Source organism: Myotis daubentonii, chromosome 5 (assembly GCF_963259705.1).
Source record: "Myotis daubentonii chromosome 5, mMyoDau2.1, whole genome shotgun sequence".
NCBI classification, from domain to species: domain Eukaryota; kingdom Metazoa; phylum Chordata; class Mammalia; order Chiroptera; family Vespertilionidae; genus Myotis; species Myotis daubentonii.
In genome coordinates this window covers 45,027,309-45,099,397 of record NC_081844.1, presented here as the reverse complement: position 1 = coordinate 45,099,397, position 72,089 = coordinate 45,027,309, and the positions used below count along the sequence as shown (strand labels likewise).

Genomic DNA, 72,089 nt, shown 5'->3' with positions numbered 1-72,089 from the left:
AGATTAGTAACAGTTTCATAAAAGTCCTTTTCATTTTTTTGTAGAATAATTTAGTATCATAAAATATGCTTGTTATCCATTAATATTTAAAATTTCAGAAATAGACAAACAGAACAATTATCCTATATAATAAAGAGCTAATATGCTAATTAGACCGAACAGCCAAATGACCTTCTGGACGTCCTTCTGGACGACCTTCCATATGAAGCTGGGGCTGCAAGGGCCGAGCCCCTTGCACTAATTACATGCATCGTGCCTGTAGTAAATTTATAAAAGAAAACATTATTTTAATATCAAAGACATGTTTTACTTTTACTCCAATCAGAAAATAGCTGAGTTATAAATTTGAATCAGTTGCTTGCTACAATATTTTCAATTCTAAGTAAATTTGAAGACAGGGTAACCTTTCACCATCAAACTTTTACACTGTTACACAGCCAAAAGTGCAGAAAAACAAGATTTACAAATGAATATTAGTAAAAATAGAAAACGTTGATGTCAAATGCCATTTTTAAAATAAACTGAGACAAATTTTACCCTACAATTTTTCAAAGTGATTTTCTGGAAGTTTGATTATAAAAAAATATTAAGTTACAAAAATTCTGAGACACCCCCCACCCAAAAAGAAGTGAATGTTTTTCAAAGAAGTTCATAAGCTTGTAATTAGTATTTTTATTTATAAACTAACTTTAATTCAGCACAAAGATTTATTTTCTTAAAAATAATTTAGAGACTTATCTGTTAATGCCATAGCAAGTGAAGAGCCCTTTTCTTTCCTACAATGACTGATTTTGCTTAATGTTCAGCTATAGCCTCCTCCTACTCCTCCTTTGATCGTAATGTATAAGTTAAGGTGCAAAACTCCCATTCTCTGGAGCATTTTCTCAATCCATTGAAATTTTGATTCCTGGCGATTGTCATTCGTTTGACCCAAATAAACTCCTAAAAAATTCTTATAGGTTTGGACATCTCTTATGTTGACACTTACTTGGTGTGGGGGGCAGGTTTCCAAAGAAGCCCCTCCAGGACCACCTGCAGACCTGGCCCTGTGTTTGGCACCAGCAGGGGCCCATTGTGGCTCAACGGGCTCCTTGTTCTGCATTGTTTTGCATCAGGTGGCGTTGGGTGAGTTTCCCTTGGAATTCCAAACCTCCCTGTTTTTATTTAGGCCTGGCATTTTTATTCTACTTTTTTAATTTATTGTTGAGGTGGAACTGAAGGTTAAAAGTTGAAAGAACCAAGGCTAAAGGAAGGGTTAAAAATTCAGGACAAGATTAAAATGGGTGACAAACAAACAAAAAAACAAACACTCAATGGGAAAGGATGGAGATGTGTACAGAAATCATAGCCATAAATAAAATAATTATTCCCAAAAAACTTTGGTTCCAAATCCATGTAACCTATTATCAGCTATTCCTGTGGACTGCCAATATTTTTCAGTGATAGATTTATGTAGTGCCTTTTTCAGCGTTTCTCTAAAAGAGATAGAGAGAAAGAGCGGGAACAAGAGAAAGAATTACGTCTTTCCTTTCACCTGGGAAAATTATAGGTTTGCTTGGACAGTCATGCCCAGGATATACAAAGAGTCTCAACTATTATCTTAGATACTAAAAGCTGATTTGAATAGTATTAAGTTTTTCAGAGACTTCACTCTAACCCAATATGTAGATGCTTTATTTTGATGGTGTAGGACATATTAGACTTCCAGGAGGACACAATGTACCCATTACAACAGTGGGAGCCTGCGGGATGGGGCCACAACTGGCTCAAAGAACATAAGGTCTCAAAGAATAAGCATCAATTTTGCTTGCCTCAAGTAAAATACCGTGGCCACATAATATCTAAAGATGGCCTACTGATTAACCCTGAAAGACTCAGAGGAATAATATACTTTCCTCTTCCAAAACTGAACAACAACAAAAGCTTGGTGGGTTTCTATGTCTGACTAGATACTGTCAGAATTGCATTCTAAATTTGTCATTAATGGCCCAGCTTCTATACGTCTTCTTTAGTAAAAGGCGAAAGACTTATGTGATCTGAAGAGAAACTAGAATATCAAATTGACCTGATCCAATTCAGTGGGACCCAGAAGGAAAGCAAGCTGTAAAATCTCTAAAGAATTACCAGTATCTAAAGCTCTAGCTCTGGGTCACCTTAAACTACTAACTATTTATACATAAAAATAAACTACTAACTTTTTATACATGAAAATAGAGGAAATACTCTGGAAGTTTTAATGCAAAACACTGAGATTATTATAGACCCATAGGATATTACAGTCAGCAATTAGATTCAGTAGCCAAAGGACTCCCACCTTACATGATAACCATTTCTTTCTTTCTTTCTTTCTTTCTTTCTTTTCTTTCTTTCTTTCTTTCTTTCTTTCTTTCTTTCTTTCTTTCTTTCTTTCTTTCTTTCTTTCTTTCTTTCTTTCTTTCTTTCTTTCTTTCTTCCTTCCTTCCTTCCTTCCTTCCTTCCTTCCTTCCTTCCTTCCTTCCTTCCTTCCTTCCTTCCTTCCTTCTTTCTTTCTTTTTATGCAAACTATTTTTAGAAATAGTTATGGGCTCTCCATTGTTTATGTTCCTCATTCTATTGAATCTCCACTGAATTCTTATTACACTCAACATTTCTGTCAGTCAACTGGCTCTTGCTTTCAGTACCTAATATTTTGTTGTTGTTTTTTATTATTATTATTTATTCTTCCCGAAGGGATCACCCTATTTTGAAATTAAACTGATCTGAAAATGTTATCATTCTTAAAAAGATACAGTATAGTGAAATGCTCAGAATGTTAGTTTTATGAATCTCAATAAATTAACTCTCTGGCCCACTCCTCCTGTCTGTTTATGCTCCCATGACTGTAATTGCCAAAGAGAGTATTTGCTTACCATGAAAATATCACAGATAATATTTGAGTACTTGGCTCTCTGATCAATAAGATGTTTGTTTGTAAGCATTCACATTAGTGTTACTTGAGGAGGGATCAGATGAAACAGTAGCAATTACCAGCAATGAATGAATTTGAGACTTTATTTCAAAGACATCAACACATTCTTTTATTTGTGCATGGTATAGAGATGACCAATTTGAGATCACAGATCAAGTAGGCATATTCATTAACTTTAATATGAACCCTAACTCCTCTTACTTATTTACTCAGAAAATTATTCCACAATTACTTTTTAACAACTTACTGTTATGTATATGTGTGTGTGTGTGTGTGTAGCATGTTCTCCCAGTTGCCTGTTATTTTTTTATTTCTCAGCATAAAATAATGTAATCTGCCCAACCACAAAACTCCCAATTTTGAAAAATTCCTAGTGACATAGTCCTAGAAAATAAAATGTAAGAAGTCTACTGATTTCCTGGTAAAATGGAAGAGCCTTAAATGTAACTCATCTGTTGGCATACTTCATTTCTGCCTATATAGAATATTCAGGTGAACAGTCATAATAAAATGACATCATAATGAAGCAATCACTTTTAAAAAGAATTGGCACTTAAATCAGTGATTATGAGTATTTCAAACTTAAATGTGCATTGATTAAAACTTTGACATTACTTAGACAAGCAATATTTACTTCCATTTATTTTACAACAATTGTAAATAAGAGACAACTCAAAAAAAAAGAAAGAGGATACAAGAAAATAAGATATTTTAAGAAGATGAACAATGTTAAGAGGAAAAATCTTACAGAACTAGCAGTTACACAGTGTGGAAAATTGAATGGAATTCCTCAGAGTAAAAAAGAAAAACAGAAAAGTGACCATTTATAGTAAGAATTATGGTGTTATTAGAGGCCCGACGCAGGAAATTCATTCAAGAGTAGGCCTTCACAGCCACGACTGCCTGGATCCCTCCCTCGCAGACACAGGCGGCTGCCTGGATCCCTCCCTTGCAGCGTGGCAGCTGCAGCCCTGGCTTCGTCCCGGAAGGATGTACAGAAGGATGTTCGGTCTAATTAGCATATCATGTTTTTATTATTATAGATAGGTGGCCCTATATAAACTATTTGAAGAAAGGCCAATTTCTAGCATCTAGATTTCCTGATGCACCTAATATTACTTTAACTCAATGTAACAGTCTTAACCCAGCAAGTTTGCTACCTTTTTTGCAGGATGAAGACATCCATGAGTGTGTTTTGCTTACTGACCACCTTCTTGTTCCAAGAATGGTTTACAGGAAACTTTTATTGATAATGCTGACTAAATTTGGTTTATAGATGGATCTTTGAAAGATGAACAGGGAAGTTACGGAGCTGGACATAACTTCCATGGTAACTTGGGCTTGTCAATTGGCCAACAATCAAATAGCCAACATTTGCACTAATAGTAGCTATGTCCTTGGTATAGCTCACAGCTCCAGAATGGTGTGGAAGCAACAAGGCTTCTTAACTATCTCAGGGCATTGAGATTTTGCTTCCCAGCAATTGTCATCAGTTTGGCTCAAATAAAAATTCTTACAGATTTGGATGTTCACCATAATAAAGCATTTAAGACTATAAATTATCAACTGGAATCATCTGATCTGTATTATATATGTTTTGGTATGAAGTTTTCTGCAGTATTCCTTTGTAGGGTTTTGTAATTACAGTTCTTTTTACATTCTGATGAAGGGTTATTTAGAATGTTCTCTTTTTTTTTGTTTTAATCCTCACCCGAGGATATCTTTTCCATTGATTTTCAGACAGAGTGCAAGGGAGGGAGGAGATGGGGAAAAAGAGAGAGAGAGAAACATCAACATGAGAGAGACACATTGATTGGTTACCTCCCACACTCACCCCAACTGTGTACGTGCCCTTGACCAGGAATCAAACTGGCCACACTTTGGTGCGCAGGTTGATACTCTAACTGGCCAGAGCTAGAATGTTGTTTCTTAATTTTCCAGTAATTAGAGAAGATTTTGGGGGGGGGGGGAATCACCTTTCTATTATGTATTTCTTTTTAAAAAAATTATTATGATTAGGGAATGTAGTCTATAAAAATCTCAATTTTTGTGAGATGGTTTAGAGATCCTAGATATTCTCTGGGACCAAAGATAAGATTAACTTCTGTAAATGTTCCACTAAAATACAATGTAATTATGAGATATAATAGTCCATACATCTCTTAGGTCAAGCTTTTTGCTTGTTTTCTATTCTATTCCTCTGTTCCTATTTATTTATTTATTTATTTATTTATTTATTTATTTATTTATTTTGTCTGCTAGATTTGTCTGATTCTGAAAAAAAATACATTAAGATCCCCTATTATAATTATACTTTTATTAGATTGTTTTAAGAGCTTTGCTTTATATATATAGTTACATTGACTGGTGAACATGGTTTAAAGTTGTTATACCTATTTTAAAAATTTGCCTTTTATTATGACATATCAATATTTATTTATTTCAATTATTTGTCCTATTTGGACCAATATTAATATTGTCAGACATGACTTCTTTTTGTTTATATTTATGTAATGGTGTCTTTTTAAACATTTATTTTAGTTTTAGTGAGAGAGAGGAAGGGGGAAGAGAGAGAGAGAGAGAGAGAGAGAGAGAGAGAGAGAGAGAGAGAAACATTGATTTGTTGTTCCACTTATTTATCCATTCATTAGTTGATTCTTGTATGTGTCCTAACTGGGGATCAGACCTGCAACCTTGGCTCATCTGGACAATGCTCTACCCAACTGAGCTACCCGGCCAGGGCTGATGGTACCTTTTAATAGCCTCTGAATTTCAACTTCTATGGCATTGTTTAAAGTGGGTTTTTAAATAACATGAGGTTCGTTTTTGCTTTTTAACCCACACTGATAGTTGTCAGAGAATATTATCCTACTCTCTTCTGATTTCAGAGTTGCATATAGAAATCTAAAGCCAGTCTGATTCTTTTTCTGTTTCAATAACTTGTTTTTACTGCCTGCTAGAGTTTAGAACTTTGTCATATCCTTAGAATTAGGTCATTTTACTGGACTCTGTCTGGTGTTGACCTTTTAGTGAATCCTTCCTTGGAACTCAAAGAATGCTTTCTATCTAAAGATTCAGTGTTTCTTTAGCTCTGTAATATTTTCTTCACCTATTTATTTAACCATTGGCTCTCCTCCCTCTATTGCTTTTTCTCCTTCTGAAATTTCTATTTATTTCTACACTACAACTTCTAGTTCTCTTATATTTGCTTTTATGATACCTGTCTTTAAATTTTTGCTGTTTCGAGAGATTTCTTTTCTGCTTGTTTTTCCAGGTCTCTGTTCACTTCTCAACAGTTGCATACTCTTTTTCTTTTCCTTTTTTTTTTTATAAAAAAAATCTTCCCCAAAGCAAATGTTTATTGATTATTTTTAGAGAGAGAGAGAGAGAAACATTGATCAGTTGCCTCCATTAATAATCTTACAAAACAAGGAAGCATCCAGCCATGATGGGTTCACTGGTGAATTCTACCAAACATTTAAAGGAAGAAATTTTATCATCACTCCACAATCTCCTTAAGCAGACAGAAACAGAGCAAATACTTTCTAACTCATTCTATGAGACCAACATTACCCTAATAATCAAATCATACAAAGACATTTTTTAAAAACGGCACACCAATATTTCTTATGAACACACATGCAAAAATTCTCTCAACAAAACAGCAAATTGAATCCAATATTGTATAAAAAGCATTATGTACCATGACTAAGTGGGATTTATCTCAAGTTTGTGAGAGTGGGTCAACATTTGAAAATCAGTTAGTGTCATCCATCACATCAACAAACTAAACAAAAAAACTCCACAAGATTATATCGGCAGACACATGAAAAGCATTTGACAAAATCCAATACCCATTCATGATAAGAGCTCTTAGAAAACTACAAATAGAGTGCAACTCCATCTTCATAAATAACATCTACAAAAACCCTACAGCAAACATACTTGATGGTGAGAAACTCCAAAAAGATCAGGTGCAAGGCAAGGATGTCCCCTCTCATCACTCCTTTTCAACATTCTACTGGAAGTTCTAAAAATACATTAAGACAGGAAAGGAAATAAAGGTATACAGACTAAGAAGGATGAAATAAAAACTGTTTTTGTTCATAGATAACATGATTACCTATGTGGCAAAAAATAAAAGAATTGACCAAAAAATATTCCCGAACTAATCTGTGATTTTAGCAAGGTTGCAGGATACAAGGTTCATATACAAACATCCATTGCTTTCCTATACACCAGCAATGAGCAAGTGGAATTTGAAATAAAAAACACAATACCATTTACATCAGCATCCTCCAATATGAAATACATAGTTATATATCTAAAAAAAATGTTCAATATTTATAGGAGGAAAACTTCAAAATTCTGGTAAAAGAAATCAAAGAACTAACAAATGAAAAAATATTCCATGTTAATGCATAGGAAGATTCAATATTGTCCAGATGTGAATTTTTCTCAACTTGATGCATAGATTCAATCCAATCCCAATCAAAATCTCAACAAATTGTTTTCTGGATATAAAGAAAACGGATTCTAAAGTTTATATGGAAAGGCAAAAGATCCATAATAGCCAATACAAAATAAATGAAAAGAACACAGTCAGAGGACTGACACTATGAAATTTCAAGACTTACTATAAAGCTATAATAAGTAAGACAGTAAACCACTGGTGGAAGAGTAGACAAATAGATCAATGGGACAGAATAGAGATCCCAGAAATAGACCTCCATAAATACAGGCAACTGATCTTTGTCAAAGGAGCAGAGGCAATCATGGAGCAGAGGTAGTCTTTTCAACAAATGGGGTGCTGAAAGAACTACAAATCTGCAGGCAAAAAAAAAAAAAGTTATCTAGATACACGCTATACATTCTTCACAAAAATAAACTGAAATGGACCACGGACCTAAATGTGTCACACAAAACTATGAAACTCCCTAGAGGATAACATAGGAGAAAATTCAGATGACCTTGGGTTTGATGATGATTTGTTAGATACAACAGCAAAGGCACATGACACATTGGATTTCATTAAAATAAGGATTTCTGTTAGCAAAAGTCATTGTCAAGAGAATGACAGACAAGCTATCGACTGGGAGAAAATATTGACAAAAGATATATCTGATAAAGGACTGTCATGCAAAATATACAATGAACTGTTAAAACTCAACCATAAGAAAACAACCAACCACTTGGCCTCATGCTCTGAAGACCTTCACAGCAGCAGCAGCTCGCTCTTGCTCTTGCGCTGGCTTTCACTCAGAGCTGCCTGGTGTCCCAGCAGCGCGGGCGCAAGAACCCAGGCCCTCCCGCCCTCTGCCCTGTGGGCTCGCCCCGGGGGCATAGTATATGTAGGTCGCTGGGCAGGTGGCCGGTGTGACCCAGTTACCGAGCTGGGGCTGCGGGCCAGGTCCCTGTGTCTCCCTACCTGTGGGGATAAGACATATCCCTCCCCGATGCTGCCGCTTCCACACCCACCTTGGGGTGCAGCACCTGCTCCCAGGCCCAGCCCAGCGCCTCTGGCCTGCGGACTGCGGACTGCGTGCTCATCTGTGGGGTGAGAAATGGAGTGTTAGTTTCAGTTGCATTCCTGTTGTTGGGAACGACCAAGAGCCACTGGACTGTGTTCTTGGAAGACTGAGCCGGACCTCTCCTACAACATCCACCCGAGTACCCAGCACCGGCTTTGGGAGGCGCCTATTGAGAGCGCATCTCGCACCGCCCTCCCCTCCCCTCCGCCTCGGTGGCTCCCGCTGGATGAGGAGGGAGCGCACGGCACGGCACGGGGAGACCACTGAGGGCCAGCTGATCTGCTCCTGTTTGGTGGCTGATGCGGTGGCCCAGGGGGCTTTGCCCATGCCGGCGTGAGCTAGTCAGGCTCAGCCAGGGCGATCCTAGGGGCGCTATCTCAGCACCCGGGCCCCTCCCCGCCCAGGCCGGCGTCCCTCTCCTCTGAGCCGGGACCTCCGGGGGCCTTCCTGTGGCCCCAGCCTCCGCCCCTGTGCTCACAACAACGCAGCCCCAGGCCCTTGATCTCCTCACAGGTGCCCTTGCCCAGGGCACAGGCTGCCTCCGCTGGCGGAAGCCGGTTGCTGAGGGTGGGAAATACACAGACATTTTTAATGGAAGCAAAATGGGGATAGGGCGCCGGGGCCCTCCGGGATTGAGTTCGGTAAGGCAGGGTAGGCGCTGTGCCCCTGCCATGGAAGCCACAGCAGCCTGGAGGCAGGGGACGGCCTGGCCATGGGGAGCCTGGGAGGAGCCCAGGCCGCCAGCTTCCTCCCTGGGCGGGAGCACAGGCTCTGGCCCAGCTGGTTCTGCAAACACCCCGAACACCCCGAGGGTGGGCACCTGGCAGCTCCCAGAGCCTCCTCAGCTGACTGACTTAATCACACACCGCCAGTCCTCAATCTATGGGATAACCCGGGCAGTATTTAACCAAGCCCGGCCCGGAGAGCTGGGCGAGCGTGGGGAGGCTTGGGCTAGCGTCTTCTCTGCCAGGTCCCTGCCCCTAGCACATTCCCTACTGGCCTTATGCCCGAATCAAATCTTTGATTCAGCGTCCTCCTTTAAGATTCTGAAGTTACATTTTACTCACCGCGGTGGGCCCAGGGAAATGAATTTAAATTCTAAGCAAAGCCACAAGCAGAACTTCCCTCTCTATGGAAGAGCCAGCCCTTTGTGTGCTTGCTGGCAATGACCTTGAAATCTATACAGCTCCATTCAATCAATAATGCACCTGGCATGGCATTGGGCGTATCTAGTCTCTGGCCTACAAGGCCAGACAGCCAAGCCTATCTCCCATTATTCAAGCAGGCTAAAAGGGGCTAGCAAGCAAGCTTATCCTCTAGAATAAGAGGCTGTCCAAAGAACAGCAGAGAGCTCCAAACAGTAGTCCTACAGAATAGCGGTTTTCCTTCACATTCCCCCCGCTTGTTCCACAAGCGTTTCAGCCTTGTGGTACAACAACCACGGGATGTTATGGTGAACAGGGGTGTCAATCGATCTTTTACTACTTCCTGCTGGAAAGGGACAACGTCCAAGGGGTTAACATCCCATTTCTTCCTTTTGGAGAGGTTTGTAGGGAATTTTGTTTTATTCATCTTGTTCCTCTTTAGTGTAGGAAGCAGTAATTTTATGGTGCTTCTGTATTCCAGCAAGGGCAGAAGAGTTCTCCTCTTGGGACTAGCCTCGGGTTCCTGTGGCCCTCATAAAAAGACAAAATGAGAATTACTAGAAAGATAAAAACAATGATTATCCAGAAATACCAGAGCATTTTGCCTTTAAGAGAAGATAAGAAAGAAAGTGTAAAGAAGAATTCAGCAGGGTGTTCTCTGAATCCTTTGGAGCAGGTTGATTGGCCAGGTCCATTGTCTTCTTGAGGGTGATCTGCAGTGGGTGTGTCTGGTCAGAGGTCACCTTCCAGTCAGGCTCCTTGCTGTCCTGGGCATAGAAAGAGGTGGGCTTGTGATCTGGCAGAGACAAATTGTAACAGATGATCTGGTGGAAGGGAAGGAAAACATTTCAGTTTTAATAACCTTTGTTGAAATAGAACTTTTCTCCTCAAAATTACCTCTGTGTTTATCAAAAACCAAATCAAGACCATTTCATCTACTGTATTCAGTTTGGCCTGATCGTTTGCATAAACACAACAAGAATGGTAACTGACTACCTTTGCTGGAATCTCATGATTGAATCTTAATGTGCCCCGTAGGGCCAGGAAGCCAAGCCATCTAGCTGCCATCAGGCCTGCCTGCAGTATCTGCTGAGTTAGGTGAATCCCTCACCTGTAGCAACTCCACCTGAGCCCATGCTCTAGGCTTTAAGGCCCATCTCAGTAGCCCTCCTACTCATTGTAGCCCAGAGTGCGTGGGGGTTCTGCAGGGACACAGAGGCATCCTTATTGCTCCCCTTCTACTCTGACCAACTGCCAGTGATGGTAGGGCATGAGCCTGACACTCCAGCGCCAGCCATCTTCAGAGCTCCCAAGCAGGATACCAGGCTTTTCCTGTGGCACTCTTATTGGCTTCAAATCTTCAGAGTCCAGACAGGTCTCTTTAAAACATGATACTCCAGTCAAAGTTTCCCATTAATAAAACCACTATTAGGAATCAGTCTTATTGAATCTATGCAAAGAAATGTATTGCCATGATTTATTAAGCATTGCCAAATTTCAGAGGAATTATATAAGGAGAAAAACATACTGACCTGCTTTAAGATTTTCTGATTTTTCTTGCCAGTCCCTTTTTATGGACTCTTCAGAGTAATTGTTTTTAAATGGCAAGAAGAAATTTACAGTATGTCCATATTCAAATAGATAATTATAGCTCCCCCTGCAGTAGGGCTCCCCTTACTTGACTTGTTTTCTCAGAACAGACTAAAGGAGCTTTATTTCTTTCCAGGTTTTATATGTCACAGGACCTCACAGAGTCTGTAATTCCTGTAACAGAGGGCTAGTGCTTACCACTTCACTACTTCCTTCTGTTCCAAACAGGCCTTCCCCCGTTTCCTACAGTTGAGGTTTGTACCACCCCCACATGGGCATGATCACACAGGCCTGCGAGACAGTATACAGGCTGCCAACTGTCAACTGTCTCTTACTAGAGATCAAAACCTGATGGGTATTCTTCTTTGCCCACCTGGGCAACTGCCCTCTCGGCAGCTAGACACCCTTTACTTTTTGGGTTCATCCCACATAGCCTTCTTCCAGGACAGCTAACACATAGCCATAACAATGGCCCTCAGTGTGGGAATCTGGACACTTGCCAGTTACTCCTAAAGACTACCAAGGACTGTAGACCATCACCGGTCTACAGCAACTGCTGGCAGCTACAGCTACATTCAAACCTTTAAGAGAATTAAAGGTTAATATAACATATTAACACAATGAAACATAATATTGGCACCATGGCCGCTTTAGGTAGTTAAATCTTCTGCTACTAAACATGTCATATGGTAGGGCTATACAAACATCTTAGGGAGGTGACTAAAGTCTACTCTTGACCTTGCCTTTATAAGGCAAAATTGTCCTTATCTCTCTGGAGCCATGTCCATGAGATGCAGGCATCATTTAAGTCTATTATACAGTTTTCTGCAGGTCACTGTCAGGGCTGTGCACTGTGGCCAGTTCTTCTTTCTAGCGACAAACGCAGTCTGTCCAATTTCCTTAAAATGTATTCTGGCACAGGAGAAAGTTGTTTTGCTGTACACAGGTAGCTTTACCCCTATACAACTGGGCTTGGACCTCTGCCTAGCAAACTGCAGTTTACAAGTTCAATATGCAGCCTCTGGTCCTCCTAACCCAACGAGGTTTCGGCCAGTCTCTGAGTCAGACTCCTCCTCTCTTGGAGAATTTCAAAGTCCTGATGGCTTCCAGGTCCAGGGAGAGTGCCCCTTTTTTTGCCCTTTTGTTAACCCTGTTTATTAGTTACAGGGCCCTGCTATCCTTGTCTTCCCACCAGTCCCCTTTGTGGCAGAGCAGCAACCAGGCCTCTTCCAAGGGAGTGCACTGGAAGGGGATATTAGCCCCTCCTCTTCCAGCAGCAACAGGTACTAAACCCTTTCAGTACATTTGCAAACAGGGAGCTTTCGCTAGCTCTATCTGCAGCTTTTATAGATCCCAGGCTTGCTGCTCTATTCCTGGGGCTGTAGGAAGGCTAGTACTAGTCACTGGCTTCTGGCTTAACTGCTGTAGCCTGCAAGCCAAAGGCCCAAGTCTTGTATTGCTTGTTGTAAAACACTCATTACTCACTGGGCAGCTCTAGTGTCAGGTAAATTTCTGCTTTCCCCACTCTCTTGCTGCTGTTTCTTCTTTCAGGGCCACAGTGGGCAGTTCAGGCATCCAGCCCCCCTTCTTTGACCTGGCTCTCAGGGGCTGAGTCTGCCTAGCAAACAGTTCTAAACTTCTAAATCACCAGGGCGGCTGTGGACTTCAGCTTTGTTTCTCCTCCACTTTTCTCCTGGGAGTTTAGTTGTTTTTAATGTATTAGAATTTTTTATTCTTAGAAACCTTAATCTTTTAATGATTACCAAAAGTGAACAATTAGCATTTGTGTTCACAGAAAACTTGTGACCTTGAAGTTAATTGATAAGGGACCTGTTAGGTCTGCAAGCCAGTAACATAACTTCCAACACTCCCGCCCCCTTCTTTCAGCCCAGGCCCGTTGCTTTCCCTCACAGATTTTTCCTCTTTACTCTTGATCTCTCTGACCAATTCCCCCGTCCCCCAGTCCAGTTGTTTGTCTCCCTTTAAACTGTGGGAGTTTTGAAGAAAACTACAGACTGCTCCTATAGTAGCCCTCCCTCCCGGAGGCTGGGGGTCTGACCTGTGGGGAAACATGACTCTTAGTCGGCCTGGAAAGATAACGGGTGCATAGGGAGATTTCTTGTGGACAAAAAGCCTGGAGACCACCTGAAATCCAATTACAGATGCTTTCAGAATCAGGATGAGGGAGGAAGGGAAAGACCAGGTTATGTCCTCTATGAGGATCCTAATAAATAACTGAATACAGCAAGTCAAACAAAACACATCACAGGCAGGGTCAGGGCCAGTAAATCTCTTCGTCCTGCGGAGCTGTAAGCCCTTTGTGTCCACCAAAGAGATAAGAAAACCATAAATAACAAGTTCTTTGAAATTTACTACTTTGTTAATTTGCTAAGCAAATAGTTAACTTGAAAAGACTTCTCTCTTGCTTTTTTTATAAGCAATCTCAGAACTAAGCAATCTTGGAACCTAGCCAGCTTTTATTTTAGCCTTTAAATCTACCCTAGAACTTCAAAATTTCAATTTAATACAGTGAATTTACAACCCAGGTAAGAGCAACTGATAGACAGAAATTTATATTAACTAAGTGGGCTGATTCCCCTTTAATAGTGAGCAAAAGACTCTGAGAAAAAATAATTCTCGCAGCTGCCAAGAGACTTTTGCAGACCATCACGGGTCCAGCCCAAATGTTCAGCCAAATGAATTAACAGAATGTAGAATAAATCAAAGTAGCTTTCACTTTACACAGACCAGTTAATGAGCAGCCAAACACTTATACTCACACTCTCTCAGTACACTAGCCTAGACTGGAGCTGAGCAAATAAACGAAACAATGCCCAACTCCCCAAATGGGTGTGGGGGCACTCCTGGCACCCATGTCCCAGGACAGAATTCTCGACCAACGTCTTGGTGAGAACCTACCGGAGGAGTTAAGACTGCGTCCAGTCCCCATTCTCAGTAGCAAATTGGCCAGTCCCACATAAACAAATACCTGTTCACTCATACTTCCTTAATGTTTCAGCATTCATTCCAATTCCACAATCTCTATTGTACCCCTTTAAAATTTTCTAACATGTAATTAAGAACAGTAGGTTTACTTTGTCCTGACCCCATGATGATCAGTGACGAGAGACAGACAAGGGAGGGGGTGACCTGTTTTCACAGATCCTCACTCAGATGCCCGCCCGGCTGCGTCCCTTGGGAGCTTAGATTCGTCTTAGCTAAGGTGCACCCGTATAAACCCCGGGCCTGGTCACCTCCACGTGGGGTGAGTCACCGTTATGCCATATGACGAATCGCGGAACCGCAGGTTGGGGCCCACTTGGACTCCGTAACCGAAGTCGTGGAGCCAGACAAAGGAGAGGAGAGGGCAGGCCCCCTCCCTCCACACTCACACACTTTCACCAGACATTCACTCAGAGTTTAAACAATCCACCCAATTCCTAACAATTTCCCAATTCCTGAGGGAGCTCTATAGCTTCCCGGGAGGTGATCATGCTCCCCTTCCACTCACTCGGAGTGGGCCTGACTGATAGGGGGTTGACGAAGATGACTGACCTTAACCCATTTTGACAAAGACAAAGACAACAAGGAACAAAGACAAAACAAACCAGGCAAATGCAACCTAAGGTTGCCTAGAACCTGCAGCTCACTTCTTGAAGTCCTGAAAATTTCAAAAAACATTGCAGCGGGAAGCACACAGAAGCAGACGATGACTGCCCCATTTTGACAGACACCAAGACAACAAACACTAGGACAAACAAACGCCAAACAGACAAATCCAGTGCAGCCTAAAGCCACACCTACCAGGGACCCCAGCCACCGTCCTGGCCGCGGGTCAGGACCAGGAGTATCGCTGGGTCCAGCTCTCCATATAGGTCCTTCCGTGGGACGTCCCAATTCCTGTTTAACGACTGGTCTTTACCTCTCTCGAAAGTCCAGGTGGCTCGGTTTCCGAATTGAAAGTTTTTGGGTGGACTGAAGGCCTCCTTGTTAGTCGTTCCCCACAGGGATGTGGGGTATCTCGCTGCGTGCCTGGCGACAAGTGGGGGAGAGCCTCCTGCCTTAAATAGGGGGTCCCTCTCACCCCTGCTAGGGATCCCGGGCTAGCCCCCAAATGTTATGGGTTCAATCAGCGAGATAGACCACCAACTCAAAATTTAAATTTTAAGAGCCTTTATTAAGCTGGCCAGCTGACTACAGCCGCGTCCCTCCCATAGGAGCATCACAGCTTGCAGTGCCGACCGAGAGTACAGCAAAGCCTTTTATCTGCAATACTACAAAGTATTTCCAAAAAAAAAGAAAAAACAAACTGCAAAGCGGTTCATTAGCCATTTCTGATACTGGCAGGATAAAAGTTCACATAAAGTTTACAAGTACAAACGGGAGGAAAGCAAGGTCACACCTGGCTGGGTTTAATCATAACACATTGCTTTTCTAGCGAGATAATTAGCAATTTTTCTCTCCCATGGTCCCTGCCCCTCAGCCCACTTGGTAATTCTTCTCTGCCAGGTCCCTGCCCCTAGCACAGGGGCGAGCATGGGGTGGCTGGGGCGAGCGTGGGGAGTCTTGGGGCAAGCATGGGGGCGAGCGTAGGGGCGAGCATGGGGAGTCTTGGGGCGAGCGTAGGGGCGAATGTGGGGAGTCTTGGGGCAAGCATGGGGGCGAGTGTGGGGAGCCTTGAAAAAAAAATAAAACAACCTGCCAAAGCTGGTCCTGGGTTTAATTCCAGTCAGGGCATGTAAGTTGGTTGCAGGCTCCTCCGTGGCCTGGGCCCTGGTTGTGGTTCATGCAGGAGGCAACCAATTGATGTGTTTCTGTGATATTGATATTTCTCTCTGTCTTTCTCTCTCCTTCTATTCTCCCTAAAAATCAATGAAAATATATCCTCGGGTGAGGATTAATGAAATAAAGAAAGAGAGAGAGGAGGAGGATGTGGAGGAGGAGGAGGAGGAGGTGTAGGAGGAGGAGGAGGAGGGGGAAGAGGAGAAGGAGGGGGCGGAGGAGGAAGAGGGGGAGGAGGAGGAGGAGGGGGAGGATGAAGAGGAGGAGGAGGAGGAAGAAGAAGAAGAAGAAGAAGAAGAAGAAGAAGAAGAAGAAGAAGAAGAAGAAGAAGAAGAAGAAGAAAAGAGAAAGAAACCCAATTTTAAAATATTCCAAACACCTTAGCATAGACTTAACCAAAGAAAATATACACTTGGCAAATAACACATGGAAAGATGCTCCACATCATGTGTCATCAGGGAACTGCAAATTTAAAGAACAAAGAATTACCTCCATGCACCTGATAGAATGGCCATAAACCAGAACACTGACACCAAGTGCTATCGAGGCTGTGGAGGAACAGGATCGCTCACTCATTGCTGGTGGGGATGCAAATGGCACAGCCACTCTGGAACACAGTTTGGTGGTTTCTTACAAAACTAGACATGCTCTTAACAAATGATCTAGCAATCATGTTCCTTGGTATTTACCCAAAGGTGTTGAAAATTATGTCCACACAAAAGCCTGCACAAGGATGTTTGTAGCAGCTTTAGTCACAATTGCCAAAATTTGGAAGCAACCAAAATGTCCTTCAGTGGGTGAATGGATAAACTGTGGTACATCTAGGCAATGGAATAACTCGATGCTAAAAAGAGAAGTGAGCTACCGAGCAATAAAAAGACATGGAGAAATCTTCAGTGCATGTGCGTAAGTAAAAGAAGCTGCTCTCAAGAGCCTACCTACTGCATGACTGCAACTATATGACCTGGAAAAGGTAAAAGTATGGAGACAGGAAAAAGACCAAAGGCTGCCAAGGATTGGGGGAAGAGAGATGAGTAGGCAGAGCAAAGAGGATTTTTAGGGAAGTGAAACTACTACCTGATGTTATAATGGTGGGTTCATCTTAGTATAAATGTGTCCAGACTCCTAGAAATTACAGCACCAAGAGTGAACCCTAATGTAAACTCTGACCTCTGGGTGATGTGTTTTTAGTGTAGGTAAATCAATTGTAGCAAATGTAACAGCACTGTGGTGAGGAATGTTAATAATGGGGAGTTTATATATGTGTGAGAGCCAGGGAGTATATAGGAAATACATATTTATATATGTATTTATTATACACACACACACTTTTGACTAGTGTATGTGTGTGTGTGTGTGTGTATAATAAACACATACATATATATGTAATACAGACTATATCCCCATCTCTTATAAAAGCATAATAGGTTTCAAAATTTTTATTTATGTCATTCCTCACCTGTAAAGTGAAGCTAATAATCGCAAGTACCTTAAAGGATTGCAGGAAGGATTGAATGAGTTAAGTTTGGAGGACAGTGCCTGGCACGCGAAAAGTGCCACATAAGTGTTAGCTACTGTAATTAATGAATGATAGTTATACTTTGTGCTATTGGAAAAATAAGCTCAAGCACCAAATTGGTAATAGGACTGATGTAAATTTGTAATTACTATGGAATGTTATATCACTGCACAAATAAAATGCAAAACCAAAATTATGCCTTTCACCGCTATAATTGGGTAGTAGCTGCCACATCAGTGTTTGTATATTGAAACGCCCACTGGAAGGTTGTGCAAGTTAGTTTAAACTAAGCAGTAAAATAATGTTTTGGAATCATTTTATACAAAGATAGTACAATACTTTTCAAATAAAGTTCTAGATTTCACTGCAAAAAAAATAATAATAAGAGCAAGCTAATAGAGATTAAATCCAAACAATACATCATGTGGTGATATGTCACAATTTCTCAGTCATTTTCTGGTGAGACTTCTTCATTTAATTTCAAAATTCTGAACAGATGACGTGCTCTTATCTTTGAGAAGGTGGAAGAAAAGAGAGGTGTGACCAACTTCCTTTGATAAGACATGGTGACACCTCCACAAAGAAAGGCAGAAACTTGACCCTTTAACCCTTTTTTATAACTTACACAGGACAACATCTAATTATAACTTATCCTATTTTCTTGAGGCATTTACTTACAATCTTCTATCTTCAAAAAAGTCTTAATAGGTAATTACATGCAGGGGGAAAAAATTCTCAGATTATCTCAAACTTCTATTTCCTTACCTTATAAATTGGACATACTTTCTTAATGGAATATAACCTCAAGGCCTTGTACACCATGCCAAGAAACAACGGTGAGAGTCTGCCAAATCCATCTTTCCCAAATGAAACAAATATTGTCATGTGGTAAATATTCAAGAGTCTTGGTGTACAAGGCAGATTTATTCAAAGAGCTCCTGGATTAGTGAGCCAAATGTCTCCCAAATCCACCCACACTCATACCTTTAGTATTTCACAATTTCTACCAAATGGTCATTCTCTCCTCCTACCAAACTTAAGCTTATTTGGGAAGTCTTACAGAATGGTTTTATTTCTCACATTCAACATTTCTATGTCTAAGATATATTTCATCTTCCAATCATGTTCATGTGCAGCAAAAACAAAAGTTTAATAGTCTCCGAATTCCCATAATATAGATTCTTGACTGATTATGTGATAAATGCTTTAAGAGTTGTCTTTTTTATGTTCATTTTCACTGGCTCTTTTACCCAAGAAAACACTGGATTTGCAAACCTCATCAGACCACAAGATCTATTTTATATCTGAGTGGAATGAATAGGTTTGGTCACAGCCCACACACAGAATCACATTAACCCTTGGAAGAGAGGCTGACAGATAAGGGTACCCAGTTGAAAGACATACCAGTAATGAAACTGAGTGTGATAACAACTCTACCATTATCCCACTTATAAAAATTTTAAAAATTAACACATAATTTAATTCCAATATAGAACTAAGCAATATGATCTCTCAACCATCATGAAATAATAAGGAACCAACTTTAATGTCCAAAAACTGAAATTAATTCTTATCTTTTTCAATACAAAAGATATTTGTCTTTCATTCATTCTGTACACTTACTCAGAGATTATTCTGTCCCTGGTAGTACTCTGGGCCCTTGGGATTGAAATAAAAAATAAAGGAAAAGAATTTCTTTCTTGGTTGGGGGTGGGAGGTGGAGAGACAATTAACAATAAATCTAAAAATTAAATAAATTATGTAGTATGTTCAAAGATGAAACTCTTATTCAGAATACCACAAGAGGAATGAGTTGGGGGTGTAGGGAAGTGTCTATTTGTAAGTTGAGATAAGATGATCAAGGCAAACTTTGTTGGAAGATAATAATTGATTAACGACAAAATGGAAGAAAGGAAGCAAGCCATGAGGACATCTGGAGGAAAGGTATTTCAGAAAGAGATAATGGCCAGTGCAGGGAACCTAAGCAAGCAAAGTGCTTGGCATTGTCAGGAAATGCAGAGGCCAGCATGGTGGAGTAGGTGGATGAGAGAGGTCCTTTAGGAGAGAGGACACTGAGGAAGCTGTTGCAGTGGTAATCCAGGGGAGACGTGACAGTAGCCTGGCAGCCGTGGAAAAGGTGAAACCTGGCCAGATTTTGAAAGTAGAGTCAGTAGAATTTCTTAGCAAAAATTAATTCAATATTAATCATCAATAGGTCATCACTGAGAAAGGAAAAAGAGAAAGAGAATGTGCCATCTCCTGGATGTCTGCTAGTGAGCCAGGAGCTGTGCTAAGTTCCGTCCTCAATACCGCAGCAGCGAGCTGCGAGCTAATAGTAAAATGATGGCGCCCTCAACATGGACTCTGAATTCATAAGGAATTTCCAAGTCTCCTCTTTAATATGCTGTTGCCTCAACTTCTTTTTTTTTCAATAATGAAAATATAAAGGGTGCCAAATGTATGAATGCTAAAGAGCAAAAGGTAGCACTGTAGTGTTGCCAGCTTTTGAACTTGCTTCTAAAATCTTGGTTGCCAGAGAATCCTAAAAGGAGCGAAAACAAAACAAAACAAAAACACCTGTACAGTTAGAAACCTTTGGCAGAGAAAACATTAAGCAGAGACTCAGAAGTGGACATGAACCTGGTGGCGGGGAGGGGGAAGGGGGGGGGGGATCTTCAAAATAGAAAATTCCTGGGAAAAGCAAACATGCCAAATACAATCCTTATTTGTAGCACAGAAGGGGAGGCAGTGAAGTGTTATTTAGACTTGGAAGTCAGAATTACACAGAAGTCCTCCAATCTCATTTTCACATAACCTTGGTTACCCCAGTCCCCGGATCATTTGTCTGTTCCTCTGCTGAACACAGGAAACTGGCCGGACAGGAATGGTTAGTACTCAGCTCTCTCTAGGGTAGCAGCTGGTTTAAAACAAATGTTACAGGTAACGCTTGTGTCCCATGTTGCATAGCCAGTTAGGACTGAACCCAGATTCTGATACAGAAGAGTATTAAGTAGGTTTTTGGCCACTTCTCTGAAAAACGTTGGTTTCTGTGTAAGAGCCAGGTCACTGCCCTGCAAGGGTTATAAAATCGATCTGTTGTCCCTTAATATTTTTTTCTCAATTGTGCATAGGTCAGAAATTTAGTTCCAAACAACTTTCCTCACTATTCCCAAAGTGTTTTCCTTTGTTCACCATGCCACCTAACACATGCCCACACCCTGCCAATAAGCCTTGATTCAACCTCCCAATAGATTCCCTCTTGTTACTGCCTACTTCAAATTCACTTGCCATGACTTGCCATCTCCTTCACACCTTCCCTGATCATTCTGGCTCATGTAGCCTTTTTCCTAAACGGCCTATTTCTACATTGCTGATTCCGAGGACTAATCATACCACTTGTGAGGCTGTTAAAGTGTCATAACTGTAGCTGGGATGATGGTGATGTGCACAATTTATTTTTTTAAATATATTTTATTGATTTTTTTACAGAGAGGAAGGGAGAGGAATAGAGAGTTAGAGCATCGATGAGAGAGAAACATCGATCAGCTGCCTCCTGCACACCCCCTACTGGGGATGTGTCCGCAACAAAGGTACATGCCCTTGACCAGAATCGAACCTGGGACCCTCCAGTCCACAGGCAGACGCTCTATCCACTGAGCCAAACCGGTTAGGGCCACAATTTAGAAGTAAAAAGACGCATTGATAATTTTCTGCAACTGAACACCGCACTGCTCATGATTTTCCATTTCTTCTCAGTAGCAAAACAAGACTTTTTTTAATCTTGCAAATTTAGAAACCTGTCAATTCCAGATTTAAAAATCAGTCTTTTCTTTAACTCTCAGTAGTCAGTTCCAGATTATTTTTCTTCCCCTCCCCTCCTCTTCTTTCTGGATAACATCAAGTTTGGGGAGGGGCTCAGATAGTACCACAGATAAAAGGCAGAAGAGGGGAGGTGAGGAGACGGCCTCCTTAGCTCTGGGGTCCTCATCTGCTCCCACAGGTTCCCACAGCGACGTGATGGGGCAGCCGATTCTGCTCTTGGCCCTTTTCACCACTGCATGGGGAGCTGACACTCACAGTCCTTTGCTTTTAGCTGACATACTTGGGTGTTCCTCGTTCAAATGGCAGAGACTTGCTCAGTTCTCTGGCTCTCTCACCCTGGGCCCTCCTCGGGAGCATCAGAAACTTTTGAAAACCCTTACAAAGCCTGAAGAAGGCCATCTCAGGCTCCTTCCCCCTTGTCCCGCCTTACCTCGCTCGCTAATCCACACTCCAACTCCACGCTCAGCCCCTCTGAGAGGATGCAGTGCCAGGGTGGGCAAACCTTTTGACTCGAGGGCCACAATGGGTTCTTAAACTGGACCGGAGGGCCGGAACAAAAGCATGGATGGAGTGTTTGTGTGAACTAATACATGTTAACACTGCTGCTGGTGAAGGAGCGGAGGGGAGAGCAAGAGAACCCTCCGCTCTTTCGGCTCCGCGGGCCGGATAGAACAGCCGAACGGGCCGGATCCGCCCGCGGGCCGTAGTTTGCCCACGGCTGCCTTAGACCATGTTCTGAGAGAAAAGACACAAATCCTCTATGCTCTGGGCTCCCCTAAATGTCTGCTGTTCTCTCATTTCCCCACAGGACATAGAATGTGGCCTACGAAGAGGATAGAAGGACACATTTCTCATTAAGCTCTAAATTCTTTTTCCCCTTTCTCGTCACCAAGCTCCAGTCCTAGCCCCCACTTCTTTAAAAATATGGTATTTTCTGTTAATGTGGGAAGAATAAAAATGTCTCACTTTGTCCTATGTTCTTTTCCGTTCTCTAGTTTATTGATTAAAACGTACCCTCTGAATCTTTCAGACTTTAATCTTGCCGATCAATGCTAAGACTTTCAAGTTCAAAGTTAAGCGTTGATTCTCTTATATTATTCTTTGTATATGAAGAAACAAATCTACACTGAAGACAGTGCCATTAACCAGTCTGAATGATAAGGAATGGGGCAGTCATGAAAGGCATTGAAAATCACATGATTTAAAATAAAAATTATATTCCACTAATATGTCATTTTTTTGCTCACTAAATATAAGCTCTCCATTGTCATCTACTTATACATCTTACATATTCCCAAAGCTAGGCATTTCATAGGATTCTTAACTTGTTAAGTGAATAAATAGAGCCAAATCAAGAAAAGTAGATATTCAGAAATGTATAAAAATGCCTTCATGCATTGGGAAAAGGAAGATTAATGCTAATAGTTATAATAACAATCAATGACTTTTCTGGCTATGTAACAGGTGGTGTTGTAGTGCTTTACATGTGTTTACAAATCTAATTCTTGAAATCTTCTGCATGGTGGGTATACTGCTGAGGCGCACAGAGGTAAAACCATTTTCCCAGTGTCAAATATCTGAGATCTGGGAAACTGAATTTCACCTCGGGCAATCTGATTCCATTGTTTGAATGCTTAGCAATTCTGCCAGTGCTGCCTCTCAGTAGGATCCTTTTTATAGATATGCCAATTAAAACATGCAAATTCATGCCAAACCATTCAATGCATCTCATCTCTGCCTTCAACCACTTTGACCTTGAAATTATATTTGAGATTTTGCCTGAAAAGCTTCCTCTAAAAATATTAGACGTTCAGATAGGCTTTTTCTTATTTTTGCATATGGTTTTCTCCTTTTCCTAATGACACTGAAATTTCAGTGTGTGTGTGTGTGTGTGTGTTTAATGAATACTCTTATTCTCATTTTTTAGTTCTGACTTAGAGAATTCATCTTTCTACCTTCATGCCAATTATTATTATTACTATCTGTGCTTTTAAAATTCTGTTTAATTTCCTTCTCTCAGGGCATTTTGTAGATTAATTTTCCAGGCCGTCCTACCAACTGAGGCAAAGCTCTTTTCTACTCTACTGATGACCTGTAAACATGTGTCCTTTAAGTCAGGTTAATGTTTTTGTTATCTGCTGCATAGATTTTTCTCTTCTATAGCCTAACGTTTCACCCAAGCTATGCTTCTCACATCTGAAATGACTTAAACATTTTTTTTCTACATCTGCTAAAGTCCTACTTCCCATGAATCAAAACCACTGTATGCACATTTTCTCAATAGGAAAGAGTTTGGCAAAGCCTAACAAACAAATCCAGCATCCCTGCCCCCAACATATGCTGTGTACTTGTTCTTATCCTATGTGCTACATTTCCTTAATGCAGTTCAAAGGCTCTCCAGGGACCGGGACCAGGACTGCTCAAACTTAAGCTGATATTATATATCACATGGATGCTCAGTAAACAATAACCAAAGACAATGATGATGATAGCACATTGGTTCCAATTGGCCCTAAATTAATATTATAACTTGGAGATTCCCTCGTACAATTAGAAAAAATCAAGAAGATCATGGTTGTAAACACACACAGGGGTGTGTGTGTGTGTGTGTATATATATATATATATATATATAATGTTTTTCATAATGCAAAATTTTGAACAGCAACCTAATTCTTACTAGTGCTCCCCAGTTTTCAATGGTTTCCACTCTAGTGATTATTTATATATAAAAAAAAACTCTCAATAGGATATGTATAGTCATAAGCACCACGCCCTAATTTTTTGCTTTGTCAAACAAAAGATGCTTGTTAGTTTTACTGTTAACATCTTGATCATGCTGACTCCACCATTCAGTTCATGGCTGTCTCCATGCGAGTGAAAAATTGAGCCTTGGAGGTACATGCCATTAGTAACAAGAATAGGAACCAAAAGGTCGCAGAAATTAGCTGAGTCGTGATAACATAGGGCATTAGGGTATGGATTGGCCAACTCCAGTTAAAAGAGTGTCTTAGGTCCGTTTCCCCAGAAACAGGTGTGACACAACTTTATGAGCAAGATATTTATCTATGGCATGTTGTGGGTTTGGTTCCAGACCACCACAATAAAGCGAATATCATAATGAAGCAAGTCACCAAGATTTTTGGCTTCCCAGTGCATACAGAAGTTCTGTTTGTACTATTTTTTAGTCTATTAAGAGCACAAAAGTATTATGTCTAATAAAATAATGTAAGTACCTTAATTTTAAAATGTTTTCTTACTGAGAAATGTTAATCATTGTCTGAGCCTTCACAGAGCATAACCTTTCCGCTGATAGTGTCCTGCCTCAGTGTAGGTGGTTGCAGACTGGTAAGGGTGGTGGTTGTGAAGGTTGGTGGTGGCTGAGTCAGTTCTTACAACAAGACTACAAGAGAAGTTTGCTGCACCTATTGACTCCCAGGTAAATGGTTGGAGCATTTTATTGTTAGTTGCGGGTTTCCCAAATTATATTGCTGGCACACTAAGACACTACGCGTAGTGTTAGCAAGCCCCACATATGCCTAAATTTCTTCCTATCAGCTCTGTAGCTCTTCACTTTTGAATGAAGCAAACCACTAATTCTAAACATTTGAAGAATTCTCCAATCTGAAAGGAATAAAACACCACACACACACACACAAAGTAGAGAAAATAACAACAGACCCAGAATGCATTAAAAAGGACCACATAAAAATACCAATTAATGGTTTCTCAGAGAAATGGAAAGATACTTCACTAAAATAAATAGATGTAGTGGAAATAAGCAGAAACAAAGTTTGACTGGCAGGAAGAGAGATTTTAGAAAATCTTTTAAAAATGAAACAGAAAAGCAAGTAACAGGAAACTGATAGCAGGGGGAGGGTGGGAGGAAGAGCTGAAAGATCAATCTATGGTATCCAATTTCTAAATAAGAAAGATCCTAGAAAGAAAAAATGAGAGATGAAAGACAGAAATTAGCAAAAGCATAATTAAAGATAGGTCTTCAGATCTGAAGGACATGAACCTTGTTTGAAAGAGGTGAAATTTCAAGACAAAAAAGAAAATTATACGCACCCCAATGCATATCACTATAAATTTTAGAGTATCAGAAATAAGGCCATCATTCCTAAAATGTTTTTCAGAAAAAAAAGTTACATTTCTCAGTAGCAAAATCAGATAATAGAAGACATAAATACAATTCCTCCAAATATATAAATGTTTATTTAAAACTCATAGTGTAAGCTTATTTTATTGAATTGTGAAACTTTTTTATTTACAAGGGCAAATAATATTTACACCATACACCTCCTTTTAAGAAATCTTGGAGGTAATATTAGCAAGATGGCAGAATAGAAGTCCTATACTATCCTTCCTCCTATGGACATACCAATTCAACAGCATTATACAGATCAATTTCTTTTCTGATAAATTCAAAAATTAGGTGAGAGGCTCTTGCATCCCAGGCAGATGCAAAACCATCCACATCAAAACTGGTAGGAAAATTAGAGACATCCTCTCATCATAATCCTTACCTCTGACAGTGAGCCAGATGATCAGGAGGAAACCTCTAGCTCAGGGTGGGCAAACTTTTTGACTCGAGGGCCACAATGGGTTCTTAAACTGGACCGGAGGGCCGGAACAAAAGCATGGATGGAGTGTTTGTGTGAACTAATATAAATTCAAAGTAAACATCATTACATAAAAGGGTACGGTCTTTTTTTTTTTTTTTTTTTTTTTAGTTTTATTCATTTCAAACGGGCCGGATCCGGCCCGCGGGCCATAGTTTGCCCACGGCTGCCTAGCTCTTAGCTTATTCCTCAGGGAGAGTTAGATTGCATATCCAACTTAACTTTTCTAGGTGCTACCTGAAGGACTGGGCTTTTGTCTTGCCTGTCTAGGAGCATTGGCTGGGCCTGGCATACAGTAGGCCCCTGGGACTGCAGAGAATAAAGGTTGTGGTTAAAACTAGTGCATGGGCACTCACTACAGTTTGTTTTCCTGGCTCAATGCAGAGTGAATGAGCATTAACAAAACAAAACAAAAAATGTTCCAGCCCAGCCGGCATGGCTCAGTGGTTGAGCATCGGCCTATGAAGCAGGAAGTCACAGTTTGATTCCCAGTCAGGGCACATGCCCGGGTTGCAGGTTCGATCTCCAGTGTAGGGTGTGCAGGAGGCAGATGATTAATGATTCTCTCTCCTCATTGATGTTTCTATCTTTCTCTCTCAAACCAATAAATATATATTTAAAAAAAATGTTTTAGCTTCTCCCTGAGGAAGGAAAGACTTGGCCCACATGTCAAATGTTCTTTTTCAGGAGTTGCCCAAGGAACAGGATTCTGTCTCACCTTGCTTGGCACATTGATGGTACTGGTCATATTTTAGACATCTGCGAGCCTCAAAGAAGGAAGGTTGGAAAGGCCCACAGAAGCTCTGGCCAAGGTGACTGGTGAGAGTCTTATCCTGTATGAGGCCAATACACGAATGTTCACAGCAGTTTTATTCATAATTGCCCCAACTCGGAAGCTATTATGATGTCCTTCACTGGGTAAATGGATAAGTAAACGATGGCATATGCAGACAATGGAATATTGTCTTATGCGGAAAAGAAATAAGCTATCAAACCATGAGAAGATATAGAGAAACCTTAACTGCATATTACTAAGTGAAATAAACCAATCTAAAAAGGCTGAATACTATATGATTCCAACTACTTGACATTCTGGAAAAGGCTTAGAATACATGTGTAAAACATTGTACAAAACAGAAGCAGAATATACTTTCATCTCAGGAACACATGGAATAGTTTCCAGGATAGATTACATGTTAGGTCAAAAACAAATCTTAATAAATTTAAGAAGCTTGAAGTACTTTTCCAAGCACAATGGAAGGAAACTACAAGTCAATAGCAAAAGAAAAGCAGAATAACTCAGTCTCAGGATTAGTCTCTTGAAGTAGAGAGAGGCAAGCATTCTCTGTTGGGTACTGTCCCAATTTCTGACTCAGAATCCATGAGTATAAACAACAGTTGCTTTTCATCACTAAATGTTAAGAGGGTTAAGTTGCCAATTATAGTAACTAGATCGGGTAAGTGACATAATCTCTCTGTGCTTTTGATTCCTCATCAATAAAATGGGCATAATAATACCTCATAGGCATGGTAAGAATTTCAAAGTACATAGAAGGAATTTAGAGAAGGCCTGGAAATTCTAAACTCTTTATTGTAATGGTAGCTGTTGTTGTTATTGTTATCATTAATATTATTCGTTTTCTGAAAAAACCTTTAGCTAGGAAGCAAAACAAGTATCTGAAGTGCTGCCTATAACAATATGGTGCTGAGGATACTGTATTATAAATCTTAGCAGAAATGACATAAATCTTACTGGTGACCTTGTTGCCATACTGAGCAAACAAGCCAATTTTATGTCTTCTCTTTTGGCTTCAGATTATATAACATATGTGTTTCTACAAAGAGAGAGAGAGATGGGGAGGGGAGAGAGAGAGAGAGAGAGAGAGAGAGAGAGAGGTTGATTTGGTTTTTGTTGTTTTATTTGTTTATTTCTTTTTTTAATTTAAAGAAAAGCAGTTGAATAATCCAAAATTAATACAATTACATATTGGTGGCAGCATGTAAATAAGCTAAATCATGTCTGTTACATGAGGAATTAGATAGAAAATGTTTTAAAACTATAAATCAAAGTATAGTAGTTGAGTTATATTTTTAGAGATGATATTTTTTAAAATCTTTACAAATAAACCCTCAGTTAATGTTTGTTGACTTTAGAAGTACTGAGGGTGAGCACTGGTGGTTTGGGAGAACAAGGGAACCATTTTATTTTATTAAAAGCTCTTCAGTACCATTTTATTGTTATATTATACATTAGTTACTTTGACTTAAAAGTTAAAGTTCTTTTTAAAATAAAAATATTTCCAAGAGCAGAAGTCCTTTTGCTTCAGGCTAAAATTACCAGAATTTTTATAGAGAAGAGTAAATGTCTAAACAGTTATTCAGTAAAATAAAGTGGCTTTCTCTGACAATATGAAAGGCTGCCCACAGTAATACATGAAGGGCTATCCAGAAATCATAGCAATATCCAAATAAAAATATCAAAATCTCTTAAAAGTACCTCCAATATCCATGCTAAAGTTCTAAATGGAATCCTATATTAAAAGAATGGACATTGTAACATTTGCTTCTACAAGCATGCATGCTTGGAATAGATACAAAATCCTTAGAGATGCTCACATCTTCAGATTCTCACCATCCTCCAGAAAAAATGGTTTAAAATAAAAGACAAAAATATTCTGAATTAAATTTTCAGGGACATATAGTAGGAAACATCCAAAAATATGTATGTCATTCTTAATCTTGAAGGCAGCCAGAGAAAGCAATGGAAAGAAGATTAAATTGAATGCGTGGGATTCAAATTATGGGAATGCAAATTGGACATACTTGAATAACTCTAAGTATAACAAGCTAATTTGGTGTTCCTTATGTAAATAAACTTAAACAAATTGCAGACTTGCAAAGAAATCAAGCTTCATAGCTGCAAAATCTGACATCAAAACCACAAATATTTTAGGTAGATTTGCCCAATAGCATCCAAGAAGATAAAATCTTTAATGCTTATGTAATCATAAACTCTACACTATAAAGAACTGCTTGCCTAAATGGAAGTTAGAAGTATGCATGAATAAAAAAAATGTTATTAGAAAATTTGTCTACTTCTAAGAGCTTATTTTATTTTCTCATATGGCATAATAAGAAGAGCTTTTCTAAAACTTTTAATTTTTGCCTAGTTTACCACTACTTTTTGCCTTGCCTTTTAGTTAACATCTATTATAATTACTTTTATTATAAAAAAATTCCTCTTGGATACTGCTTTTTAAGACTCTGAATTCATAAGGTATTCAACATTTAATAACATAGTAAAGTAAAGGTATGTTTTTGTTGTTTTGTTTTTAGTAGAAGCTATTTTATTTAAAAAAAGTATTTATATAAGCATGCTACAAGATATTTTTAGATGTAAATTCTTCCCAGAATGATCATGCTGACTCCATCATTCAGATCATAGTTGTTTCCGTGGAAGTGAAAAGTTGAGCCTTGGAGATACATGCCATTAGTAGCAAGAATGGGAGCTAAAAGGTCACAGAAACTAGCTGAGTCGTGATAACATAGGGCATTAGGGTATGGATTGGCCAACTCCAGTTAAGACAGTGTCTTAGGTCAGTTTCCCTAGAAGCAGACTGTGACACAACTTCATGAACAAGATATTTATCTATGACATGTTGTGTGTTTGGTTCCAGACCACCACAATAAAGCAAATACTGTAATAAAGCAAGCCACCAAGATTTTTTGGTTTCCCAGTGCATATCTCGAAGTTATATTTACACTATTCTGTAGTTTATTAAGAATGAAAAAGTTTTATATCTAAGAAAATAATGTAAATATCTTAATTTTAAAATATTTTCTCTACTGAGAAATGTTAACTAATGTCTGAGCCTTCACTAAGTATAACCTTTTAGTTGATAAAGTGTCCTGCCTCAATGTAGATGGTTGCTGACTGATAAGGCTGGTAGTTGTTGAGGGTTGGGTAACTGAGGTAGTTCTTACAGTAAGACAACAATAAAATTTGATCCACCCATTGGCTCTTCCTTTCACAAATGATTTTTCTGTAGCATGTGATGCTGTTTGATAGTTTTTTAGCCACAGTAGAACTTCTGTCAAAGTTGAAGTCAATCCTCACAAATCCTGCCACTGCTTTATCAACTAAATTTATGTAATATTCTAAACCTTTTGTTTCCATTTCAACAATCCTAATAGCACCCTCACCAGGATTAGATTATATCTCAAGAAACTACTTTTTTTTTTTTTTTTTTTTGCTCATCCATAAGAAGCAACTCCTTATCCATTTAGGTTTTATCATGAGACTTCAGCAATTCAGTCACATCTTCAGACTCCACTTCCAATTCTAGTTCTCTTCCTATTTCTACCACATCTGCAGTTACTTAAATAATTCCACTGAATTCTTACATAATAAGACTTGAAAGCAGATGCTATGTTAGCTGGTATTGAAACAAAATTAGTCTTGTTGTCCATATCCATCAGAGCTCTTGGGTAGCCAGACGCATTGTCAATGAACAGTCATATTTTAATAGGAATCTTTTGTTTTCTCAACTAAATATTTACTTAAAGAATTCAGTAGCCCTAACTGGTTTGGCTCAGTGGATAGAGCGTCAGCCTGTGGACTGAAAGGTCCCGGGTTCGATTCCGGCCAAGGGCATGTACCTTGGTTGCGGGCACATCCCCAGTAGGAGGTGTGCAAGAGGCAGCTGATCAATGTTTCTAACTCTCTATCCCTCTCTCTTCCTCTCTGTAAAAAATCAATAAAATATATTAAAAATAAAAAAAGAATTCAGTAAACCATGTTGTGAACAGATATGCTGTCATCTAGGTTTTGGTTTTTTTTTTGTTTATTTATTTAGCACAGGCAGAGTAGATTTAGCATAATTCTTAATGGCCATAGAATTTTCAGAATAGTAAATGAGCATTGGCTTCACCTTAAAGTCATCAGCTGCATTAGCCCCTAACAAGAGAGTCAGCCTGTCCTTTGAAGCCAGGCACTGACTCCTCCTCTCTTGCTATGGAAGTTTTAGATGGCATCTTCGTCCAAGATAAGGCTGTATTCCAGTAATGGTAGACAGATTCAGTATTATGGTTTGAGGAAAACTAGTTTTCAGGTTTCATACTAACCTAGGAGATTTTTTTTTTGCCCAGGCTCTCAATTCTAAAAGAGCAGTCTATATTCACCACCTCAGGAAAATAGCAAAATCACCTTTCATTACACCTGGTTAGAAAGGCAACCATGATTATGCATAAATTAAAAATCCTAATGGTACTTCCTAGAAACAACTTGTATGAACACATGCCACATGCGCATATGTACTTGTTAAATTTCAGGATAATATAAAAGTAAAAAATAGTAGTCTGGATGATTACATAGAACTGAAAAGTTTTCTGTAGATTGAAAGATCAAAAAAGATGCCCTCAACCAGACAATGCTATTTAACACATTAAAATGTCAAATTCTACATTTAGGTTCAAAGAATCTTTTGAATCACATAGAAAAGTCACCGCATTTGGTTAATTACAAGTTCACAACATGAACCAAGAGTGGAACAACCCATCTCCTAGGAAGATGATAACCTTAGCTTAGGCTGGGTTAGCAGTGTTCAGACCTTAAAAGGGATTGTTCCTTTGCACAGGTTAAATCATATCTAGGTCATTCTATCAATCTTTGTACACAAAGATTTTGAAGGACAAAATGAAAATATAGTGTTCAGTAAAGAACAACTAGAATGGCAATTCTTTTTTAAACTATAAGAAATAGCCTCGTCCGTGTGGCTGCTCAGTGGTTGAGTATCCACCTATGAACCAGGAGGTCATGGTTTGATTCCTGGGCAGGGTACATGCCCAGGTTGCAGTCTCGATCCCCAGTGTGGGGCACACAGGAGGCAACCGATCAATGATTCTCTCTCGTCGTTGATGTCCCTATCTCTCTCCCATTCTCTCTGAAATTAATAAAAGTATATTTTAAAAAATACAAAATCTATACTATCTATAACTTAATATGCATCACTGATTTTTATCTAATACCTACCAAACCCAGACACACATGACTCCAAAACTTACAGCAAATAACAAAAACAGAAACCAGATTCACTTACAGTTAATAGGGAAAAATGTCTTTATCTAACACATGTAATATTGGCTTTTTAAGGGGAAAATTTGTTTAAAAAATAAATAAGCAAAAATATTTGTGGGCTTTAGTTATAGAAGGAAGAGAGACATTGTAATATATAATGCAGGAAAAAGTTTGTATCAGATTTTACAGGGTATATTCCTTACTCGTTCTTCCTAACAGAAAAACAATCAGTCGGCTATGAGTTGCATGAACATGCTGTTAGAAAATGAAAGTTGACGTTTGAATCCAGGCCAAGATATAATAGATTCACCTTAGATATTTACTCAGGATTTACAAAAGTTTATTTTAAGGTTAAGAAACTTGCATAACCAAGTATTTATCAAAGTTTACTTAACTTTGATAATACATATACATAAAATACCAAAAATTAAACCCATGATTGGACAAATATAGTACCTTTAAAGTTACATAAAAAAAATTTAGTAATGCCTTAGCATTAATCATAGCCCATTTTAAACACAAAGAGCTTCAATTTATGTTAGTTTTAGTTCCTGTGACCTAATGGATTTCCTTAAGAGAACTATATTGAATAGTTTCTTCCTAATGCTAGAAATAATAGCTATATAATTAAGAAAACTTGAAAAGTTTTATTTTTACCCACAGAACATCTTCCAGTTATATTTAAATAATTCATCCTTCCTTTAACCCTCAATATTACCTGTTAAAAACTAAAAAAAAATGTTTATATTTTTATTTGACATTTCATTTTTTATTTGTACCAATATATGAAATTATATTTAAAGGAGACAATAAATAAACTTGCACAGGAAAAAGTAAGAAAAAAATTAGCAAACAAAATTGCAACTTATAAAGGTTCAATAAGAGTGGCTGAATAATGAATACATTTAGGTGAACACTTTTCTTATGATGTACATTGGAGTGTGTGCTGTAAAAACTTTTCTGGAAGGCATTTTGACAATAAGTATAAAGAGAGTTCATGTGTATATACTCAATGATTCCACCCCTAGGATTTTATCCAAAATAAATAAGTATGCCACAATGTTTATTCAAACCTTCTCATAAAAACTGAAACAAGTTAAAGGGACATGAGTATTGTTTTTTTAAATATACATAATCATATAACCAAAGAATAATGCATAGTTCAGCTGTTGGTTAACATGAAAAGGATATTCAAGTGAAAAAAACCTGGTTATAGAAGAACACATGTAACGTGAACATTTTTATATGCTCAGGAAAGATAGTATGGAAAAGAATCCTAACTATTAGCAATGATCATGGCTGAGTTTGGGAGTAGGGAATGGACTCGCAGGTAAGCAGCTTACACAGTCTTTCAAAAATATTTATTGTTACATTAAACTACTAATTTTCTAACTTTATAATATAGAGATAAAGCTGATGATTTTAAAAGTTCTATGAAATTGTTTCCAAAGTAGTTTATTTTAAAATGTATTTTTAAATCACTGTAAGCCAGCCGTTTTCAACCTGTGGGTCGCGACCCCTTTGGGGGGTTGAACGACCCTTTCACAGGGGTCGCCTAAATACATCCTGCATATCAGATATTTATTTACATTACGATTCATAACAGTAGCAACATTACAGTTATGAAGTAGCAACGCAAATAATTTTATGGTTGGGGGTCACCACAACATGAGGAACTGTATTAAAGGGTCGCGGCATTAGGAAGGTTGAGAACCACTGAGTCTAAGCAAAGTAAAATATCCCCAAAATATTAATGAGTATGTTCCTGCCATATAGTCCCAAAGGTGCTAAATCTTTTGCTGCCATCTGCTGGAATGTGGTTACTAATGCATGTTGCGAGATTTCCTTCCCTCTGGGAAAAAAACTTTCCAAAGGATGATGATAATGACAATAATAACAATAATGATGATGATGATAATGATGGAATTCGAACATGAGTGCAACGCAAAATAAAAATTAGTTTTTGTGAATAGTGTTGAAATTTTGTTTTATTCTCGTCAACTACCACTGGATTCTGGCCCTTCTTCCCTTGAAAATCCTGAAATAAATGACCTTTACAAGGAAATTTCCTACTAAGTGATGCCTGGGCTTTCTTCAACACTAGATTTAATTCCACAGAAACTCATAAAGTTTTTGTGCCAAAACATGTAAATTAGTGATTTTTCTTTTCTATCTCGAAACCAGATTTGTCTTAAAAGGAAGGAGCACAAAGCAGGAAGGGGCCAAGCAATCTTAAACAGATGAATGAAAGGGGGAGATTAACATGGGATAAGTGACACATAAAAACACCTTTTGCAGCGTGTGCTACTGATCAGGAAAGAAATAAAATACTAGATCAACTCCTTAAGTAAGAACAATGTGGTTTTTGTATATACAAAACATGATTAAAAACAAAGATTTCTTAAAACCACAATCATATAAGAGTCTATGTAACAAATGAGTCTTGTCTGGGACATTTCACAGGTGAACATAATATATTTTCAAACTTACCTGAATCTCAAGATGTTATCATATCACCTTTTTTTTAAATGTAAAATCTATATACATAAAAGGCTAATATGCTAAGTGTCCCTCTGACCTTCCCACTGGTCGCTATGATGAGCACTGACCACCAGGGGGCAGATGCTCTGTGCAGGAGCTGCCAAGCTGCAGTGACTTGGCAGTGGAGGTTCTCGGGTGACCCACCCTGAAAACAGAGAGGAGGAACCCCAATTCCTCATGGGGCCACGCGATTCCACCTTTGTGGGTTAAGTTGTTGCTGGGGCACTGTTGGCCTTGAATCTGGTTTACTGCACATTTGTGTTTGCATTCTACACCCTGTACAACAGCAACTTTGCTGAGTGCCCTCTCATACTCCAGGACCCCTCAGGGGATGTCAGAGAGCTGGTTTCAGCCCCATCCCAGCAGGCCAGGCCGAGGGACTCCACCTGCCAGAGGGACTCCACTCACTCCACAGACACCTTTTGAGCCGCAGTGCCACCCCAGGTGTGCTGGCCGGGGAGGGGCCACGGGAGGTTGGCTCCAGGGCATGTCGGGCTCATCCCCCCCAATTCCCACCTCATTGGCCACCTTCTAATTAATTTCCTTTCAATGTGCACGAATCCATGCACTGGGTCACTCGTGTAGATATAAAAAGCAGAAATTTTACAGAGTTTAGGAAAGACTGAATCAAATGATATGAGTAAAGTATGCAGAATTATACTAGGCACAAGACAGCAATATACAGGGAGTAGAGATAGTATCCGTTCGTCTAGAACAATATCTGTAGAGAGCATTGAACTAAAGACACTACCCTGGTAACAAAAACAATTTGTTTAGAATGACAAGTTCTGAGTTTGAATAAGAAATCATATTTCTCTTGCTATATAGTAATTTATGTGTCTCTACATGACAATATAAAAGAATACATACTGGTATATTTGACTAACAATAGCGAGCTTCCATCACTCATCAGATGCTGATGAACACATTTAAACAGTGTAGTTGGTCAGAGTTGTCTTTCCTCAAGATACTGGTATTTCCCTTCTATGAGTCTTCTCCTGATCCCACAAATAAAAACTAACAACACTTGGAATGAGTTTTCAGCAGTGTGGACAAGGAATGACTTCTGTCTAGGTGCTTTGTGGCTGAGTTGCATAAAGAGTGTATCTGATATTGACTGAATTCAATCCCAGGCACTCTTGCAAGGATTCCACCTGTATTATTTCATGTATACACCCAGCAAAGCGTTAAGGTGGTTAATCTTATTATCTCCCCCTTTTTTCTTTTCAGACGAGGAAACTGGGGCATAGACATGTTAACTTTTACGACTTCACAGGGGCATAGGGAAGGGGCGCCAAGATTCAAACCTGCAGTGAGACTCCGGAGTCTGCAAACGTCACCGTCGTGCTAGTCTGTCCCATTCGTCCGTACACTATTCTGTCAGCCGAGTCACAGGCTTCATGTTCTATTTGTGGCAAAACGAAGAATACGCTTTGGCTCACGCAGCAGGTGCGGATGGAGGCCCTCGTTCCACCGGCTCAAGGCTCTGGGCGCCCGAGTGGGAGCGGGACGGGTCCTGTCTCCTAGGCAACAACGGAAGCCCAGGCGGCCGAGGCACACCCCTCTCCCAGGACCCAGAGGGCTGACGTCATTTCCTCCGTCTGGACGGTTGCCCCAGCGACGCGTGGGGCCCTTAGGAGGTGTCGGGTACCCGAGAGACCTGGCAGTAGGGAAGTCACTTCCTTCCGGAGACGCTGTTTCCTAGCAACCGCCAACCACCTCCGTTTTTAGCCCCGCCCCCTCGCTCATTCCAGTTCCCCGTCACGGAGGCGCCCGGCCCAGGCCTGGGGGAGAGGCTCCTCCCCGCGTCCAGTCGCTGTCCTCGGGGTCGCGGAGAGTCCTCGGCAGGAGTGGGTACAGGACGTGGGACTTGGGAGTGGGGGGTGGGGGGTCGCGGAGGAAGGGGCGGAGACAGCGCTCGCGTGTGCAGGGGCCGGCGGGTGTGCGGCGCTGGCGGGGGCGCGGAGTGCGGCGGCCGGGCACCTGCGCGCCACCTAGCCGCCCTGCGCGGCCCCGGGCGCGGCTGCGGGTGCCCCGGACCGGCCTCTGCTCCGAGTGTGAGAAACGCTCACGGGCCCATTTGTGCACGCACTTGAATGCAGCCCACCGCGGGGCTCCCTTTTTTCTAACCCTATTAACACTTTGTAAGAGGAACAGTGGCTTGAGGAAAATGTCGCTATTTGCAGGCTGGCATTATGACCTTTCTCTTTCCCTAGCACTGTGCAAGCTTTTTTTCCCCTCTCCTTTCGGTGGTGGTGTTAGTATCTTTTTTCATGCAGGTAATCCTCTCGGTAGCCTTTTAAATAAGTATGACTGTTTTGTTGGCAATGTAATAATTTTTGAATGCAAGAGAGGTGAGAAATAAAATTTGTAGTTTTAGTTGGCAACATTTTATCCTATTAATCTACCAGAGGCCCAATTCCTGTGCTGGGGGGCGGTTAGGGGGGGCAGTTAGGGGGGTTGCCCCTCAGCCTGGCCTGTGCCCTCTCACAGTCCCGGAGCCCTAGGGGGATGTCCGACCGACGGCTTAGGCTTGGGGAGCGAGCCTAAACTGGCAGTGTTGGACATCCCTAGCGCTGCCCCAGATGCCGAAGAGGCTCCCCCCCCCCCCACCACTGCCCTCGCCGTCCATGCCTTGAGCGTCTGCCCCCTGGTCGTCAGTGTGCATCACAGACCGGCTGTTCCACCGTTTGGTCAGTTTGCATATTAGCCTTTTATTGTATAGGATTGCATTCATATATTGGTTTGTCCTTAAAAATATTGTGGCAAAATTATTTTAAGATAACTTCAATTTGAATATTTTTTACAAACAAACTTGTTATGAAGATTTGATTCATCTTTACAAGCACTCTACGTTAAGTGTAGCTGTACCTCAATGTTTACATGGTGCTTTTCTTGTTTTTGTTTGGCTTTGGGGGGCACTGAGTGTAATATTAGAAACTCTCAAACATGCAAAAATGTCTAATTTGGTTGTTTATTTGTTTTTGATATTTCAGCCACCATCAGAGGTTGAATTATTACTGTTGTTTATTAAACATTTTATAAAGGTAACGAGTAAAAAAAGAGATCCCATACACTATGTCTGGTGAAGTTTTTAGCACAACTTTGGCATATACAAAGAGTCCAAAAGTCACCAAAAGAACTACTTTCCAGGTAAACTATTTGAAATGCTTTTATAAGTAAACACTGTGTTAGGAACATTTGATTTGAACTAATTTTTGGAAGAATCCTATATAAAGTGGAGTAAGACTTACATTCCCTTTAAAATGTTGCAGATGGTTCTGTTTGGGCTGTGGTATTCCAAACCATTCTGTGTGTTTAAGATAACCAAACTAGCCTGAATGATAGGTTCTTACTAACTTAAAAGTTAAGTTAGCTTTTCAAAGTTGAATAGCAACTTTAAATTAGTATTTTCATCTAAATGTTTTATGGTTTTTCCCTATTGTAACATAACAACATTGAAGTTTTCTCTGTCCAGTCACCACAGTTTTTAACTCAGCCTCTAAATTTGCAGTGTTGATTACATTCATTACTGCAATCTCCAGAAACAAACGATCTTTAAAAGTACCAGTTTCTTCCAAGATGCCAGTTTAAAATAAATCCTGCCTGAGTCTCAGTTACCTTATTTGATAGTCTATCTCAGTGGTCGGCAAACTCATTAGTGAACAGAGCCAAATATCAACAGTACAAGGATTGAAATTTCTTTTGAGAGCCAAATTTTGTAAACTTAAACTATATAGGTAGGTACATTGTTATTAACTTAATTAGGGTACTCCTAAGGCTTAGGAAGAGCCACACTCAAGGGGCCAAAGAGCCTCATGTGGCTCGCGAGCCGCAGTTTGCCGACCATGGGTCTATCTCCTTCAATTTGACTGTAAGCTCGATGAGGAGAGGAACCTTATCTGTAATGTTCTGCATTGAGTCTGGGGACTTGGGTTTCTGGCATAGGTTGGCTTTCAGTGAATATTATTAAATGAATAAAACCTGAGTTTGAAAGCAATCATTAAGCAAGCACTATTTGTTAAATAATTAATTCTAAATATGATACCTAATATTTGGGTGGAAATTGATTTTAATTCTTTTATTTCAGGATGAGCTAATAAAAGCAATTACAGCTCGCTCAGCCAGACAAAGGAGCTCTGAATACTCAGATGACTTTGACAGTGATGAGATTGGTATGTGAGAATATGGAACAGTAAACCACTTTTCTTCTTTTTGTTTTCTTAGTTATAGTTAGCTCATTCTGCAAAAAAAACAAAAATTACTATGCTAAAATTATATTTATGAATTCACTAGGTTTAGATTTGCAACTTTATATCGAGTAAAAAGTCACTTTTAATTTTCAAGAAGTTGTATGATTATCCTTGGTTGTTTCTGAATGTGAACATGAAAATAAAAATTAACTGCCAGTAGGTTTGCAGTAAAAGGATGCTTGTCAGTGGTAAACTGAGTTCATTTTTAAGATCAACTCTATGAGCCTCTACAGTGAATTAATAACTAGGGGCCATAGAACTAAACTTCATGCACATCCAAATCACTTTTATAATGCTTTTTATAAATCAGATTTTTTGGGGGCTGTAATACGGGGCTCAGTTTTCAGTACTGGTATGATTTAATTTGCTTTTGATTATATTAAAATATTAACATTTAGATGTAAATATACAGAATTTTAAAATTGAAATTCAGTGTTTTATGCTTTAAGGTTCAGTGAAAAATGCTTATGATTAAATGAATCATTCATTTCATCATTGCCGTATAGTTAACATTTTGTATTATTATTCTCATAGTAAAATCTAATGAAGTTGTTTATATATAAACGTTTAAAGTTCAAAATCTAAATATCTCATGGCCAACTGTTATTTTGAGGAAACTTTGGATGATTTTTCTCAGGCAAGGACAATGCTTGGCACCACTATTCACACTTGATAAGTATGCTTTGAATAAATTAGTGAAATTAAAATTTGTATTTTATAAATGCCAATAAAAACTGCCTAAGTTTATTTATAATCTTTAAGGCAATCTTTTGACTAATGTAACCTTCCAAACTTTAAGATATACTACTGAAGACATTTTTTTCTTTTGTTTTTCAGTTTCCTTAGGTGATTTTTCTGACACCTCTATAGATGAAAATTCACTTAAGAAAACAATAAATGATTTCCAGATATCAGATGATGAAGAAAATAATTCTCCTAAACTATCTTTTTTGAAAACCAAGAAATCAAATAGTGACTCAATGGAAGAGGAGCCAGGCTTATCTAATAAAAAAGACGAGGAAATGGCGCCTGGGAATTGTGAAGACAGGGTTGTAAATCCTTTATCTGAGTCTCAAAATGAAGACCAGGAAACTGAAAAAGAGAAACTCCAAATGAAACCTAAACCCAGAATTCTTCCAATCAAAAACACAGCTTCAGGTAATTTGTTAGATCACTATAACTGCAATTCTTGAAAAGTTATTTTAAGATAACCAGGCACAAAATGCCTTCATATTTAAGAGGGGGAAAATAATCAGACTTAACTTTTCAATTTTACAGACATAAGTCAAAATAATAGAACCATGGAGGAAACCCATAATCTGGACAGTGGTATATTTAGTGTAGCATCGTTGCTGGTGCCTGATAGAAGGCTGAAGTACCTTCAGGCATCCACGGCTGTGCCTCCGGACGCTCCTGTGTCCAGCCTTGCCTCAGTCTATGAGCTTTAATTTTGTTTTTAGGGATGAAACTGCAATGGAATCCTTTCTAATCCATCTCATACTCCAGAGATTAAAGTTATAGCAGCACTGGAACTAGTCCTTAAAAATCATTTCTGTGCCACCATTTGCCAGAATATTGTTTGGCATTTATATAGTTGAAGGAAGAGAGTTTTGTTGTTTTTGCTGTTAAGCCTCTAGACTTGCTGTTAGAAAGAGGATTCTCCATTTAGTTTCTCTATTCCCTAGGAAAAATCCCCTGAAACTGTTCTGAGAGTAAATTCCTGGTGTGATCTGGAATTATAGTAGTTTCTCCATAATTCCACTGAGCTCCAGGCACAGTGGACCAAAGATGGAGTAAGCAGGAACCAACCCCTCTGAGGTCCCCTGGGCCACCACACGGAAACATGGGCATGGAAGGTTAAGGGTTTTGTGTCCTACAGTCTTCTTTCTTTTCTGTTTTACAGGAAAAGTAGTACTTGATGTTAACTGCCATATAATTCTTTCCTTTCTGTCAACCTTAAATATTGTACTGGTAGATTACATTTTTTACAGAGTAGATATCACTGATAACATTAGTTTGACATGCTTGACATGTATTAGGGAGCCACTTCTTATCCCCCCCCCCCCCCACAATTCTATTAAGAATTGTGCTTGGATATGGGGGAACAGAGAGAACAATCTAGGATGACTCTTGGAATTTGGATTGAATATTTAGGATGTAGCTAAAATTGGCAATGAAACATTTACATTGGTATCAACTGGTATGGTTGTAGAATCTTCTAGCAGCATTCATAAGTCCATTTATAGGCAGAAAGGAGGAAGGTGTTAATTAGTCTGGTTTTGAAATTTTGTCAGAAGACTGCATTGGTAGAACAATAGAAAAATGAATATATGAACAGGTAAAATTTAGGCAAAAATTAATATAAAAACTTTATGTTTTGAGGGCTGGAAGTATATGGGCATTAGATTATTATTTTAAACCTAATAGTAATTGCTCGAGAAGTTTCATGAACTCAAAGAACAACTCAAATCATCAAGTCCTTTTTTTTAAAATATATTTTTATTGATTTCGGAGAGGAAGGGAGAGGGAGAGATAGAAACATTAATGATGAGAGAGAATCATTGATTGATTGCCTCCTGCACGCCCCTACTGGGGATCGAGCCCGCAACCCAAGCATATGCTTTTGACTGGAATCCATTTTGGCACCCTTCATTCTGCAGGCTGACGCTCTATCCACTGACCCAAACCAGCTAGGACTCAAATCATAAAGTTCTTCATTGCTTCCTCCCATGAGAGCGAGCACGCCCAGCCCCTGTACCGACGTAGCCTCCATACCTGTAACAGCTCTCACCTTTGTCTTGTAATTTAGTTCTTCAGAATCCACCCCTTTCCCACCCTGTAAAGTCCTTGGACAGGACCGTCACAGTCCTGACTATGAGGTCCGGGGATGTGGTAACATGTACAGGGCCCAGAAGCAGAGGCTCAGTTAAGGTTTGATAGAGATGAGTCCCATCGTTGTATAGGCCATGGCTTTATTTTATTGTTTTTAGTATTTTTTTTAATGCAATGAGAATTCATAACGTTGAGGAGCTAACTTCTCACAAAACAAGTTACTTCCAGGGTGGCAGCCATTTTTAAAAATTTGGATTATGAACTGTCGCTTCTCCGTGCTCACTGGAGCTCTGTGTAGTGGGCACAGGAGGAAGCATGGTGGCACCTTGGGGTGCTGTTGAAGCCATGGTTAGGTTTTGTACACCCACCTTAAAATATTTCATTTTTCAGCAGAAAACAGCAGCCTTGAAGCAGAAAACCACTTCACACCTTCACCTCGGCCAAGGAGCATGCTGAAAAAGCACAGGCTCCAGGAAGAAAAAGATGGGCTGGGAGAAGAGAGAGAAACTGCCCTCCGGGAAGAACTAGAGGCACATCCTGCACCTTCATCCCTCCCAGAGCTGAAGGACAGACAGCCAGAAGCTGAGGAAAAAACATTCTCTGAAGACCTTGACCCTGAGGTTAGTTAGTATTCCTGCTGAACTGCCGAGATGTGCTCTCCCGTTCAGGCCTTGGCATCTAATCATGAGAGAGAGAGAAAATTTCTATGCATGTATGTGTGTGTGTTCCATGTTTTCTTCAGCAGTTGATATGGACATAATTTTTTTTTTAATATACTATATTTCATTGAGTCAGAAATGCCATCAATTGTAAGATGTAACAAATATACAGCATTATATCGTGTACTGCCATGAGAGAATAAAATTCTGCCAATTAAGCCATACCACAACAGTAATTATAATATGCATCCAATTTCAAAGAAAGTAGAATGTAAAAAAAAAAAAAATGTTGTCCTTTTGAATCTATGTAGTATTGTATAACTTTAATTGTAAAACTTTATTTTTTTATTTATGTATTTTTGCATTATATAATTTGCAGTATAGGAAATGGTATAGGAAATGGCCAAACCTGTAGAGAATTTTTATGAGTTTGTTTGAGCCAAACTGACAACAGTGGCCACAAAGCAAAATCTCAACAAATGGAGAACATTTTCTGGAAAATGACAGTTTTCCAGCTTATTTTATACATTAGAATCAAAGGAGGAGTCTCAGGATATAATGATTAGGGAGTAGGGGAAAGCAAAGCAGGGAAATCTTTGGGACTGGATAAAAAGTAAAATGGAGAGACACATACTTTTTTACATTGCTGGGTACGGGGTAGCTAACAAAACATTTACAGCACATAGAGATGGTATTCAGGAAAGAAGTAACAATGAGGGGTTCTGTGGCCTCTTGCATTGGTGAGGTGGGTGTGCCCTGAGGATTGACATTTCCAAGGTATGTATCTTAGATGCAAAAAGATAATAGGCTCACCTACGGCAAAGATTGACCTTTGTCAAGGAAGCCATAGGCTTAGGATGTGACTACCTGCCATGACCTGCTTTTAGTTAGGAATTTTTATGTTCAGACCATCCTATACGGTTACTTTTGGTCTCTGAGTTTATAGGGCCCACCTCCCCTGAGTTTGTAAGATTTGGTATGTGACCCTTTATTATCCATGCCAACTAAGGACATAGCCAGTGTCAGTGTTCTCATTTGGTTTTATGTATTGAATGTTGATGGCACTGTCCTATACTTTCAGAGACATTAAAAAATGGAAGTCAGTGTGATCTTTCAGGATTTCATCAGAAAGTTTATTATGTATCATCATTAGGGGAGAACATGTGGCCCCGTTTTTACACTTCACTATCATTAGCAAACTTCCACCTCACATTTCAGAGGGGATGAGTATGGGAAGGTTTCCTCCTCCATAATGTGCTTTAGCAAATCAGGGAAATGGACTATATGGTCCCTGGCTAACTTCCTTTAAGAAATTTGTGTTATCATGGCATTCTATCTTTTATTTCTAATATAGAATTTATAATTTCTATTATTCTTGTTAAATCTTAATAGGCATTGCTCAGTTTTATTAAACTTTTCAAAGAACCAACTTTGGCTTTGTTAATTTTCTCTATAGTTTATTTACAGTTTCACTGATTTTCACTCTTTATTATTTCTTTCCTTGTGTTTAATTTCTTTACCTTTAAAATGTGTCCACTGATTTTAAAAGCCTTTTGCATCCTTCCTAATGAAACCATTGAAAGCTATAAATTTCCCTCTGTGCACTGCTTCAGCAGCACCCAATTTTTTTAATGCCATTTATTTTCATTTTCATTTCTTTAAATCTATTTTCTAATTTCCCTTATGATCGCTTTTTCTGACCAATTGGTTATTTTGTTCCTAATGATTTTATTTCCAAATATTTGGACCTTCTCTAGATAAATTATAATTCAATACAAAAGCTTTAATTGTAATTTTGTCGTGATAAAAGAATATATCTTATATGATTTCACATTTTAAGAAATTAAGATATTTTTATGGCCCAACCTAAGTGTATCTTGTGAAAGTTCCATTTGCTTTTTCAAAAAAATATGTGTTCTGCAGGTGTTAGATATAATGGTCTATAATTGTATTTTGCTCAAGGTGCCTGGCAGTATCATTCATGTCCTCTCCATTCTCACTGACTGTTATCTAGTTGATTCTCCTAGTACCATCTAACAGTGTTAAAATCTCCAGTTATGCTTGCAAATTTGTCTATACTTCCTTTCAGTTTGCCAGTGTTTTATGACTCTGTTATTAGACACATCATACACTTATGTCTTGATCCTATTTCGCATTATGAAATATTTCTATCTGGAGATACTCCTTATTTTGCAGTTTGTTTTGTGTGATGTGTTAACTTTTTAATGACTGTTTGCATGGTAAATATTTTTTTTTATCATTTTTCTTTCAAACTATTTGTGTCTCTTTAAGTGACTCTTTTGTAATAACAGTTTGATGTCATATTTTTATCAAGTCTGACAATCTCCTTTTAGTGGTAGTCCATTTATTTATGAGCCCATTATAGCATTCATAAGTATTTAGTCTGTTTATTTTTAAATATTTTATTTTATTTTATTTTAGTCTATTTACTTTTAATGTAAGTACATATAGGGCCAGTTTGTTACTGTTTGCTTTGTATTTATTTTACCCGTTGTTTTTTTAATTGATATTGTTCTTACTGTTCCTTTACTGCCTTTTTATGAGTCAGTCACATATTTTTTGTTTTTCATTGTAATTCCTCTATTGCCTTTTTGCCTGTACCTATTTGCATTATATTTTAGTAGTTGCTCCATGGATTGGATTGCTGTTCTATAAAAAGATATTTACTTTAGAAACACAAATATAATGATTTCATTTAGTGTAATCTTTAGAATTTTGAAGAAAACTGAGGTGCATAAAATCTTAGATATTTATAAGTAGCTATGTACTTGGTTTTATAATTGCTTTCATTTGGATGCCTAGTAATATTTGTTTTAAAGTAAGGATTTTTACCTACTGTCATCTTTATGCTTAGAATGGAGAATTAGAGAAATAGATATCAAATCTTTACCTTAAATATTTATGAGATTTCATTTTAGAGTAGCAGAAATTCTAAAAATTGCTAAAAATAAATGTAGAGATATCTGTTAAAGAACTAGAATAGCTCTGTAGTTACCCCTTTTTTGTGTGTATGTTTTTGGTTTTTTGTTAATCCTCACCCAAGGATATTTTTTTTCATTCACTTTTAGGGAGAAGGAAGAGAGAGGGAAAGAGAGAGAGAGAAATATCAATGTGAGAGAAACACATTGATTGGTTGCCTCCTGCACAATCCCTGACCAGGGCCCGGGCTGGGGAGGAGCTCGCAATCAAGGTACGTGCCCTTGACCAGAATCAAACCTGAGACCTTTTGGTCTGCAGGCCAACGCTCCATCCGCTGAGCCAAACTGGCTAAGGCTGTAGTGACCCCTTTTAATGATCAAGACATGGAGGCTTGAAAATAAAGCATCTTAGCCTCCACTAGCTTAACAAGCTTTTGGTGTTGCATCAGCAAACTCCTAAAAATGCAGATGTCAGACTTAAGAAATAGTCTTAATAATGCTATTGTCCTCCATAAATCTTGAGAACTGACCTAACTTAATAAATACTTTTTTATTATCTTTTATTTTAAGCAGGATCCATGGTTAACAAGTTTGTCATCATCATCCCTTAAAGAAAGTTTTGGAGATTCCCTTTCACCAGGATCTGGGGAAAAAACATCTATAAAAGGTGATTGTATCAAATTATTGTATCTTATTTTATCTGTGAACGCAATTGCTTGTATTTGTAAAAGAAATAATGCACAGGTGGGCAAAAGTACATTTACAGTTTTAATATCTACACTAATAAAAGAGAAACATACAAATTGGTGTCACTCTGTTACGCCCACCAGCCAATCGGATGAATATGCAAATTAACCCAACAAAGATGGTGGTTAATTTGCATACACAGGCACAGAATGAAGACGGAAGGCTGAAGAGGCTTGGCTTCTCCGCTGAGGCTGGAGTGAGCGGCTGGAGCGAAGGCCTGGATCCTGGGTGCTGGAAGAAAACCGGTGCCTGCAGCCAGGGGAAGGGGAGGCCTATTGCATGAATCTCTTCATGCAATGGGCCTCTAGTAAATAAATAATATAATAATAAATAATAATGCAAAAATAAACTGCCTTTAGTGCCCCCTTGGTATCAGAGATAACACTGCATTTTAGTGGGAATAAAACTCTTTGCAGTGGTTCTCAACCTTCTGGCCCTTTAAATACAGTTCCTCATGTTGTGACCCAACCATAAAATTATTTTTGTTGCTACTTCATAACTGTAATGTTGCTACTGTTATGAATCATAATGTAAATATCTGATATGCAGGATGGTCTTAGGCGACCCCTGTGAAAGGGTCGTTCGACCGCCAAAGGGGTCGCGACCCACAGGTTGAGAACCGCTGCTTTAGAGGGTGGCTTTACTCTCTGTGGTGGACTATACTAGAGTGATATGCATTCCTGGTTCTCTCTGCACCTATACAATTTTACATCTGCACTACTGAGAACTGTAGTAGCATAGATATGTGTGTCTCCTACTTATAAAGCCACTTGTTACAGCTAAGAAACAGGCTTTTGAAGACAATTGATATTGCCATCTGCCTTACTTGGTTTATAGATCAATAAGTGCTTTTGGTGTGTCTTCGGTGTAGGGTAGTTATTCCAGTCTGTTTACTAATTTTCTAAGCATTTGGTACATCGATGTTTTAGTAGGTTGAGTAACAACTTTCTCTTTTGTAGATCACTGGAATAAAAGTTTATTCAAGTTGAATATGATAGTTTCTGCATATTTTATTTTGCAAGAAAAAGGGATTAATGACATCTAGTGGAAAGCAAATGAATCTCTTATCCACCTTGTTAATTTACAATGGAGTTTTAGTGCTATTACTCTGTCTCAAAATAGATCAGAATGAAGAATTCACTGAAAACCATCATTCCTTGAAATCAGACAAAAATGAAGATAATTCATTTTTGATAGACTTTGTTACTTCTGCACTTGAGAAATCCAAGGAAGGGCAAGTGACTTCTGATGACCTTGAAGAAAACAAGGAGAAAGCTAAATTGGAAATGAATGATGACTTAACTGTTGATCCACCACTATCTCAGCAGAATTTAAGATCTACCAGTGCAACTGAATCTGCAAAGGTATTAATATAAAATTATACATTTTATATTTTAAAGCTCAAAATACAACTTTATTTTGTTTTCCATGTTTGATACTTCTGAATTATCTGTGGAAAACTCATCTTTGATTGTGGTATTATCAAGTGGTTCTTAATTCAATAGAATTTTAACTTCAGGGAAGGTTTCAGTGAATATAATAAAACTTATTTTTTTCATTAAAATTATCAGAAGTATATGGCAATATGCTTTTAAATATATCAGAAATACGTACACATAAGTGGATAGGTTTCTATGGGTCTTCATTTAAAAATGCAGCCATCTGGAACAATTGCCAAGGTTTTAATTAGTGAAGGTTATTTCTTTGGATATCATCTTTAAACATTTTACAAATTTTAATGCAAATCTTTAAGAAGAAATGTTTATCAACATCCATGTGTGTTAAAATGGATGGACGGGGTCATTATCAGAAACATTTTATTATAACCTTGAGGACCAAATCTGTGGTGTGTAGGATTATTTGTCCCTATGCTACATTGCACCAGAGTGCTGTACTGTTAAAATTTATGGCACAGCAATTTTAGTCTGCATTTCTCCTGAATTTAGTCTTTATCACTTATAGCTGCAGTTGACTGGTGGCTATGTATATTTGTTATTGGGAAAGATTACAGTGCTAGCTGAAAACTTGTGCTTGAATAGGACTTTATTATAATACAGACTATTAGCTTTTTATTAAAATGTATAGAGAAGGTTCATTAAGCCTTTTTTCAGATATATTGTCCTTAACCACGTACCTTAGGAAAAAAGAGAATGCCAAATTAGGGATATGTTTACATCTGTAATGCTAGCAACTCATCTGTCTGTGTAGAGTAAAAAAGTTATTCCTAAAAAAGAAAGTATTCTGGAATTTATAGACAGAATCTTAGAAATGTCTAACAGAGGTCATTCTAAATGAAAACAGGTAATTTACATATGACAAGATCATAGCATATTTCTTTTCAGTGAATCTATCCTTGGCTTTATTCTTACTTGCTACTGAATGATCTTTCTTATGTGGGAATTAAATTGCTCTCCTGCTAAGGTCTCTGTTGGATTCTCATCATGAGAATAAATGTGAACTTCTCACTATTCCCTAAAGATTTCCAGGGATTCTTCTGGGACCACATATTCCTCCTCTCTCTGCATTGTCCACTGGGCTTCAGCAGCATTCATCTCTCTCTGTTTCTCAAAATTACCAAGCTCTTTCCCTTCTCAGACTTTCGATACTTACTGGTCCTTCTTTTCATCTTCTTTCAGGTGGCTCCTTTCTACTGTTCATTTTTCTTAGCTCTGATGCCTAGTCCTCATGGAGACCCTCCCTCTTCTCTGCTCCAGTCACTCTGTCACTGGACTCTTTCATGAGTCACCTTTGTTTATCTTTTTACTAGTGGCCTGGTGCACGGATTTGTGCACATTGAAAGGAAATTAATTAGAAGAAAGAGTTGTGTGGTAATTACATTACTGCAAAAAATTACATGCCAAAATAGTATATATAATATCAACACTAATAAAAGAGAAAAATGGTAATTGGCGTACGAGCTACCCTTTTCATTGGCTAATCAGGGCTATATGCAAATTAACTGCCAACTGAGATGGCAGTTAACTGCCAACAAGATGGCGGTTAATTTGCATATGTAGGCACAATGCAGGGAGGTGAAAGGGAAAGCAGGAAGAAGCCCCCTGCCACTGACAGTGATAGGAAACCCAGGGGGGAGCTAAGAGCTGGGGGGCAGGGCAAAGGCGGCCCTGGGGCTGCCTTTGCCCTGCCCCCCAGCCATGATCAGAGAATCAGGTGCCTTTTCTGCCCTGGCCAGTGATAGCAGGAAGTAGGGGTGGAGCCAGCGATAGGAGCTGGCCACGGTCGAAGCTGGCAGTCCCGGGAGCTAGGGGTCCCTTGCCTGGGCCTAAAGCAAAGCCCACGATCGTGGGGCCGCTGCAGCTGCGGGTCCCCGCTGCCCGGGCCGAACGCCTAGGCCAGAGGCATCAGGCCTGGGCAAGGGGCCGATCCTGCGATTGGAGGGTGATGGGGGTCAATGCCTGAGGGCTCCCAGTATGTGAGAGGGGGCAGGCTGGGCTGAGGGACACTCCCCCCCCCACACACACACACCCAGTGCACGGGGATCAGCGGAGCCGCGAGGCCTCCGGGCACCAGCATCAGTGTGACAGGGGGCAGTGCCCAAACCCCCTGAACCCCCTGATCGTCCTGCGGCTCTGTGTGCGACAGGGGGCGGGGCCACAACATCCCTATCCGCCCTGCTCTGTTCGGGACAGGGGAAGGCGCCCCAACCCCCTGATCAGCCCTGCTCTGTACCTGATAGGGGGGAGCTGCCCAACCCCCTGATCGCTCTGCTGCTCTGTGTGTGACAGGGTGCAGTGCCCCAACCCCCTGATCGGCCCTGCTCTGTGTGTGACAGGGTGTGGTGCCCCAACCCCCTCCCCTCCCCCCCCCCAACGGGTCCTGCTCTGTGTGTGACGGGGTAGAGCCATAACCTCCCCTTCGGCCCTGCCCTGAGTGTGAGAGTGGCGGCGCCCCAACCCCTCTGATGGGCTCTGCTCTGTGAGTGACAGGGGCCAGCGCCCCAACCCCCTGATTGGCCCTGCTCTGTGCGTGACAGGGGGTTGCACCGCAACCTCCCCATCGACCCTGCCTTGAGTGTGACAGGGGGCGGTGCCCCAATCCCCCAATCGGCCCTACCCTGAGCGTGACTGAGGGTGGCATCGCAACCTCCTGATCCTCCCTGCTCTGTGCATGACAGGGGGCGGTGCCCCAACTCCCCAAATGGCCCTGCTCTGAGCCCGACCAGGGGCTGCACCTAGGGATTGGGCCTGCCCTCTGCCACCCGGGAGCAGGCCTAAGCCAGCAGGTCCTTATCTCCCGAGGGTTCCCAGACTGGGAGAGGGCACAGGCCGGGCTGAGGGACCCCCCCTCCCTCCCCGAGTGCACAAATTTTTGTGCACCGGGCCCCTAGTAGTATTATAAAATTAAAATACAAAATGTTTTAATATCACTATTCACTCTTTATAATAGAAGTCTCAGAGATGAAAGAAAATTAGTAAAATGTTTATGAAAATAATATATAAATTAATAAGTAAACAATAACATGATGTGATATAAAAATAACAAATCATGATATAAAAACAACAAAAACATGATATAAAAACATGGATAAAAACAATGACTGATAAATTGATTACACATATTTTAATATCTCCTTGTATACCACATTAAGAGTAAAAACACTTTCAGAGTGCTTGACTAATTTCCCTTGTGATGAAGTATTTACAACTTTGACTTTCACATCAACGCTCTTCGAACTCGAGAGAAAGCAACATATAACTGACCATGTCTGAAAACGGGTTCAGGTAGGAATATTCCTACTCTGTCTAGAGTTTGTCCTTGTGATTTATTAATAGTCATTGCAAATGCTGGCATCATAGGAAATTCTTTGAATTAATTTAAATGGGAGGCCAGTGTCAGATGGGGACAAATCAATTCTTGAAATCAGAGCAACCTCTCCTTCTGCAGATCCTATTAATACTTTAGCCTCGATTATGTTAGGTCATAATCTTGTGATAATAAATCTAGTACCATTACAAAGATCCCATTTACTATTAAGATTTCTCAGTAGCATGATGATTGCACCTACTTTCAATTTTAATTTATGACATGGCATTCCTGAGGGAGTAATACTATTAAGAAATTCTGTGGGAAAATTTTCCTTTTTGGCATCATCTGTTGAATCAATGGAATCATCACTCAAATAGGTGTGAAAATCTCCATTGAGTATTTCCAAAATTTCTTCATTTAATTTATGAATGTGCTCATTTTTAGGACAAAGAACCTCACAATTAGGTATATTTTTAATATTATTTATAGATACACTATTTCCAAAGGTAGATTCAATAATAGATCCATTACATATCATTTCATGGGGATTTCAATAACATCCATTCCTAAATGAAAACTGCTATCAAGTTTGCCATCTCCAAGTTTTTTTGTTTGTTTGTTTGTTTTGTTTTGTTTTTTAAATATATTTTATTGAGTTTTTTTTTACAGAGAGGAAAGGAGAGAGATAGAGAGTTAGAATCATCCATGACAGAGAAACATCGATCAGCTGCCTCCTGCACACTCCCCACTGGGGATGTGCCCGCAACCAAGGTACATGCCCTTGACCGGAATCGAACCTGGGACCTTTCAGTCCGCAGGCTGACGCTCTATCCACTGAGCCAAAGTGGTTTTGGCCATCTCCAAGTTTTACTAACCATTTGCTATAAGTGGAATACTCAGATATCATATTAGTTTTTAGAGACAACTGTCTGAAACATCCCCAAACACCACAGTACTTTAAACTCGTTCGTACTATGGCCAATCGCATAGCATGCGGCACAACACTGAGACATTGTCGAAAATCCCCTCTGAGGAAGAGAACTTTCTCACCAAATGTCACATTCAAATTCATAATTTCTCTTAATAATCTATCTATGGCGTTTATAGCATGACTGGATACCATGGTGCATTCATCAATAATGAGAAGTTGGGAATATGTATCACGCATGCATGAGTCAACGTTTATTTTTAAATTGCCAGTGTGCGTCATAGGTACTGGATGGTAGGATGTTTGGACAGACATACGGTCAGTCACTTAGCCTTTTATATAGATAGTCTGTCAACTCTCTCTAAAATGTAACATCCTTTGTTTCCAGTGAATACTGTACTTGAACACTCTGTAAAAATTTAAGAAACATTTGTTTACTACTACTGACAGTTTGACTTCCAAGCCTCACTGTGATAGTTATGGGAAGTAATCCATCTATGGCCTTTTCTGTTTATTAGAAAACAACTGAAGATAGAAATAAGAAGAATAAACAGTCAGCAAATAATAGAGCATCCAGTGCCTCCGGCAGGTAATCAAGTTCTCATCATCTCTGATTTATGGGTTTACGTTACACAAAGCTAGTTTTAATTGAACTTCTATAAATTGCATTTGTTGTTACTTGATTTTCTCTTAATTCCCATCTCATGAGTTAAATGGAGTAGTTTCTTCATGATATAAACCCTAAGTTGATTAGGATTCTCCATACTCCACATTCCTTCTGGGATAGAGTTTCTCCTGATTGTCCTGAGACAGTAGATATAAAGTGGTAATAAAGCTGAGGCCCAGCATTATATTTCTCTATTAAGTGTTTTTTACTAACACATGAAAAATTATACTCAAAGCCTTGAGGTTCTATGGACTGAGTTGTTAAACGCTGATGATGGTGATAATGAACATTAACTCATAAATGCTAATCAAGCCTTCGGAATCTTTTAAGTTATCATTGATCAACTAGAACAGGGCCAGCACGCTGTCTCTGTAAGTTGCCACTTGGTACAATCGTTGTGCTTTGTAGACCGCCCAGCCTGGTCAGTTCTGCTGCGGAGGCCAGGAAGCAGCCACAGACAGTATGTAGCTGTTACTTGGTCACCTTCTTTACCAAAACAGGATGAGCCAGATTTTCCCACCAACCCCTGAAATAGAGGATACCATTCTAACTTTATATTTAGAATAGTTTATGTAACAGGGTAACACAAGAAACTGTTAAAACTTACTTTATTAATATTGGGTGTTTTTTTTCAGGTAACTTATGATATAGTCCATGCTTGTTAAAAATGTTCTCATTGCAAACACCTAAAAAGAACAGTCACTTTAAAGTTATATAACTGGAAGTTACAAAATTTAAAATATCTCAAATGGGTCTCTGTGTAATAAGAAAAGACTATACATGATATTCAAAGCAATTATAATTTATTAAGTTAGAATGTAGTTTTCAAATGTAGTAGTTGCAAATTCTTACAGATGTTTTTCAATTAAGTCCAATTTTAATACTTTATCTTGATTTATTTGTTGCTGTTTTTTTCAGATTAATGACCTCTGAGTTTTTAAAGAATTCTAGTTCTATAAGGAGAACTCCATCAAAAACTACCTCTTCTCACTATTTAGGGACTTTGAAAGTCTTGGATCAAAAGTCCTCACACAAACAGAACAAAGAACCTGACAAAGCAGATAACATAAGGGCAGCTGTTTATCAGGTAAAAAGTAATAACAATAATAATAATTGTAAGTACTAATCACATAAGTTTACCTGTTTATCAAGGAATAAAATTACTCCATCAGAAATGATAATTTAATACTTAATTTATTGGGAAATATATTTTTTATAATACCCCAGCAGTCTTTATATATTAGAACTAAGGGCCTAGTGCACAAATTCGGCAACCTCAAAAGGAATTGTGGGCCACCAGGCTGAAGTAGGTACAGGGGTGGGTCTCAGCCTATCCTCCACGCCCCCGTGTGGCCCCTGGTCCTCTGTCTGCCGACACCCTGTTCCCACCACCGCTGCTCCCACGTGCTGACAGTGCTGGCCCCGCTCGCACTTGCTGACAGCATGGATTGACTGGGGCCGGCGTCAGCAGTGGGTGCAAGCAGGACTGGCACCGTCAGCTGGTGTGAGTGGTGGCTGCTGCCCCGATCCTCCTTCAGGAGCAGGGGGATGTGGAGAAACCCTCAGAGGCAATCAGGGCCGGCAGCCTCCACTCACACCCTCTGATGGTGCCAAGCGATTGGGACTGGCACCGGGCACCAGCAGCAGGTGTGAGGGGCGGCTCCGGCGCTGGCTGTGGGTGCGAGCAGCAGCTCTGACGCTGGCAGTGGGTGCAAGCACCAGGCGGGACCGTGGCGCGCGGAAACAAAAAATTCTTAGTAACCACCAGAGGCTTGCCCTGATGACAGCAACTGGCGCCTGCCTTGGTCTGGTGCCCCCACTCACCTGCTTCACCATCCCACCGCAGCCGACGCCCACCATGTTCTGCACACACCCCCTGGTGGCCAGCGCACGTCATAGTGACCGATTATTCATTTGTTCCAGTTGTTCTGCTGTTCAGTCTATTTGCATATCAGCCTTTTATTATATAGGATATTGTCAGAAAAAGAAAAATAATATAGAATTTATAAAATCTATTTCGATTTCTATAGGTTTTAATATAATATTTCAGAAATATATAAGAACTCATTCATTTTGGAAACTTTGAATATTATAGCTTTATTCTTGTTCTCACAGGAGTGGTTAGAGAAGAAAAATGTAAAAATACATGAAAAGCACAGAATTAAAAGGATTGAAAGTGAAAATTCAAGGATCCAAAATGAACAGGTATTCTTAAACATAAAAGTAAACAATATTCTAGATTTTTAAGTCAGTAAAACATCTCAGTATTAAATATTTCTAAATCAACTGTTTTTTAAATGGCAGAATAACTTGTATATAAAAGAATTGATTTCTGATTTTCTCTGGAGCTTTATACATTTTTAGCTTGATATAAATATGTTACAACTATTTTATATGAAAAACAGATACACAGATTTTTATTTTTTATATGTATGGAATAGCTTTAGCACTACTGATTATGAACTTAATTATTTCTTGTGACTACTTACCTACTTCACTCTTAAAAATTGATTTATATTCTTACAACTTAGCCAAGAATATAAAGGGCCATTAACATTAATCTTCAGTTTTCCTTTTTCTAACTTGGATTTCATATGTATCTTTAAGACCAGCCCCTACCTGAGCCCTTGACCCACATCCTTCCCATTGACTGGAGCTGAACTCTTGTTTGCTTCTCTCCTGTGCTTCAACCTCTGCCTCTAACTCCTACTTGATAGCCTAGCATGCTGAGTTCTTTCCCATCTTCTAAAATAAAAGCCCTGAGAAGAAACAAAAACAAACAAACAAAAAAAAACCTAGCAACAACAAAAAATTTTCATTATGCTGTATAGTACTTAAGTAGGTTTAGAAAGAAATTTCCCAAACACAGTACTGTGTGGAGCAGCCCTGAAGGGGGCGTGTCTGTACACCTGTCACCATGTTTGTAGCATCTTAGTGCTGTGGTCAGTGCCAGACACTTCTCAGTTGATCTTCACAACTTAGTGAGTTAGGTAGTCCTTCTACTTCTAAATAATGTCATCTCCATAATAAAGTTTTATATCACTTAATGTTAACCAGTATTAAGGCAAGCATGGGATATAATGGGATTAGATGGAAGCAAGTAAAGTAATAACATTCACCTACATATTTTCCAGTCTGCCACATGTTCACCATTTGGACTATGTTTACGGAGTAAGAATTTATTCTTTGATGTCAATCAAAACTCTGTTCAAAGCAAAGATATGTAGCTTACTGTGTGATGTGGCCAAATTCCCTTACTCAGAATTTCTTTATAAGCCTAGTACTTTGCTGTTTTTCTTTTACTTAAATATTTTATTATGAACATTTTACAGTACCACTGAGCCTATTACAGATTATATTGCTGATGTTTGTATACACTTTGAAAAAAAAGTTGATTTCCTTTAACTAATCAGCTAATAGATCAATAGCTGATAAAATGTATTTTTGTAAAGGACATTTTAAAATGCAGTGAATAATTCAGAATATATTTTTTCATAAATTAATTTGTACAAACCATTGTAAATAAATTATCTGCTTTGAAACATAATTTATATATATGATGCATATCAAGGAAATTAAAGCTAAATATATTTGGGGGTATATTTATATTTGTCTAGCTATTTGTACATACATATATAAGTATCTACTTTTTCTCCAAAATAGAAAAGAGCTGCTAAGAGAGAAGAAGCCTTAGCATCATTTGAAGCCTGGAAGGCTATGAAGGAAAAGGAAGCTAAGAAAATAGCTGCAAAAAAAAGGCTTGAGGCCAAAAACAAGAAGAAAACTGAAGAAGAAAATGCTGTGAGAAAAGAAGAAGCACAACATGTATCTGACAGCTTTGAATATTTTAATTCATTTTAAATATCTGAAATCTGAATTAGTGATTGACTGTATTTTTACTGACTTTACAATATTCATAATAAATCAGAAAATCATTCTGACTTTTTCAGGCTTTTGAAAGATGGAAAGAAAAAAAGATAGAATATCTTAAAGAGAAAAATAAAAAGGAAAAAGAATATGAAAGAGCAAAGAAACAGAAGGAGGAGGAAACTATTGCTGAGAAAAAGAAAGACAACCAAACTGCTGTGGAAAAATGGTAATCCAAAATAATCAATATTTTGATAGATTTTAAATTGGTGGTACTCTAGGATTTCTAAAAATCATTTACTTGAAATTTACTAATGCATCTCGATTTCCTTATTTCAAAGATATATTAGGAAATGTTTATTATATGTTCTCCTTTAACTTTCCAGTGTTTTATACTATCCTACATAGGAATGAAAAAAAGGAAGCTTTTTTGAAAGAAAAGGGGAAAGAGAAAATCAGTGAAAAAAGGAAAGAAGAACTGAAAAGAGCTGAGAAAAAAGATAAAGATAAACAAGCTATTGATGAATATGAAAAATGGCTGGTAGGTTTTGTTTGCTAATGCACTTATATATTTTCAATGTATGTTTTATGTGATGTTTTTGTCCCTAATTTAAGTTCTCTTTGTCCCTGCCTACTGACCATTTCTATCTGGAAGCTACCCTATTGAATTCATTCTCTCAATTTTCATTTCTCTGCCTTCCTTCTCAGTGTCACTTGTTGACTTCTTTTTTCCATCTGTGTTCTGTTTCCATGGCATGCAAGGTCTCATAATCTTATTCATCTATCTTTTATTCACGTCTGGTACCCCTCTCCTATCTTCCACCAGCTTTTATTCACACTGGGTCTCTTGTTTCTGCTCACATCCACAGTTTCCCCCCTTGTCAGAGCTCCCACACCTGTTCTTTCTCCTTGAAATGCTCTCTCTTCTTTGCATCATGAGTGGCTTCTCTTATCCATCATGTTTCACTTTCAAATGACTGTTCCTGGATCCACTTCTCTTTGAAAGTGCTCCCTTTTGTTCTTTAACAAGCTTAGCAGTTTGTTTATACGTTTTATAAAAATTCACATAATTTGGATTGTCTATTCTTTCATTGTTTATTAACATCCATTTTACAAGTGGCCTGAGGGAGAAGGGTCATATCAGTGTGTTTGGATTTTATAATCACTTTATGCATGGTACCCTGAGTAGGATCTCAGTGCTTAACAGTTGAACGAATAAATACAAATTGAAGCAGGATAGTACCAGTACCAGTAGAATAATAGACCCACAGGACACCACAGAACCTATTACAAGTAAGGATGTACTATCTATCTATATATATATAAAAGCCTAAGCGACCGAACGACCGGTCACTATGTCGCGCACTGACCACCAGGGGGCAGATGCTCAGCGCAGGAGCTACCCCCTGGTGGTCAGTGCACTCCCACAAGGGGAGCACCGCTCAGCTGACTGACAGGTGCCAGAGGCAGGGCTCACAGCTGGCAAGCGCCACTATGGCGGTGCAAGCGTCTCCCAATGAGGACTGACTGGGTGCAAGCCCACAGCAGGCACAGCAGGGATGAGATGAGCGGGAGCAGCAGGCAGAAGCCGCAGGTGGTGTTGGACTGCTGGTTTCGGCCCAACCCCCACAGGCCACGCCAAGGGACCCCACCAGTGCATGAATCTGTGCACCGGGCCTCTAGTAGATATATAAAAGCCCAGTGACCAAATGGCAGAATGATCAGAACGACTGGTCGACCGGTTGCTATGATGCACACCACCAGGGGCAGATGCTCAATGCAGGAGCTGCCCCCTGGTGGTCAGTGTGCTCCCACAGTGGGAGCACTGCTTAGCTGACCAGGATGAGCAGCACTCCCACAGCAGGCCGATCCCCGCAGGCCACGCCTCCACCAGTGCACGAATCCATGCACTGGGCCTCTAGTATGTATAATAAAGTAACATGAATTAATGAATGCAAGAAAATAACAATTAGGATTATTTGTGTGACAGTTGGACATAAATCAGTTCTCAGAATGACTGGTCGACCGGTTGCTATGATGCACACCACCAGGGGGCAGATGCTCAACGCAGGACCTGCCCCCGGTGATCAGTGTGCTCCCATAAGGGGAGCGCCACTCAGCCAGCAGCCAGGCTCAAGGCTGGTGAGTGCAGCAGCAGTGATGGGAGCCTCTCTTGCCTCCGGCAGCACTAAGGAGCAGCGAGCCAAAAGGTAAGCAGCAAGGGGTCCTGGACTGCGAGAGGGTGCAGGCCGGGCTGAGGGACCCCAACCCCCAAGTTCAAGAATTTTGTGCACCGAGCTTCTAGTTAAATATAAAATGCCAGAGAGTAGAACCAAAAGAAAATAAAATTTAATATCTATCAAATCGCATGGTAATAAGATCCTTTTAAAAATCTAAAAGTATTATAAGAAATAACAAAACATTCAATTTAAAATCATTCATGTATCAAAATAAAAAGCATAGGTGTTGGTTGGAGGGTTAATTCTTACAGCCTCTTTGGAGAATAAATTTCCCAGCAGAGTTGAACGTATTCTTACCCTACAAATGAGCAATTTCATTCCTGCACATGTACATGGAGAGAAAATCTTGTATTATAAACACAAGGAATAAACAGGTTTGTTTATAGTATCATTGTCTGTGTGGAGGGAGAAAAGAGATCATGTCTTCAACAAAAGAATTGATTCATAAATTGTTATATGTTGATGCACATCAGGGAACTAGAGCTACAGCTCTATGTAGATGAGTCTTAGAAATATGATGAATTAAAAAGGAAGTGACAACAGAAAATATAGCACATTACCTTTCAGTATAAATTCTAGAAACCTGCAAAACAAAATTATGTATTATTCTGACATAAATACATCTATACTAATAAAAGAGAAACATGCAATTGGTGTCACTCCGCTATGCCCACCAGCCAATCAGTGAATAGGCAAATTAACCCAAAAAAGATGGTGGTTAATTTGCATACACAGGCGCGGAGCGAAGACTGAAGAGGCTTGCAGCTGCAGCGGAGAAGCCAAGCCTTGCTGCGGCCGCAGCAGAGAAGCCAAGCCTCGCTGCAGCTGGAGGGGAAAAGCCTAGCCTCAAGGTTTGGCTTCTCCGCTGTGGCCAGACCAAGGCCTGGGTCCCGGGTGCCTGAGGAAAACCAGTGCCAGCAGCCAGGGGAAGGAAGGCCTATTGCGCGAATTTTCGTGCAATGGGCTTCCAGTATATAATAAAAGTATTAAGAGATGCAATGATAGGCCTCAAGGTCATAGTAATGGTTACTTCATTGTGGTGGACAGGAAGGAAGGTGAGATGAGGGAGCGCACGAAAGTATTGATCATGTTTTATTTCATAAGGCTATACAGGTTTTGATTATATCACTCTTTAAACTGTTGTCTATTCCTAAAATACTTATCTTATATTTTTGTAAAAATCAAAGGACTAAAAGTAATGGTAGATAAAATGTCTGCTATAAAGCTAATATTTATTAAATGATATGTAACTTGCTAAAAATTAAAAACTCTGATATACTCATACAATTAAGATGAACCAAATAATTGAGCAAAATCTCATAAAAGGGCTAAAGAAATGATGTGCTCAAGCTCAAAAATAAGCAAAGAAACATGAGGCTCAGTTTTCAACTATTTGTAAAAGATCTGAAATATTCCTTGCTGCCATGATCTATTCAACCTTTGTACCTAATAAACTTACGTCTGAGAACCTGGTCTCAGAAAATGATCACTAACTTAGACCAATTATTATCTTTGAATTATGGAGTTACAGGTCTTTTTTCCTGGTTTACATAATTCTTTTTAAAAATCACTTTTAATATTTAAAAAATTAAGTGCTGCATTAATACCTATTTTTTATTATAAAGTAGCAATATTCCCTAGCTGCTATTTCTTTTTAGCCAATTAAACTAGGAAATGACATTTAAATATCTTATAATGGACTAGAGGCCTGGTGCACAAAAATTTGTGCACTCTGGAGGGTCCCTCAGCCCGGCCTGTGTCCTCTCGCAGTCTGGGAACCCTCAGGGGATGTCCACCTGCTGGCTTAAGCCCACTCCCTGGGGGATCGGGCCTAAGCTGGCAGTCAGACATCCCTCTGGCAGCCCGGGAGCCCTCGGGGGATGTCCACTTGCCAGTGGGGAGCAGGCCTAAGCTGTAGTTGGACATCCTTAGCACTACTGAGGCGGGAGAGGCTCCCGCCACCACTGCTGTGCTGGCAGCCATCAGCCTGGCTTGTGGCTGAGCAGAGCCCCTGCTGTGGGAGTGAACTGACCACCAGGGGCAGCTTCTGCATTAAGCATCTGCCCCCTGGTGGTCAGTGTGTGTCATAGTGACCAGTCATTACTAGTCGTTCTGCTGGTAGGGTCAATTTTGATATTACCCTTTTATTATATAGAATAGAGGCCTGGTGCACGGGTAGGGGCTGGCTGGTTTTCCCTGAAGGGTGTCCCGGATCAGGGTGGGGTCCTGCTGGGGTGCCTGGCCAGCCTGGGTGAGGGGCTGATGGCTGTTTTCAGGCTGGCCACACCCCCCAGTGACCCAAGCTCCCAGCCTCTCCTTTTTTTCTTTTTTTTCCTGGGATTTATTTATCTTCTGTAATTAAAACTCTGTAGCCTTGAGCGGAGCTGAGAGGCGGCCAGGGCAGGCAGGACCCAAGCCTCCTGCTTGCTCCAGCTCCGTGGCTGCCGCCATCTTAGTTGGGTTAATTTACATACTCACTCCTGATTGGCTGGTGGGAGTGGCTGGTGAGCATGGCTTGACCATAGCGAAGGGATGGTTAATTTGCACATTTCTCTTTTATTATATAGGATTATTTTGTTCTGTTTATACATGTATATAAATTTATAGTTTTCTCTTTTCTTTTTAGGAAAAGAAAGAAAGGCAGGAAAGAATGGAACGAAAAGTAAAGAAACGTCATTCCTTTCTTGAAAATGAGGCACTTCCTCCATGGAGTCCTCCAAGCAGAACTGTGTTCTCAAAAGTGATTTGATAATTCTACTTCTTACATTATTTAGTTATTAATTCAGTGATGTTAGCCATAGTTTTAAAACTACGTATCCAGTTATTTATAGTTAGAATATTTATTTTAAATTAAATGCCAGCCACTTCTGCTGATCATGAAAAGGATGCTTTGGAGCTTCACCAGTGAAAACATTGAAAGTGGTTTTTGAGCTGTAGATAAACTGCCTCAAATTAAAAGCTCTAATCATCAGAATTCTCTTACCTTTAAAATACCCTTTATCATATGCTGAGGATTCTTACAATCAGGTGATCAGTGATCACTTTCTCTACACTGTTCAGGTTATTTAAGTATGTTTATTCCCAATAGTAAAAAGGAAACCATTTAGTACAATAACTATAGAAATAATTGTATTTATGTATGTTTATACATCTAGATTCAGGTTTTTAAATTGAAAGGTTGCTGGGGAGTATGAATATATTATTCTAAAATTGATCTTTAGCTCGAAGCAGTTGCATTTGCACTTTGCAAGCTAGAATTTTGGTCAACTGAGGGAATAGTTCAGTAGAATGCTAATCATTGCGGCATTTTATTTAAGAATTCTGTCTTATGTTTTAATTTGAATGAGCTTTACCTGTTCTAGGCTTATGTGACAATCACAGGCACTTTGTCATGGGGAGACCTCTGAAATTTGTCTTTCTAAATTCTATCTCGCTTTATTGTTTGTGATACTAAAAAGATATCCATTCCATGGTAGTGATATACTTACACATTAGTTAAGGAAATGCCACAAGAATTCAAGGCCATTATCACTATTATTATTTTCCAGACTGAAGCCATAAAATTGATGAAAGCAATTTTTGTCCTTTTAACTAATCCAGAATCTTATAGCTTGTATTTGGAAGACAGCTGTATGTATGAGAAGGTAACTTGTAGAGAAAATGTCCAGTTTTTATTTATTAGATCTCTGCATATCCTTCTATTTATTGGACTCATACTTGAATTGGTCAGCTAGTTTATCACAGACCAAGTGAACGCTCTCGGAGTTGAAATGCTACTTTAGCCAACGTGCAATGCAATAATGGATAAGAATAAGCAGTTACTATTTATTAAGCACCTATTTTATTCTCTCTGCTGAGTATTTACAAATGTTATTTCCATCTTTACAACAACTCATCAGGGTAGGTATTATTAGTCTCATTTTGCAGATACAATACTGAGACTCAGAGAAATCAAGTAAGTTGCCACACTCTTAGCATGTGACTGAGTTGGGATTAGCTAGACCTGATTAAGTGGGTCACCCTTCAGAAGCCACATGCCCATTTCATGCTCTCACGTGGCCTCTGAGAATTTTCTCAAGCCCTTTGTGTTATATCAAACTTAAAACACATTTTACCTCTCAGATCCTACAATCACGTATTATTATCCAGAGATTATCTTTCCCTTAAGAAATAGCTGTAGACATCTATAAAGTAGAAACAGAATTCATAATATTTAAGGATTTAGTCAAATGCTTTGTATCTAGGATTAGAATGTTAGAAAACCAGCAGGTTATGGAATATAGGCATTGAGATAGTCACTCAGGAGTTTCACACTCTGAGAATTAATCTTGATACAGTGAATATGCAAGGTAAGAAAGATGTCATGGGTCCCTTTGTAAGGTCACATCAGTGCTACCGACAAATAAATGACATTTTTATATAGCCTGAACTAGGAGAATACTTAATCATTACCAGCAACATGTATTATCAGCATGGAATTTAGGGCCTCTTACTCATCTGTGTGTCCCCCATAGTACCAAACACAGTGCCTACCAGAATAGATCATTCAGTGCTAATTGCATCTAACTAGCTGTTCAAAGCTAAAAATATACTTGCAAATTCCAGGAAGTAAAAGGAAAAATGGAAAAAAGGATAGCTACTTTTATGGCTGTGAAATCATAAATGTGTCATAGATTTCCCATTAATATTTATTTCAACTTCCTGATCATTTTCTTCTACATTATCACATTTAGTGGGTTACCATTATCACCTCTAAGTTGTCAGATTGAATGAAATTAATTAATGTAAACATATGGCACATATGGTTTATTGATGTTCATTTTTTTCATTATTGACTACCATGAGCCCTATATTTCCCTATTTTGTATGCATGAGAAGGTTAACATAGATGGGGTTGATAATGGCTATTTGACATATATAAGAAGAAATCTTTGCTTTCCTGGTCAGTCTAGGTCAGTGGTTAGCAAACTGCGGCTCGCGAGCCACATGCAGCTCTTTGGCCCCTTGAGTGTGGCTCTTCCACAAAATACCACGTGTGGGCACACATGTACAGTGCGAGTGAAACTTCGTGGCCCATGCGCAGAAGTCGGTATTTTGTGGAAGAGCCACACTCAAGGGGCCAAAGAGCCGCATGTGGCTCTCGAGCTGCAGTTTGCCGACCACTGGCTAGGTCATAGCACTCAAAAGAGAATATGGAGGTGACCTCTACTTAGGGACCTCCTAAAAAGAAATCTAATTTCTTAGTGTTGCTTGTGAGGTAGGATGAAAAGAGATATTGAAATGTTTGCAAAGACCGAACAAGCAATTTCCTTCAAAAGAATACTTTTGTCTTACTTTGATTAAAATATATATGTGTATAATTTCCTGTTTATATAGCAACCAGTGCTGATTGAATTATCTAGTTGAATGAAGTCAACTCTTCTCCTGTAGCAGAAATAAAGCTGACTTTTGGAAGGTAGGTGAAAATATAGTACTCTTTACCTTCTGAGATTTCAAGGGGAGAATCAAGCCTAGTAATAGTCTCTTGAATATATTCATCTATTTAAAGGATATAGTTTCCCCATATTTCCTTTAAAAGTCTCAAATATCAATGTACATCAGTGATTTTTAACTGGTGTGCCACAAGAATTTTTAAAACATGCACTACCTGACTAGTCAGGGACACTGACCTCTTTTCCCTTAGATTGTCAAATAATAAAATGACACTATGATAGCCATCCAGTGTGAATAAGTTAAAAAGAATTTTTTTATCAGGTTGGCAAAACATTTTTTTTTTTTGGTGTACTGCAGAATTTTAGTAATTAGTTTATGTGTGCCATGAGATGAAAATAGCTGATGTAGAAATTTGCTGATTAAGTTTTCAATAATTTATAAAATAAGGGAATTTTAATTCAAATTAACATAGGGTAAGCCTATAGATTTTCAGATTATTAAATTGTATTATCACTTAAAAAATGCTGACACTTCAAAGTAAAGAAAATAGAAATGTAATGAATTTTTTAAAACATTACCAAAAAAACATTTCCCTAGAAATTTAAGTATTAGTAATAAAAAGTAATTTTTATGCAGAATTTAAGTTTCAATAATCAAGAAAATAGTAGTGTTACATAAGTAAACAAACAACAGCATTTTAGATCAGAAGGAGGTTTAAGTTTTCTAAATGAAAGAAATTAACTGTTCAGGGATAACAATATTCTAGTGGTTTATAGAGCATCACATTTTTCAAGTGACAGTAGTGCACTTACTCTTTTAAATAGTATTGAAACGGATGTTTTTCACTGTTGCCAAAGCAGTATCTGAGAGTAGCTAGGTGTCCACAGTAGTATGCAACTTACTAGGTGTACCGGTTAATAAAAGGAATGTTAATAATTTAATAACCGTGACCCAAACTTTTTTTCTAAATTGAAGAAACTGATTCCCAAAGACTTTGTCTTGCCCAAGCTCACAAAACTACTGTAAGAAATCTGGATTAGAACTTAGGTATCAGGCTTCCCAGTTGTATTCTGCCCACCATTTACAATTTTGATAATCTGGTAAAACATTCACACTAATTTTTGTGACTGGTCATTATTGGTTGAATTTTATCCTCTCAGATGTGCCTTTATTTTTCCACTAGCTCCATAACTATCCACCAGATCAAAGCAGCTCACCTACCCTACCACTGATAGTGTGAAGAAATACTAAAGTTTAAGTCCAGGGTCATGGGCAGGAGAGAAAAGGAATTTCACAAAATAGGAAAAATTGCATGCCAGCCAAAACAGTTCCCAAGAGTAAACTAGTACAGGAAACATATTTTCCTCTTTTAATCTTGGCTCTGATTTCAGGAGTGCTACATTTAAAAGTAATTAAACCCATATGCTTTCATTCTACACAAGGCAAACTTATCATTTTTCCTGCCTCCTAAGTACATTGGCTCACAGAATAATAAATGCTTAACTCTCAGAGACCTCTGAATTCTCTTACTTTAAAATTCCAGGTGATTTGATTATTTTAAAGTATATATGTTGCAAGTAATCGTAGAATGTTAACTTGGGTGAACACAATTCTTGGTTGTTGACCTTGGATGTTAAGAATTATTTGAGGAGATGTATTTAATGTCTGCTTTTTTATCTAGCATATTTTCATGTAATGCTTAATTAAAGTGAACCATTCAAGATTTATTTTATTGGGTGATATTATTTATTGACTCTGCCAAAATTTAATTTCATAATATTAGGAAATGTGGTATGAATTTCATTTGTGGACTAAAGATGAAATAATGATGTTATGTTGATGTACCTTTTATTAGAAATGATTGAAAATTTGGATATAAAACTTTTTTTTTTTTACTTAAGACATTACACAAACTACAAAGATGTAAGATTATATAATTATCAAATAATTGGAAAATAGAAATAGTAAAAATTACCTACACTCCCACCCCCTAAAGACAATCATAATTAATATATTATTACTCCTCCAGTTTTTAGGTACCAGTGCATTTTCCTGTACTGAAATTAAGCTGAATGTGAAGGTAGATAAGATTTTCTCTCTCTATTTTTCTCCCTGTCTCTCTGTTTCTGTGTCACTCTCCATGCTACCTATATGTGTGTATGTATAATACAGAACACATACACACACAGGCATATACTCAAACATAACATTTTTAATTCTTTAACAGAAATTAAACTATACAATTGGTAATCAGGTTTTTCTACTCAACAATATATAATAAACATATTTCCACACTATCATAGCTTTTTAATAGCAGGGTTTTAGGTTGCAGTGGAATAATCTTTGATGCTGTAACTAATTTATTTAACATTTTGGGGCAATTTGTTTTCTGACAAATGTTTACTATAATAAGTAACAATACAGTAAATATCCTTGTATTCAATATCCTTATTATTGAATATAAGAGATGATAGACCTTATTAAATCTATAAAATGAATAAAGAACTTATAATATTTAAGGAGTTACTCAAACATCTTATAGCTAGTGCTAGAATATCAGAAAACCTAGCAGATAATGGAACACAGGCTTTGAGGTAGTTACTCAAGAGTGTCACAGTCTGAGAATTAACATTCTCGCTGCAGTGTGTATGCAAGGATGCCATGGGTCACTCTGTAAGGTCATATCAGCGCTATGGGTAAATTAAACAAATTTCATAAATAAAGTTAGAAACCTTTTTATACTTCCAGAACTACAAGACATGGAATGGGAGTTAGTTAATGGGCATAGGATTTCAGCTCTGCAAGATGGAAAGATTTCTGGAGATTCATAGCAAAATAATGTAAATGTGTTTAACACTATGAACTGTAAACTTAAGAATGGTTACGATGGTAAATTTTACCCCAATTTTAAAAAAATTGCACAGCAAAACAAACAAGTGAACAACAAAAAAGCTTACCCGTTCATTCATAGGAAAAATATAGAGAAAACTTCACCCCTTATTATAGAATATGTCTTTTATGGTCTGATCAACTTTCTCATACCAGATGACCCATCACTGATTCAGTTACAGTTGCCAGGGGAATGTCATATGCTGATGCGCTTAGACCTAGATTGACTGCTGAGGAACAAAGCAACAATTCACCTAAACCGTCTAATAACTTTCAGACTTTTTCTTGGATATATTTTTCACTTAAATTTCTTGAGATAAGCTTCAGGTTCTTTTTACGCTTTGAAAACAAAATTATGATTTTTGCTAGAATCACAGTAACCATGCATAATAATAAAATTTTTTGGTTTAAAAAGATAGGATCAAACCAGCCCCTTTCCAGAGAATAATTAATGTTCACTTGTATTTTTGTATGTATATCCATTTATCTTTTAAAAATATTTAACCTTTGATGTTCATGAAAAAAAATAGCAATTGTAAGATACAGGAATGATTTCCACAATATTCTGTATCATATGAAAGCCCAGTAATTGGATTGGCTATGCCAAGTGTTAATCTATGTAGTGAGTATAACTGTATGGATAAAGCCAAGTTCCTGCCCTTTGTGGTTTGTATTCTAGTTGGGAAAAGAAACACTGAACAAACAAGTACATACTGTAATGTCCATCAGTTCTAAATGCAATCAATACAGTCACCTATTACCAGGGTAAGGTAGAGAAATAGAGGCTAATGTGTAGGGTTATCAGAGCTCTGTCTGAAGAGAATAATTCTAAGCAAAAACCTAAAAGGAGTGAATGACAAACCATTTGAGTACCTGGAAGAACAGCACTGGGACCTATAGGGCTTCATGGGGCATGATACAGACTTTGATTTCATTCATATATATATAATTTATATATATAATTTATATATATAATGCAAATTGTCCCCTTGGGAATTCCATTGGGAGACCGGGAGTTCAATCGCTCACTATGATGTGTGCTGGCCATTTCAGCAGGAATGAAAGGAGGCCCCAGCTGGCCCTGATCACCGGCCAGGCCTAAGGACCCTACCTGTGCATGAATTTCATGCCTGTAGTCATAATATAAAATTGTAGAATTAAAAGTAACCTCACACATTCTTAATATAGAAAGTTTTCATAGACAGTTGGGTGGACTTTAGGGAGCATGAATGAGGTATTGGGAAGCCTTTGCAATTGTTCAGGAGAAAAATGATAGTGGTTGAAGGAGGTGTATGTCATCGAATTCCAGTTGTGTTTTAAGGAAGAAGCTGTAGGATTTACTGATGGGTTAGATGAAAGTATAGGGGGGAAAAAGAATCAAGGATGGGCTGAGCGACTGAATAGTGCTGTTATTTATCAAACTAGGAACACTGGGAAGTTTGGGAGGGAAATAAAGAGGTTTTTTTTGTAAATATTAATTGCCAAAAGACATGTAGCAACTTTGAATATTAAAATCAAAGGAGAAAAGCTCTAGATTTATAAATTTGGGCATCACCAACATACAGATGGTATGGTATAAAGTGATGGGATTAGATGAGATTACCTAGAGAGTGAGTATAGTATAGAAGAAAAGAGGATCCCAGACAAAATACTAGTGATACCAAACAAGTGGGTTTGGCTGCGTGCCGCAAATTGAGACAGGTGCTGATGCAAAAGGAAAGAGGTTTATTCAGGTGCAGACGTGGAAGAATGGTGGACTCAAAGATGTCTCAAAGACCATCACCTTTTCCTGCTCATCAGTCTGTGGTTCTTATAGGGATAAGTATGGGAGGGCTTTTTCTTTTCTTTTTTGTCCTATCCAGTTATCTTGCTGGATAGGGGCCCTACCCATTCATCTTTCTAGCCCTTGGTGCCCTCAGTGCAATCCCTTCCCCCATGCCATCTTGGCCAATGGGGAGACTTCCCTGTCTCCCTGATTGTGTAGGTATCAGGGTCAGTTGGGGAGTGGAGGAGGGCCTGCAGGACACTTCAGGAAGTCTGAAGATACTACAGCCTTCAGCCTGCCTTCCCATGCTGGAAATAGCACCCACACATCCAAGGGAGCTGTTGGATCCCGGCGCACCCGCACCCTCTACACAGCCCAACAGCCTGCCCCTCTGACTCTCCGTGGTACCACTAGGGTGACCCAACATTTAGAGGTGAGAAAGAGGAAAAGACAGAGCACATGAATCTGAGAAATATGATCCAGAATGGTAAGAATAAATTCTGAAGAGGTGGATTCCATAGAAGTCAATGGAATAAAGTGTTTCAAGGAGAATGATGCACAGTGTCAAATCTTTCTTACAGATCACGTGATCAGGAGCTTAACCATTGACCTATTTGGTAAAACAGAAGTCAATGTAACCTATAATTATGATTTCAACAGGGAGATGGGAGGACGACCTGATTAGAGTGTTGTAAAGAAAGAAGGGGAAACAGGAAATTGATTTAGAAGTATTAACCTATATACATATATATATGTTTTGCTGTAATTGGGAACAGAAAATTGGGAGGGGTTATAGCTGAAGGGAGGTAGGGTCAAGGTTGAGATTATTTGTTTTTAGTTCCCATAATAGTCTTTTCATTATTTTTTATTTTTTTATTAAATTATTACATGTGTCCTTATCCCCACGTTATCTCCTATTCCCATCACTCATGCTCTCACCCCACTGTTGTCCGTGTCCATTGGTTAGGCCTATATGCTTGCATATAAGTCTTTTGGTTGATCTCTCCCCCTTATTCCCACCCTCCCCTACCAAGATGAAGTATTTATAGCTTATTTGCAATATTTAACAAAAATGAAAGATAAGCTTCATGTGCTTTTAAAGGCAATTCCTATTATAGAAATAAACTAATTTAGATGAAAATTATCTATGCCATTCTGACAATAATGTTAGTATTTTCCCCCCCAGCAAGAACAATTTAATAAGAAAAAATACTGAGTAATAAAATGCAATGCCTGTATATCATGAAAAGTTGATGCCTGTCAAGGATCTTTCATGTTAAGGATACACATTTCTGGCTCTGCACACAAAAAAAGTATTATATTAACCCACCATAAAACTAAGCAATAATAAATGTTTGTTTGGAATTTTATGCACAGACAAAATTTTTATTTACAGACAAAAAAGCAAGGCTTTTGAAAAAATTTCCTAAGTAACAAATACGTTTATTTGGAAATTCATTTAAATAATTATAATTCACTATATATTAACATGTAATTTCAGAAAATGGTTTAAATAAATACATCCACACATATTATTTTTATGTTGAAGGAAACATTTGCAAAGAAAGTAGAATATATAAACACTATGGATTTATGCCATCCAAATTGTTATTACTGGCTGAATGTCTTAGCTTAAACTACCCCCACATCAAAAAAGAAATAAAATGTCAACTTTCAAGTGAATGATAATTATTATCATCCATGAGACAGGATAGCAAGTGAAATCTGTCATAAATGTAATAAAGGTAGCTTTCAGATGTTCTTGATTGTATAAAAACATATGTTTTATTTATACAGGAGAGTTACCTGATTAGAAACCACTAGTAAGATAAATAATAAAGAAGCTAATATCTTATTTTTTACCATTACACTTTCATTTACTTTGACTCCCAACTTCTTCCTTGTAAAATTCACACATTTCTATGAGCTACTTCAAATCCTTTGTAAAAGAAGGCTTGGTATAAAGAGAATTATCTAGTGTATTTCTTAGAGAGCAGAGGTGAATATAGCTCTTTTTATAAATTTTGAAACCAGGTGATTAGAAATACGCTTTAATATAGCTTTATGGCTACGTTTCCTCAAGCAATACTGTCCAAATCCATCAGAAATGGACTCTATTTGGAGAATATTGTTTTCCTCTGACAGTATATCTGGTTTCTTGAAGGTCCAATTTTATTTTACTCAGGTATCAATGGTATTGTTACAGTTTTTAAAAAAACAAATTGCAGGAAACAAACCTTTCCAATAAAAAAAAATCCTTGTATTTGCTCAGAGAATTCAGCTATAGTACAGAAAAGGAGGTGCAATGTGGAGAGGAAGTAATGTTTTAAAACATGGCATGCTTGGGAGGACTTTTCTGTAGCACAAATCACACTATTTGTCAATGCCATTTAAAAATCAAATTATTAAGCTCCTTAGGAAGGAAGTTATTTTGATCTAACTCAATTAAATTAGAATGCCCACTAAAAGCATGCATAGCTCAAATTACAGGACCTGTCCTGGAATTTAATACTGTACCCAGAAATAAACAACCTTGTCTTTCCAAATTAAACTGAAGGCCACAGATGGGCTTCTCTTCCCTTCTTTTTATCTTTCCTATTGAACTTCATTTTCCATTTCCCAGAATTCTGTAGAAGATGCTCTGGCAGCTTGCAGTATTTTTAGTTGATTTAAAGATGATATTGGTGACATGCTGAACTACTATGTTCATACTTTCTGACTTGGCAAATGAATTAGGATACATGAAGGAAATGTGTTTATTCTATTTAAAAATCTCCTTTTAAAGGGACCATGTTAAATGACATATTTCAAAAGCACTCATAAGCAATTGCCCATGCTGCCTATTATTTTCTGCTCATAGAATTTCTCTCAGGGCCTATAAAAATTATATCTCTTGCACATAATAGCCGAATGTTCATCTTTTTTTTTTTAAATGTTCATCCTTAAAAATTTTATCCTGCAGACTAAATTCTCTCACCCTTTTAAAATTTTAACATTTGTTTAAAATTTGTTTTGAAATTTGTGGACTGAGAGGTTTCTCCGAGACAGCAGATGGCAGGCAGGGCCAGACTGGGTATTTCCCTCACATTCTGCTTGGGGATATTAAGCTGGCACAGAGCTTATACATAGTTTTTAATAAGTACATATTAACATTAATATTGTTCAGGGTTCAAGTCATTAAAAACTGTTTTGAGGTTTTAAAAACTGTTGCTTCACAAAGCATAGTGCATTTTGCACATGTTTGCTACTGTATTAATGTGTGAGACAACTGAATAAAGTAAAATATTTGAAATGTTATTCTCATCTGTTTGCCGGCCCATAAATCTATGTGAACAGTGATTACAATTACAATTCAGCATTATATTACATGTATTTTTGAAATGAGTTTGGTGTCTATTTCTTCCCTGGGAGTTAGAGACATGGTTTTAATCCAGGGCAAGACCCATTCTCTAGTATGAAGTTATGCACCCTGGCAGATGTCAATAGTAAGCAAGTCATAGATGCTTCCAATTGTCAAGCACAAAGT

At 38.8% G+C, this 72,089-nt stretch overlaps 1 protein-coding gene across 4 annotated transcripts; it reads left to right on the top strand.

The window, feature by feature from the left end:
* Positions 1-36,299: 36,299 nt before the first annotated feature.
* Positions 36,300-65,636, top strand: MAP9 (microtubule associated protein 9). Of its 4 annotated transcripts, none has more exons than XM_059697690.1 (14): positions 36,300-36,427; positions 37,574-37,730; positions 38,668-38,752; positions 39,668-39,988; positions 42,053-42,282; positions 45,834-45,927; positions 47,130-47,371; positions 52,221-52,291; positions 53,288-53,456; positions 54,485-54,574; positions 56,033-56,194; positions 56,320-56,465; positions 56,645-56,777; positions 61,103-65,636. In XM_059697690.1, the coding sequence occupies exons 2-14, from the start codon at positions 37,656-37,658 to the stop codon at positions 61,223-61,225; spliced, it is 1,941 nt and encodes a 646-aa protein (XP_059553673.1). In that variant the 5' UTR covers positions 36,300-36,427; positions 37,574-37,655; the 3' UTR covers positions 61,226-65,636. The 4 variants fall into 4 exon arrangements, with proteins under 4 accessions (XP_059553673.1, XP_059553671.1, XP_059553674.1 ...); XM_059697688.1 differs by having other exon boundaries at positions 45,831-45,927; XM_059697689.1 differs by having other exon boundaries at positions 36,315-36,431; positions 45,831-45,927.
* Positions 65,637-72,089: the final 6,453 nt, after the last annotated feature.

What these genes read in the sequence shown, in the direction of transcription:
- MAP9 (XM_059697688.1), top strand. Translation starts at nt 37,656, where the DNA reads ATGTCTGGTGAAGTTTTTAGCACAACTTTGGCATATACAAAGAGTCCA. An exon ending in AATCAAAAACACAGCTTCAG is followed by an intron (nt 39,989 to 42,052) that starts GTAATTTGTTAG and finishes TTCATTTTTCAG; the next exon opens with CAGAAAACAGCAGCCTTGAA. An exon ending in TAAGGGCAGCTGTTTATCAG is followed by an intron (nt 53,457 to 54,484) that starts GTAAAAAGTAAT and finishes TTGTTCTCACAG; the next exon opens with GAGTGGTTAGAGAAGAAAAA.